This window comes from Tetrao urogallus (assembly GCF_951394365.1).
Source record: "Tetrao urogallus genome assembly, chromosome: 19".
Lineage (NCBI taxonomy): Eukaryota > Metazoa > Chordata > Aves > Galliformes > Phasianidae > Tetrao > Tetrao urogallus.
Window position 1 is genome coordinate 6,585,144 of NC_136832.1, and position 51,259 is coordinate 6,636,402.

The 51,259-nt window shown below is 50.8% G+C and overlaps 1 protein-coding gene across 1 annotated transcript; it reads left to right on the forward strand.

Annotated features, from left to right (window-relative positions):
• Window positions 1-11,637: 11,637 nt before the first annotated feature.
• On the forward strand, window positions 11,638-46,645 carry NTNG2 (netrin G2; the record flags this gene model as incomplete). The annotated part of the gene is made up of 12 exons (XM_079544722.1): window positions 11,638-11,850; window positions 23,773-24,416; window positions 33,757-33,929; window positions 35,526-35,552; window positions 37,375-37,500; window positions 39,606-39,674; window positions 42,668-42,742; window positions 43,177-43,242; window positions 43,744-43,818; window positions 45,286-45,453; window positions 45,840-45,974; window positions 46,422-46,645. 12 exons carry the CDS (start codon window positions 11,638-11,640, stop codon window positions 46,643-46,645), a joined length of 1,995 nt encoding a protein of 664 aa, XP_079400848.1.
• Window positions 46,646-51,259: the final 4,614 nt, after the last annotated feature.

Sequence of the window (51,259 nt, forward strand, 5' to 3'; positions counted from 1 at the left end):
GGGTTAATTTGTTGCCCACAACATTACCCCCACTCCATAGAAATGCTGCCTACGCAGCCATTTCCTGACATACGTTTCGATAGTTCCAGTACATTCTGTTTTGCTCTTGTCCTTTTTGAATGTCAATCTACTCTTTCCAGACTGCTTCTTCAGTTTGTCAAGATTTTGCATCTTTCTCCCATTCTCTGAGAGCTCTTGCAGCCCCTCTCAGGCCGGCGCTGCCAGCAGATGCACTGAGTCTGCTCTGCGTTCCATTGCCCAGCTCGCTAAGGAGACTCCTGGGTAACGGCAGAGCCTGCAGCACCCTGCTCAAGCCATCCTTCCACTTCATCCAAAAGCAGCTGATGAAAGTGTACACACATATAAATATATACAAAAATATCACCTCCGTACAAAATATGCATAGAGCCACGGGGAATAAGAGAAAAAGGGATCTTGAGAGATTACTGTACTCCATCTCCTTCCCCCAGGGTAGGAGATGGACTACATAGACCTTCAAGCATTTCTCCTGGACCGTACCTCCTACTTTTCTCGTGGGAATGCCATACAACAGAGTACTGACAGCCTGACTGCAGTCAAGATCTATCCCAGCCCCAGCTTCTCCTCTCCCTGAGACCTGCTGCCTTGTCATGGGAAAAGAAGATTGGTTCGACATGATTTATCCTCCACAAAACCACAGCTTGTGGGACTGCAACATACCTTAATGCCTTGCCATCGGAGCTAGCAAACAAAATTCTGTCCCTGCTGAACCATAGAATCGTGAAAGTTGGAAAGGGTCATCATCAAATCCAACCCATCAGCACCATGCCCTTGAAGGAAGGGACGAAGCTGCCAGCATCCAGAGATGACTTCACTGCATCCGAAATCCATGCAGCACGATGTGGTTCTGGGCAGCCTGGTCTGGTGGTTGGCAACCCTGCACATAGCAGGAGGGTTGAAATTAGATGATCATTGTGGTCCTTTTCAACCCAGGCCATTCTGTGATTCTGTGAAATAGCACAGCACAAGAGCCCACGTGGGTGAGCAGTGGTTGATTTCCACCCAGGACTGCAGTCACAGAGCACAGCCCCTGTACTTCTGAGCTCTGTTAACCCCTAGCAGCACTGCTCTGCTTGCATACAGTCCCCCTACCTCCCCCCTGCAACGACAGAAAGTGCATTATCTGGTGCTACATGATTTCATTAGTATCCTTGGTGCAATGGGTCAGACCCAATATAGGTGGGAGCAGGTGTAATTTACACACTGAGGGGAGTTGGGAGAAGGTGTAAATTACTCAAGCACCAACTACCTAAGATGCATTTAAAATTCTCTCCGAATTTGGCACCAGATAATAAAGTTTCCCTTTTCAGGATCTCGTGTATTTAAAGCCTGCTGTGTTCAATCTTTGCAGTCAAAACAATGCTCATTCATAAATATTTCCTAATGTTTGATCCTATTAGAATGTGCAGCACTGTGTTGGATTAATGGTCTGGAACAATCGGATCAAACATATTTTGGGCTCCAGAATACCACATTGTAACACCTCATATTTAACGAGGTATTACAGATAGGCTTGTCTCCCAACTAGATTTGATTGTACTGGAATTTTGAGAAACTCAGATCTTGGATAAGAGCTGAATTTCAAGTGAGCCCTAATTAGCCAACACGCTGCACCAAACCTGGAGCCCTGCACACTTCCAGCACAGGATTCTTCACAGTTTAGATGCAAATGCTGTTTCTTAGCCCTCTCTCTCGGGATTTATAACATATTCATCAACTTGTAGTACCTAAGAGCCCTGTCCAATTGTATTTGGAAGACCTTAATTTGACTCCACTAGGAGCTGAACAAAATTAATAACTAATACCAAACTGGATTCCTAACGGGTGCTGGGACAATGGCCTTTGATTGCTGCATTAATCTGGTGCAGTTGTGTTGGTATCAGCCTCGTTCATCCCATGTGTGCTCAGGGCCATCTTGGCGTGAATACAAGATATGCAAATCTGGGGGATACACGTTAATAGTGGGTCCATCTGCTTGGATCTTTTATTAAAGGGAAGTGTGAATGCAGTTGCCATGCAATCCACTCTTACACACAAAAACCACGAGTTACGAAAACAAGAGAAAACATCTCCTGATTTTGCCTTGCTGGTAGCTCACATTCATCATTTCTGCAGCTGATTTTTGCTGTAATTTAGAAATCTTCACAAAAACGAACTTTGAGTGAAAGAGCTCAACAGTTAGCAGTGACTGCACATAGACACACACACAGCCCTTCCTCTGCAGTGACAGACAGGATATTACTTTCCCACTGCATATGAAATTAATACCAGAAAGCATAAGGAAAAAAAACAAGTAAATTCCAGCCCATAAAGCCCGGTGTGGATCATGCTTCTGCTGCTTCAGACAGTGATAACCTGGAGGAGAAGTAGCTGTTCAGATTAAAAGGAAGGTAATCCCTGAGCTGCTGAGTGATGAGGCAAACCCTGAGTGTGGAGCCGCAGCCCAACGCCGATTCATTCAGCTCCATCCAAAAGGAAAGTCTCCTACAGTTCATTGCTCTCAGAACTACTGTGTCCTCAGCCTGTCTCTGCCGTGGATGTGTGCTGTTCCATGCTAATAGTCTGGGGAGAGAGAGCTGTAATTCGTTTAACAGTTGGCAGGTCAGACCTACGTGCCCTAGAGATGCAAGTGCTGATTCGGATGTGGAGAGGAGAAGGTGCCCTGATGACATCAAGTCAAGGTGTCCATGATGACGAGCACTCCTCATCCAGGAGCTGCCTTTTACCCACCAGCATGCATTGATGGAGAGCTTCTGTTGCCATTGTAGCTCTGATGCTCACCACTCATCCCAGAAGGTTGCACTGAGCAGTTGCTCCCTTATTCAAGGGCACTGAGATCAGAAGTACAAGGCAGCCCATATTCTCCTCCTTGTTTCACAGATATTGAGTAGGCAGGAGAGTAAGCAAGAAGACAGTTATTTTGCATATCTTCAGAATGCAAATAGATGAGTGAGCTCAGCTCTCTATTCATTGCTTCCAACATACATGACACAGATGATGCTGTTCCCATTGTCAGACTGAAACCGGGGGCTTGATGACAAGAAACTCACTGAGTTTCCATCTGCACAAGGCTGGGATGATGGCTGGGTAGGGAAAGTCACTGCACTTACATACGTCAGCCCCACCGACCACGTCCATAACTTACAGGCTGTGTTTGGGATCTGCAAAGCCAGTTTTGCTCCCAGTTATTCCTGCAAGATCAGCCCTCAGAGCTCCTTGGTGTGGCCTCATTTGCACCTACCCAGGGGACTGCCCCCTCTGCCCTCCAGCACAGCTATGGCTCTGCTCCTTGGGTTGGAGCCAGCAAAACTACTGAAGCAGCAGCTGATTGAACCGGTGCGTGGCTCAAGAAAAAGTGTTAAGTTTGATTATATATGTATTTATTAAGTTCCAGTGAGGCAAACAGCATATTAGCATAACTGGGTCAATTATTTGGCAATCAGCACATGCGTGCCTGGGAGGGAAGCATGTGCAGAAATCTGCTGTTTTGTGCTGCTGAACACATCACCTGCTTGGAAGAGAAGAAATGTGTTTATTCCAGTGCTAAAGAAGAGAGAAAAAAGAACAAGTCAACCTTCCCGAGCTCGCTGATTATGCATTTTCCACATCAAATTGTCAGCATTTATTCAATTACTTCACTCATTACAAGTTTGTTCTTCAACCACTAACCTAAAAACCCTCCCCGCTGCTGTCAGCTCCATTAGAAATGACACATCCCTTCCTCGGGTTAAGAAGAATTGGAAGGCGTCTCCTCCCAGCGCCAGGCTGCGGGCTGGGAGCTGCTTCCCATCCCCATTTCCCCGTGCCATGCAGGGGGGCAGTGCTGGGGCCATCCCTGGGAACCTGTCCTCAGCCCAACACGGGGCTGTTTGAAAGCACAGCATGCACTGGGGAGGGGATGAGGGGATTCGCAGGGCTCTGGCAAGGAAACAAGTGAGATCCCCAGAGCCAAAACCACGTACTCTCAAACACTTCCATTTGAATAGTGAGTCGAAAGGAAAGTTCCCCTTTCGGAGGGGTTGTTAATTATAGATCCCTCCTTCAGAAGCTCCTCCTGTTTTTATCCCTGCTTACTCCTCCGCAGATGGGAAAGATAAGGAAAGCTCTACCTTCCCCAAAATCAAATAAATCTTCAGTGCTTCCTGAGCTGATTCACTTGGCTAAGCTCTGATTTGATATATGAAACAAAAGACAAGGCAAGAGACAAGGCGCAGAAAACAACATATTTTCCCCGTGTCAAGGTGAAGCACTTCCCATCACCCAGCCCGTCTCCCCTGGAGTAAATGCGCATCAATAATATTGAAATGATCAAAGTTTTTCAGCAGAGACGGCGATGGGCTTTTTTCTGACTTGTCATGCTTGTTTTCCTCCAGGAGGCACTGACCTGCCGTGGCTCAGCCTTGCAGTTTGGCACGCAGGAGCTTTTGGAGAAGCGTTCTCTCCCCAGCAGAACAGCAGCCTCATATTTCCCTGCACAACAACCTTTCTTAGCCCAAAATGCTTTGCATCCCATTTCCTTGATCTGGCTAAGTGCTCGCATGCTGAAAATCCCACCCTCCCTCCAGCTGTCCTTCTGGCAGGAAAGAGGCAGCGACTCCTCTCTGGAGACTACAGTCACCGCTCCTTTGGTTATCTAATCAGGGAGGGCAAAACTCATCCGGGGCCCTGCAAAATGCAGACATTGCACCTGAGGTCTCGTGCACGAGGCAGGGAGCAGCCTCCCCTCCTGGAGCAGATGCTCCCTGCCATCTTCCCAGCCAGTTGCCCTAAGGAAAAGATTTAGATGGAGACGCCGGGCTGTTCCCTCTGCTGATGGCTGTGTCTGCATGCGTTGAGGAGTGGGTGCTGGTATTTACACCCTAAGGTTGGTGCAGAAAGAATAAGAGAATAACCCCCCAATCTTCCTGCACTGCACATCACAGCTCTCCGTTGCTCAGTTTCTTGGCCTTTGTGTGGGCTTTCTGGTGTTTCTCAGAACTACAAAACAGTCCCTCTTCTTTTTCCAGCGTGCTGATCTTACCTTTGCACAAAGCACAAGGCAGCGGGAAGCACAAACCTTCCCATTCCCACCACTCTGCGAGATCTCTTCACATCCATCAGCAAAGGGACAACACAAGGGATGGGATAGGGAGGGTGAGCTGAGACAAACCTCCCAGCAGATCAAGGTTCAAGCCCATGGCACAACAGCCCTCCCCTCCATCACCCCTAATGCCCCCCCTTCAGAGCGCTGTTACTCATTTCCTTCCCCCTCCTGCACACTTCTTCCCAGAGGTCCTGGCACAGCTGGAACAACAGGTCAGGCTGCACTGGGCTCTGCGGACACTGCGAGAGCTTCTCTTGCTCAGGGGTCCCTCACCTGCTCCCGGGCTGAAGCACATTTACGAGCCTTGTGCTCCCACCTCATAAAATGCTTACTCACTTTCAGCAGGCGCTTTGACATCCCTGGCCGCGCATCGCCAGATAAGGACTATAAAAAGAACGTATCGCTATTATAGGTGATACAGCAAGATGTATCCTCGAATGAAAGATCCTTTGTAAGGCTGGTTATTATGCTGGCACTAATCTCAGAGCTCTCTCCACGGACCAGACTCAGCCCGAGTGTTCGTAAGCACATCGCCGCCGAGGAGCAGCGCTGCGAGGTGTCACGTTTGCCTTCTGTTGTTTCAGTTCATCCTCACTCATCCCAAGTTGGAAAAGCACTTCTCTCTTTCCCCCCCCCCCCACGCGTGTCAAAATCACCTCTTGCCATTTCGATGCAGGGAGCCAAATATTGCCTTCGTACAAACAGGTGCCAGGCTGCATATGTCAATAGAATTACACCTGCGTGTAATGGGTTTGCATTTGGCCCTTGAGCCCCGGGGATCCCTTTGGGAGCTGAAGCTGTATTAAAAATTAAGGGCCTTGTTCTCCACCCTTGCCTACGCTGTGGTAATTAAATCTCGGCGCAGACCCATTGATTTTCAACCTTGTGTGAGAAGGCAGAGCTCAGCATGAGGGAGGGGCAGAGCCGGCCCTCCAGGAGCAGCACAGCCACGTTGCTCCCCATAGGAAAATTCCCCAACAAGGAAACAACGCTGAGCAGGAAATATTTGCCAAATTCTTGGGCAAAAGAAGGCAAATGGTTTCAAATTAAACGTTTGCTGAAACCGTTGCCCATTCCTTCCTGCAAGAACAGCACTGCTGGATGGGTGACCCACTCCACAGCACACAGCCCCTGGAGCAGCTGCTCCCACCTCTGCAGGGCATTCGGGTCACTGTTCCTCCTCAGGATGCACCTGGAGCCCTCACCTGCATAGGTGTGAGTATTATTGCCAGTCGTCATCTTCTGAGCTCGCAGGGCTGAGAAAAACGACTTCAGTTTTACTCTAAATGCCAAGTAGTTTAGAAGTGTGACGACTCATACTGCGCTGTTATTCTTTCCAATTGAAACCTAATGATGCGTGCATATCACTTAACTCTGATGTCAATAATCAGCACACCACTTGGTCTTTGCCACGGCTATTAGAGGGAATGAAAATGAAATACCAACTCCTTTTTATCCCGTTACTGTACCATAATAACTAATAAAGGAGTAATAAGTGAGACGTGGGGAATTTCCAGGGGAGTCATTACTACAGAGCAGAACCTAAAGGCACAAAGTGAAATCCGGGAATGTTCTCCAACCCTGAATTCCCAGCTAATGTTTCTCACTACCATACAGTGTTTACAGGAAAAAAAAAAATAAAGAAATAACATGTAGAAAGTGTCTGTGTCATGGCTGGAGTGGAGATGGATCCAGAATCACAGTCCTTCAGGTAAAGACCGTCCCATACCTCAGCACTGAGGCTGAGCCACAGTCAGGGTGTGCTCCATCGTTTCCTACCTCTTGCTTCTGCTCCAGTATTTGGGAAACGTTTCCCAGGGTGGTCTGTGTGTTTTCCAGGGACTCTTCAACAGGAAAAGCCACAGAAAGACCTCAGAGCAGCGAGCCAAAGTAAATCATGTAATGTAACACTGAGTCAATGAGATTGCAAACCACATGCAGGTTGGACAATGCACTTTCTGGCTTAGAAATTATTGAATTATTGGTTGGGAAAGAACCTTCATTTTTTGGTGGTCATGTACATAGGGGACAGCAGGGTTCTTCGGTTTTCCTCCCCAGAAATAGATTGCCATTTATTCATCTGTATGTAAAAACCTGTAGGAATGACCCCCCCCCCCCAGCAGCATCTGCATGGGTGGAATTGGGTTTCACACGGCAGAATCTGGCACGGGTGGATTGAGATCTCCACCTGCCACTGCTTTTCCTGAGCAGCACCCACAGCAGTCGTGCCCTGTGCTGGAAGGAACTGCCAAACCTCACAGACCTGCACGTTTACCAAAGGAAACCCAGCTTCGTTAAATCCCAGAGTGCATCTCCATCATTACCAAAGCATTTCCCAGCCATCTGATTTCCCCATCCCCGAGTCCCTGCTTTGTTTATCCTATTAATTCCAACCACCCCCTCTTCCCCAGCACACGCAGCCTCGCTTACAGCAGCTCCGCCAGCAGAACCTCCCCAAAATATTCGGGACACAGCGTGGATATCTCACACGTGTGGGGAAAACCCTCGTGACTACAGCTTGTTCCTCGAGAAAACATGGTCTCATGATTATTATTTCTTAAAAAGAAAAGGGGTGGGAGGAAAGAAAGGAAAGGGGGGGGGGGGACGGGACGAAAAAGCAGGGGAAGGAAAGGAAAAGGGTAAGAAAGGAAAAGGGGGGGAAGAAGGAAAAGGGGGGAGGGAGAGGGAAAAAGGCAGGAAAAAGAAAAGAGGAAAAGGTGGGGGGGAAAAGAAGGAAAAGGAGCAGCACAGCCACTTCCATCATCTCTCGGTTCTCCGTTCCCCGCCCGCCGCTCTCCAGCCCCGCACCGCGCTGATCCCGCAGCCCCTCCGCCCCCCCCCCCCCCCCCCGCTCACAGCCTCCCCTTCCCCGGCTGCTTTTCTCCCTCCTCCCTCCCCTCCCCGCCCGCATTTCCTCCCTGCACCTTTAAGAAGCACATTGCTCGCCGGTGGGATGGTGTGTGCTAAAGCTGCACAGAGGAAGTTACGCAGTCCGGATCAGGCACGGAGATAAAAGCTCCGATTGTGAAAGTGATAGCAAACGGGATTTCAGCCTCGGCATTAACTTGGGAGGGGAGCCGGGCACCGCAACGAGCTCCCGGCCGCCCGCCCTTGGGGCCCGACCCCGGAGTTGGCCGCTCCTCGGGAGCCCCGAGCCGCAGAACCCCCCGGTAAGCGCTGAAAGTTGGGGGGCGCGGGGTGGGAAGCGGGGGCTGCGCCCGGTGCGGCCCCGCGGAGCTGCGTTATGGATGCGGGGACGGGAGATCCACCGCCGCCCCCCGCGGTCCCCTCACCCCCATCCTCTCCCCGCCCTGCGGGAGCGCCTCGCCCCTACGGAACGGGCGGAGGGAGATCAGCTTCGGATTCTCCGCTTCGGAGTTTCCAGCTGAGATGCAAAGCCGCAGATGCTCGCGGCACGTTTCCCGTTTTCCCCACTTTTTTTTTTTTTTTTTTTTTTAAGCCCAAACCTCGAATTCTCGTAAGGCGCAATGAACCCCGTGGCATCGCTTGGTCGGGAGGCACAACCGCGTGAAGGAGCGCGGCTGCCGTAAGCGAAATTGCACGGGTTTTCCTTCGGGGAACGCGGCGCTCCTCTGAGCTTTGCCGTATTCCGACAGCTCCGTCACAGCGGTGCTCCCAACCCCGCTGCTGGGGATGCGGGGAAGGGCTCTCATCGCGGGGACGGGGAGGGACGCGCAGCCGAGCTCCGTCGGCGCTGGGGTCGGTGGGGACGGCGGCTGGGTTTTATTTTCGAGGCAACTTCCGAAACTGAGGACTCCTCCGTTGAGTTTACTTTTGTGTCCTTAATTCCAGAGCAGCTCAGTTGTTGCTCGGCGCTGTCTCTTGATTTCAATTGGGTGTTAATCCAATAACAGTAAAAAAAAAGAAAGAAAAACAAGGAACCAGCTCAGCCGAGAAACAATCTCATTTTGTGTTTTTAATACTCTGGCTATCAGTCCCCTGCGAGTGCTGCATACGCCTCAAAGAAAACAGAGAGCACTGATTGTATTTGTTCCCACGAACTGCAGTTTCTTAATATCATCGGGCAAAGATTTATTTGGTCGGTGCCAAACCAAGGCGAGCAGGGCGAAGCCTTCGGGTCAGAAAGTCTCTCTCCCCCGGTCGGGGTGTGCTGGTTCATCTCGGGGCCGCCCCGCGCTCCTGTTTCTGCAGAGGGTCGGTGCTGTCGGAGCGCTGCACCGCGTGCCCGTGTCATTGACCGCCTCTCAATTCCCAGGCAAATTACCTCCCTGGGAACCTACAACATTTAGCAAGCGTAACAAGAAACTAATAGATATTATAGATCTCCTCTTCCTGGGTTCTTCCCTGACAGCCGTTCAAGTGCAAAATAGGGTTTTACGGCTATGAAAATAGATCCATAAACGAACCAGCGGTGGAGCCCTCATTAAAGGCGCTGCATCCCAGGGCTGAAGTCTCACATGCTGCAGTTGTTGGGTGCTTGGCTGGGACTGCTTGGATGTAATAATGAAGAGCTGACTTATTTTAACTGCAAAGACAGCTCTGATGTCAGTGGGACTTCTAAACACTCTGTCACGCCGCTTTCATATTTTTACTACATTTACTCATGATGTAAAAATAGCAGCCAGTCTATTCTTTCTTTGGGAGTTTATTCAGGTCCAATGCGTCTGTAATAGGCTCTTCTTTGAGAGCCAGCGATGAAGCATGAGAGATGGCTGCTCCCTTCTGAACTCATTCATCTCAATCAGAAATCTCTCAACCAAAGATTGGGGGAAAGGGGGGCAGTGGCACAGCACTACGAATCCCCCCGGCGTGGATCGATGCACCCGCTAACCTGGAGCCTCTGAGCCTTGGTGAGCTTCGTGAGAAAGCAAACTGGTGCTGAATGGAGGAGACACCTCCAAATTGTGGGAGAAAAGTTGGAGGAGCCAATAGAGAGGGAATTACCAAGAGCCAAGTCTCTGCTCTGGATGTCTGCCTCCCACCTCTCCTATGATGCTTTCTCTCCACTGCTGGCCAAGGGTTCCGCTCTCCTTTTTCAGTTCTTTGTCATTTGGTTTTGCAATTACTAAAGATTCGTATAGCTCCAGTGGAAAGACAACAAAACTGCAGAATTGTTGTTTTCACCTGAAATGACTACTGAGAAGGTCATTGCTCCTTGTACTGGGTAAACCTTAAGTGTTATTAGGACTTTAAATTGCTTTTTATTAAACGTTATTGTTCAGATAAATCATATGTGGGGATGTTGGACTGTCGATGCGTTTCCCCAGCTGTCACATTTATTTGCTTATCTCAAGACGTTCAATTTTCTGTCTGTCCCCAGTCTGTGTCTGCATATTCTCCATCTTCTAATGACCTCCAGCTATTTCTTGATATTATTTGAAGACTCATTAGGGCTATTGTTGTCCAGCTGCCATTAAAATCAGATACCTTAAGCGGGGGAAGCTCTCCTTCCAACCTCCCAAACAGCAGAAGAGCCATAAGCATCTTACTATGGATTTCTTTTTATTAAAGTTGTATATCTCCCTTTTACAGACCCCGCCGTGTGTCTGGGATCACAGAGCCAGCTGAGGGCTGTGTTTCCCATGGGACCCTCTGGCCTCATTGCTCCAGATGCATCCCCTCTCCCTCCCAGCTCATTTGTCTTTCAATTTGCAGGTGCAGCCCGCTAATGAATTCCCGCTTCGCTCTGACCATGAGAGAGGGACCAGACCTCAGGTAGCAGCGTGGCTCACAGCTGAAGGCTTGGGAACCCGATGCTCCATTGCCAGAAGACACAGACAGGCGGACAGGCGGGCGGACAGACAGACAAACTGCACGCGGTGCCTCCCAGCGCCGCAGGAGCAGAGGACAGCGCTGCCCATCGCGCAGACCCCACCGATGCCACCAACCAACACAGCGGCTCCAACCCCGTCACCCTTTGGGAGAAGGGGACTGTAGCCCCAAAGCTCCTCTCTGCCAGCTCCCAGACGCTATGGTAATTTGACACATTAACGTCCCAAAGCCCCAATAACTGTCAAAGCAGACCCACAGTTTAAGGCGCTCTACCCAGTGACGCGTTTGCAGCAGACAGGAAGGTCGAGGAACACCTGATCCAGCACCATCCCGCAGCCTCTCCAATTTGCTCCTATCAAATTTCATCAGCGACTCAGAACTTGATCTTTCTATTGATTGACTGGAGTCACCTCTAGATATTTTCATGCTGATTTGGAAGCTCTTTCATACGGCAAAAGAGGGGAAAGAAAAAAAAAAAAGATGAGGTTAAGGAAGACTTCTGACCACTGAGCAACAATCCCAGCCAAAACTTTCCCAAGCAAGTCATCTGCAAATCTGGCTTCGGTGCAGAGAGAAACTTTCCACAGCCGAACGCAACGTGGGATCACTCCTGTCCTCGCCCTGACCTCCCTAGAGCGGACCATCTGTAAATGAGGAGTTTCCATGCTGAACCTGAGAGCACCCCCTAGCCCAGCAGCCGCCTCCCCCTGGACTCCCAGCACGTCCCCAGCCCAGGGCACTCACGCTCGGCCGCAGCTGCCATGCTGTACCTGCTGGCTCTCCTCCTGCACCGTCTCCCCTTGGCCATGGGACAGTATGACATTTGCAAGTCCTGGGTGACCACCGACGACGGCCCATCGTGGGAGTTCTACGCGTGTCAGCCCAGGGCCATGAGGATGAAGGATTACGTGACGGTCAGAGTGGATCCGGCAGGAATCACATGTGGGGACCCTCCGGAGAGGTTCTGCACTCATGTAAGTATTTCCCTCCTTGCTAGATGGGACTGCGTGCGGGTGGCCAGGAAGAGCATCCTGCTGGGTGCTGCTGGAGGGACACCTTCACTATGGGCGGTGATGTTGGTGTCACACTGAGCAGGGTTGGGTGGTGGGAAGTAGTGGACTGGTTTGGGTGGTGGGGTCTGAGATTCAGACATACCCACCCAACAGTGAGTGCATCACCTGAACTTCGCCGAGCACGGATCGCAGAATGGCTTGGGTTGGAGGGGACCTTAAAAATCATTGAGCTTCAACCCCCCTGCTGTGGGCTGGTTGCCTCCCATCAGCTCAGGCTGCCCAGGGCCCCACTCAGCCTGGCCTCAGGCACCTCCAGGGATGGGCACAGCTGATTGGGATGTCACTGCTGACCCACCCCAAAAAGCTGCCAAACCTGGGGCACTGTGCCAGTAACACCCGCACGGGGCTGTGTGGTACCCATGGGGAGCTCAGAGTGGCTTCAGTCCACTGATGTCCCCAAACCCCAGATCTGCCTTTGCCCTACGTGAAAAGAGCCCGCCGACAGACACTTGCCCTTGTAGTTAAAATCTTTTAACTTATTTTCACTTAAATATTAATCATCGCATTTCATTCTGTGCACCACAAAGCTCAGCAGGAGCACCTGATTTATAATTCACAAGGCTTTGCATTGGTAAAAAGAGTTCAGAGGTCAAAGCAGAGTGCAGCAACGTGGCCACAGCATCCCCTCCCACTGCCAGTGGTGACAACTCAGCCCCCAGTGCAGGGAGAGCATCCATGGGGGGCACCAAGCCAGGGGTGCTGGGGAAGCACCACACTGCAGTTAGCAGTGCAAGAGGGAAAGGAGGCCAACTTTCTGTTGCCAGCGTTGTCCAGGTTTGTACACCCTATGCCTCAGTTTCCCCCTGGGAAAGTCCCCCAACTCAGGGCTCCCCATGAAAAGCCAAGAGGAAAGCTCTGATACACCGTGGGATGTTGAACACGGAGACCATCACTACATGTCACCACTATTTACCCCATTCTGCCCAACCTGCGGGGGCTCATTGAAACCAGCGCCGTTTCCCCTAATTCCAGCAAAGCAGCAGCTTTTCCTTTTAAAAGATCATTGGAAGGAAAAGCTTAAGCCCAAGGATGCCAACAGAACTGTTAACTCTTGGTAGGGCAGTCCGGACTTCCACTTATTTGTCTGCAGAAGGATGAAAGATGAACAACAGATCGCTTTCTGCTTTGCTTGCTTTTTGCAAACTCCCTGGCTGACATTGCTCGGGGCTTCAGCTCCATTGCCCTCCTCCAGTAAAAGCCACCACTCAGGATCAGCTCTCTGCCTCCCCCTGTTCAGTCAATATCCAGCTGAAACCCTTCTATTCTGGGCGCCGGCAGCATTTCCTCGCAGTGTATGACAGCACATGCTGCACCACGCACACACACCACGTATGGCTGTGAGTGAGAGCTGCACCAACACACAACATGGATTCACCTCTCCCTGTCCCTGCCTGGCACTGGGGCAGAAAACACAGCAGAATCCCAATAGATTCCTCGAGAAAAGGGAAAACAAAGAGCATTGGGTGTTATTTTGCAGCCCGCTCCACTGCCTCTCCCTGTCCTGTTATCAATTCCCTTTGTGTTTTGATTATAGTCCCATAACAGGTGAGCTCCCATATGAGCCCAGCTGTCCAGCAGAGAATTTCTTAGGCTGACTATTGCTTTCTTAGTGGCTTTCAAAACAGCAGAGTGCTGTCTGTGAACTTAAACCAGCACTGTTCAAATTTAACCCTAAGCACAGCCCCACAGGATGGCTGTGCTGCTCAGACAACTGAAACCAAAACAAAAAGACACCCAGACACACAGTGCCAGACGGGAGGTGGGCATTGAACCCATGGCTGGAGGGAGCACCAGGACCCCGCGGGGCTCTGAACTTCCCAGCTATGCCTATAGGGGATTACACAGCACCCAGCACGTTCTGCTCCAGGAGGTGTGGGGGGATGTGAGAGTTGTTTGAAGGATCGTTTTCTCTCTTTTGCAGCAATTGCTGGTCGCATTGGGCTGCTCTGTTCTGGCAGTGCAATGTTTTGCTGCTCATTAAGACTGGGAGCTTTGATTTGTCCCCATCTGTTGAGCTGTCCCCTGGCCATGTCAGTACCCTTTTGGCAGCATCACCTGGAAACTGCATCGTGCCTTCACTCCTGACAGGGCAGGGACAGACAAGGAAACAAAAGCTCGAAGGCATTCCAAGTCACCTCCGAAAGCAAAGTGGGAAAACAGCAGAGGTGTTGGCAGCAACTGCCCCATGGCAGTTCTGGGAGATGGAAGCAGTTATTCCCAGGCGTGGGGATGGCATTCTCATTCAGTCGATGCTCTTTGATGCAGGGTGAGCTCTCAGCCCATATCGATGGGTCAGAGGTATTTTTATTTAGCATCAGCATTGTTTCATCAGCTAATAGGGCTCGTTGACTTTGGCATGGCTACATGAAAGGAAGAGGCTTTATTTATTCATTACACATTGAGTCGAGGCTGACGTTTAGTTTAATTCTTAGCTAAACTTTTCTGAATGACACGGGCTGATAAGGCTTGTGCTAAAAGCTATTTCTCTTACTAAACAGGGTGCTAAAATTGGAAAAAGCAGACAAACTTCTGAGCACAGGAGCTCTTTCCTTGGACTTCTCAGCTCCGCAGCCACCCCAGGAGTCAGGATGAGGGAAAGGAAAATCCCTTCCAGGAGAAGTGGATGTTCTTCCCCTGCAGTGAATCAGCCCACCCTTGGTCTCAGCAGGGCCGGACCCAGAGCTGGCTGTGCCCTCCCTGCATGGTGCTGGGGACAATCGCTGAGCCTCAATGCCAACTCTCAGCAGCACAGGAAATCCACTCCCAGGTGTTAAAATGACCCCTCAGTCAGGGATGAGATGCTGCTTCTTTGTCACATCTGTGCAGTGCAGGGGCCCCATTCCCCGCTCAGTACTCCAAAACATGAACACAACATCTGGAAAATCCACCCCTCTCCTTGAAGGAGTGCCTGGAACTGGGAACTGCTGCTATTTGCAAAGCTTTCCTAACACACACCTGCACTCCTTTGCAACACAGGAGGAGGACTGGTGCCTTTCAGTCCTGTCCCCCTCCCCCCCCTTTTTGACTCCCCAGCACCAGGGCTCTGCACAGAGCACCTCTGCAACCTGGGTCAGCAGCTCCCTGCCCTCAGGGTCAGACCCCTGGGCCACACAGCATTGCTGCCCAACAGATTGCATGCTGCCACAGAGGCCATTCCAGTGCAGCAGGATCTCAGTGTTACAAAAGCAGAGGCTTTCCAGAAAACAAGAGAATACAGGCTCAGCTTCAAATTAGAGAGTGCTGAGCAAACAGGATTTCTTCTCCCCCAGTCTGCAGCAGTTCCCTTAAATGCCCGATTCGGGATTCATCACGCTGCATAGCAGGATGGTGCTTTCCTAACAAGAGTCACTTCAACGTGCTGATGGAAAAGGCTCAGTGATAGAACCCAGACTGTCAGGTACATTTAATTGGTACAGCGAGCAGAAAGTTTACTCCCACCTTGAAAGGGATGAGAAAGACTGAGCTGCTCTCAAGAAGAGCTTTGCTTAAGCATAGCATGAAACAACCAAATGTTGTACGCTTTGCATACAACAGCAAAAGTGAGGGGAATGCTCCATGCAGCAGGAGCCCAGGCACCATGTAGTGCGGGTGCAGGGGTACCCAGCACCATGCTCTGCTCCCCCCGCATCAGAGCACTGCAACAGCACCTCTGTTCCTCACTCTTCCCACCCCCAACACTCAGCTCTGCCCTCCCCCATTCAAACTACCCGGACCTCTTACAGAATAAAATATTAATGGCAGCGTAGCAAGCCTCTCTGCAAAGGCTGCATGTATTGAGCTCGCAAGGCGCTCAGGCTTTTAGAGAGCAGGACACTTTTCCTACTTCCTAAGCGTTTTCTGAGTCCTGAATCAATAATGCACTCCGGGTCCAGCAAACAGGTCGCTGCTGTGCTGCTGGTAGGGGCTGGTTGTGCACAGAGCCCTTGCTGCAGCAGGGCACAGGACGGGATGGGGCAACTGGATTCACAGACAGCCTGCAGGGATGTGCCTTGGGAAAAGCAAAGCTTGCAACTCCTGGCGAGCTAAAAGCAGTCACCAAGGTTAAACCTGTGCATCCATGCATGCATGCCCAAGTCTGCAGGTTGAGGGCCCCCAGCTCCGCGCCTTGCTGGTGGATCTCATGCTTGAAGTCACCCCTTAATCTGCAAACCCACCAAAGGAACAACAGTGCAGCCCCATTCCAAAGTGAGCCTGGCCCTGCCCTGCAGAATGGGGTTATTACAGCTCAGCAGGGATTACCAGGTCAGAATGAAGGAGCGCTCACAAACGATGCCATGGGAGGAGGCCGGGCTGTGTGCTGTGTGTATGCACCCAGCACAGATTATCTGCTTAGGAGTGGAATTTTCCATGCGTCACTTAACCCTCACATCACCCACATTTGGGCTGCACACACAGGTTTGGGTCCAAGGTAACCCTGCAGTGCAGCTGGGGCTGCTTGGGGCACCCCATAGGTTTGGAATTGCCATCACTTCTGAATGCCAGTGCTGTGCTGGGGTCCTCCTGCAATGGGTCACCCTTGCAATGGGCTGAGCTCAGCCAGGTGGTTGGAGTTTGTTGTGTCAATGGATTTTTCATCCATTACTGCCTGTGAAGGGATCTGTGTGTGTTTGAGCATTGCTATGAGGATGGGCAAGGGACAGGGGTCAGCCCTGGTGTACAATGGGCGGTAGTTTCCTTCCCCTCCCTTTGCACTCTGCTGTCCAGAGTTGGGTGCAGACCCTTTTCACGTGGGGTATTGAGGAGACTGTGGGGAACATTTCCAAGAGTACGGGGTAAGAGCTGAGGTTTCCTTGCTCTTTACACTAAGGCTCAATTGAGGAGCAACTAATACTCAACTGCCCAGGGTGTGCTGGGTAATGCCAAACCCCACTCCCCACTCTCTGCCTGCCTCAGTTTCCCCTCAAGGGGATGGGATGCAGTACAGCCCATCTGTTCCAGCATTACACCATGGATGAAATAAGCATGAGATGCTTCTGGAATTCAGAAACAGATCAGAGGGGGAAGGAGAGCAGCAGCCAGTGAGCACGGGTTGCATCTTCTCTCTTGCAGAGAGATGGGCCCGAGGGAGCAGCAGAGCCTTGAGCAAGGAACGTGCTGCTCAGTGTGTCTGCTGCTGGCCAAAGGAAAGAGGCACGCAGGAAAGGCATCAGGCTGGGCTCATTCTGCACACATTCTGCTGACTCATGGGATCCTGAACCCTGTGTGCATTCTGCTGACTCACGGAATCCCAAATCCCACATGTATTTGCTGACTCATGGGATTCTGAATCCCAGATGCTTCTGCTGACTCATAGGATCTAGCATCCCGCAAGCAGAGCGTCCTAATGCCCAGGGGTGACCTTGCTCTGACACCCTGAGATGTGAGGGTGGAAAGGAAGGGAGGGAGAAATCGATGCCCCCAACCACTGCAAGATGGAGTGGGGAGGAAGAGGGAGTGACATTTGGCTGAGCCAGAATTAGCACAGATCTGTGGAGGGACCCCATTTCCACCCTATTAATAATTCATGCTAGCTCTGTCTTTACCTGCTAATAAACAGGAAACTGCTTGTTAGCCAGGACGTTCTTCTCCCCTTTTGCCTTCCCTGCCCTAAGCAGAGCCCATTGCAGGCAGCTAGGGGAAGGGAGGCAGCAAGCCAACATCCCCACACAGTGCCCATGACACTTGCCATGTGGGGCAATCATTGCAGGAGGAGCTCAGGTGCTCCCCATGCACCCTACATTCCCTTACTCCCCTTATCCCCAGCTACGCATCTCCCCTTTTTTGTCTGCCCCAGTGTTGGGCTGTGCTGTTGCAAACACATGAGCAGGGGCTGCCTGAGTCCAGCGGTCAATCCAGGATCTCAGAAGGGCATTAACAAGCCAGAATAAACTACTCCAAGCCCCCCTGCCCCTAAATCTACAGAAAGGACAGGGAGGATAGATACCAGAGCACAGGTTCCCCTTGGTGTCACAGCCAATGGAGACCATCCCATCATTTTACAATGAGAAAATGATCCTGGCACCAGGACACAGTGCATTGGAGCCAAGAAGCTCTGTCCTCCAAGGGCCACCACCTGCAGCCCCCAGGACATGGGGCTCGATGTCACCACTGCCTGCAGCCCAGTAAGGTGTGGGGCTGCCTCATTCCAGAAGCACCTCATAATTTCTGCTCAATTATTTCCGTGCTCCCAGACATCGCTGCTGCTGAGTTGTGCCACTTGCCAGCTGTTGGAAATAATCGCTGTAAATTAATTACGGTTGTTTCACCCCTCTGATCCCTCCCAGCCCCCACGAATGGAGTGAAAATTAATTGTCAGTGAGTATTTCCAGTTCTCTGGGAGTCGCATCCCAGCCACTGGCAGGTTACGGTTTGTGCCCTGAAGCGTAAGACTTAATTACCCACTGATGTTATTTTTGATCAAAAAATCACCATGTCTTTCCATAAATCCAGACAGAGATGTTGACCCCTCAGGTCAAGAGTGGCGAGAGTGGAAATGCCCAATAACGTCTTCAGGACAATCCCACATATCCCCTCGTGTAAATGGGATTCTGGTTGGGAAGCGGTTGCATCATGAAATAGATACTGAAAAAAAAAAAAAAGAAACTGGGAAGTCACTCAATGCACACATCACACAGAAAGCAGGTTTAACCCCGTGTCAGTGCAGGGGATGAGGGCAGTTGTCGCTCAGCTGGGACGAGGCCGCCTGCCCGCGGGGAGCAGCGGATGGGGCCGTTAATCCGGGGATTAATCAGGGAACTCGAGCGTAAAGAGCAAAACGACAACAAATGCTCCGCAGCCTCCCTTCCAGCTTTATCCCACAGCACAAACAAAACCCGACGCCGTGCTCCACAGGGGAGCCACGAAATCGAACTTCGGGTATCTGCACGCGGAGAGATGAGGACAGAGAGCTGTCACCTCCGCCCACTGCGATCGCCCCCGGCACACGCCGTGCAGGAGGTGTCCATCAGCACTGCTGGGCCATCTGCTGCCACCCAGGGCTGCTGTGGGTCGGGGACCTGTCCTCCACCAGTCCCACCGGTGACAGGTGGCCTGCAGGACACCCGCAGCTCGGTGGCATCAGAGCACGGTGGGGACATTTGCAAGGAATCAGGTGCACGCCAGGATTTTGCCGACGCGGTCGTTCCGCAGGGTCGGTTGGTTGGAAATCTGATACCAACCCCAGCACTTTGTTGCCGTGCGAGGCAACGTGGGGACAATGCAAACCTAATCAGCTCATCTTTAAGCTGAAAAATCAAAGGCAGGGTCATAGGCACGCTGCAGGGAGCTGAAAGACCTTGGGATGCACCTGAGAGCTCCTTAAGATGTCTGGAGAGCAGCAGGGAGAGGATTGTCACCGGGTGGGCGGAGGTGACATTCAGCCCAGAGCTCCTGGCTGTTGGGTGAACCTGGTCACCAGAGCCTTGTCCCATCTGCACAGCCCACAGGCAGCTGGAGCCCCTTCACAGGGTCTTTAGTGCTGCTGGTGGTGGAAGGGGCACTCATGTTGCCTAACCATCCCCTGCTCTTGCACAAAGCGTGGAGTCAGTTAAGGTCTGAGAGCTTTCTGAAAGCCAGTTTTTGGGGAAAATACAATGTAAGGAGGAGTACAACATAAGCACGTGAGAAAACTGCATGACAACACGGACCTTTCTGCCCAAGAAAGGTATTTGATTTCTTTCCCCTCAGATAAAAATCTTCTTAGAGATAAGCCAAGTATTCCCCACTTCAGCTGAAAACACGAAGTTACAGTATCTGGAGCTATTCCAAGCTGGTGTGACATTGCTATTATTCTTATTAGGATACTGGTTGTAATTAAAGACAGGTTGATCCCAGCATGACTGGGATTCTAGCAAAAGTCTTCACCTCAACACCAACCTAATCAAGCAGAGGAGACCCAGCAAAGCAGCAGCTCTGTGGGGTCCCCTGGCCAAGGCACGAGCTGAAAGCTCATACTGGGTTACAAGAGCAGTACAAACTTTCACATTGTCCTTTTATTGTTCATTGTTCAAATCTTTCCTCTCCTGCCTTTAATATTACTAATGTTATTATTGCTTTTCTTCACGGTGCAGCTAGTGGTTGTAATTTCTTTCTAGCTTCCCTTTGGCATGGAGATCTACTAAAAGCTGCAGCTTTATTTCTGCCCAGCTTCCACCATTCACAACAGATGTCTGGTTTGTTTAAAATATTCAACAGCTTAGTGATTAATCAAGCAATTTCACCTACAAAAATATATAATTTCATGCTATGAGGCTTAAAAATGGCATTATCTGCCAGGAAAATAAAGCAAAACAACTTTGTGCGCTCATTAAGAGCCCTAGCAAGCAGGCAGGCTTTGAGTGGGGCTGTTTTTCCCATTCCCTCTCTCTTGGCGGAGTGGAAAGCAGCTCCTCTCAGCACCCTGGATTCCTGTTGTCCCTGACACATCTTATTTCTAAAGAAATCCTAGGAGGAAATCCCCAGCTAGATCCCTGCTCTCATCTTCAGAAGGACCCTTGTGCAGCATTTCTGCAGAGCACAAATGGGAAACGAAACCCATGGGCTGCAGTCACCAGCATGGGGGCATCTCCAGATGTGCCACCCCCAACGGGACATCCACCTCTACCCCCAGGATGTTTGTTCTTTGGAGGCACATCCCTTGCCACGGTGCCAACGGCTGTGACAACCCGCCCTCAGCTTTTGCCACTTCTCCCCAGGGCTTTGCCAGTTGGGCTGAGCTCAGGAGAAGAAATCCTGCAGCACTCCTTGGTGCACACGCAAGAAAAGAGCAGCCAGAGCTAGGGACCTGCAGCATCCAGCTGCCATGAGGACATTCACGACTGATTTAATAGCGTGAGACTCTAAGTGAGCTGCTTTATTTTAAGCGCACGAAGACCAAGTTTCCCTAGCTAATGCATTCTGACTTTTAGATTGAAGACGTAAATATCTTGAGACTTTGGACAGATTCTTTGGAGGACACATGGCTTGGATAAGGAAACCAGAGTCTAAAATAATACCTGGAATTGTTTCAACAGAGCTATAACTGATCTTACCAGGACCGGCGGAGCAGCCAAATTACGGCCATCTGTTTCCGCTCCCCCCTGCCCTCCCGGCTGACTTGAAACCACCCCACCAACAGAAAGTGCATTGAGCATCCCGAGGAGGAAGGACATTTCAATAAGCCAAAAACCAAAAAGGAACACTTCATTTGAGCAGAGGAAGCCATGGTGGCATGACTCACTCGGTGGCTTTTGAGGCTCTTCCCAACTTCCAGCACTGTCACTTAGAGGTTATTTCCACGCTTGCCCTGTTACAACTGAGCAGTAATTGAGCCACGTGCCACCCCAGGGTGCTTGAAGACTAATTTGGGCTCGCTGTCTGCTGAGCCACGTGCAGGCACATGTTTGGGTGTACAGGAGCCAGCAGGGATGGTGCACCTCCATTTTCTGTTTTCTGGGATGAGCAGATGGGAGACATGCTCTGTTCCTCCCAGTCTGCACCATGGCGCGTTGCATTCATTAAACTCCCATCGCTTCCCCTTGCTGCTCCTGCAAAACCTGCCCCACTCCATGCCACCATCCATCGCCACAGCTCTGGGCTAGGTTTTGTCATTGTGGTTTGATTGCAAAGCCATAGAATCATTAAGGTTGGGAAAGACCTCTCAGATCACCAAGTCCAACTCCAATCCACCATGCCCGCTGACAACATCCTTCACAGTTCTAGAAAGCATCCAGGGACAGCCCCTCCACCTTCCCTTGTGCAGCTCAGCTACCAAGAGCCTTCAGAGAAAGCCTCGATAGGAGCATCGGGATGGCCTTTTCAGGGCTGTCCTATTAAGCCATTTGTACGACCACATTTGCAGCAGAAGCATACTGCAGCACAATATGTTGCCTCAGCACAGGAAATGCACTCAGAGCCCCCATAGCTTCAGCTGAGGTGCGTTTTTCTTCCTTTCCCATCAACCACCGTAAAGCTGCGCTAAGCGGCAGCCGCATCCCCCAGCAGGAAGCTGTGTCTCATTAGCAGAGGTAAACAATTCCTCTGAATGTGACAAGTCAGGAGAGCATATTAAATATGTCAATACCTAATTCTTTTACTCCCTGCTCCAGCACAGCGTGTTGCAGCAGGAGGGGACCAAGCACAGCCCAGAGCCCACAGTCAACATCCCCCATTGCAGACAACATCTCCCCAGTTTTGGGATGGGAACAGTGCGCCTTTTCATCAGCTGCCTCCCCTGGCAGCCTCACACACATGCACCAAGCAAGGCAGTGGCTGCTTGTAGGACCCCTGTGCCCACAGCTGCTGCTCCACGCACCTGCAGAGAGCCCAGTGCTCACACACAGCTCAGCTGCTTGCTGTTCTGTTCAGGGGAGAATTATTGACACCCTTTGGAGCTTTTGGAGGCTTGCTCTCATCTAATGTGTCTCTGAGCCACGTCTAGGCAGAGAAACCCATTTTACACATTCAGGATACAGACAGCTCTAAGTAGATCCCAGTACTTTTGGTAGCCCAGTTGGAGATAGCAAAGACCAGATTGTCCAATGCACCTCATGACATACATCAATGTCCATATTCAACGTACACACTGCACCTGAGAACACCCACTTATGGGAGCCAGAAACTCTCTGCTTTGCATAGGACACACTAGATACCCTAAAAGCAGACCACAAGCACTTGGGGTTTCAAAAGATTCACAGCTCAAAGCAAACTCACAGCCAGGACCGCAGGCAAAGCAGCATCTCTCCACAGAACAGCTCTCAGTCTTACTTTGTTAACATGCTGTGCTCAGGATGACATGACCTGACCTGACCTGACCTGACCTGACCAGACCAGACCAGACCAGACCAGACCAGACCCCACCACTTTGCAGGCTGCTCACCTCCAGGCATCAACCTCAGTCAGCTCCAGCAGCTTTATCACCTCCTGTTTGATAAGGCATTGGCTGCAGCTGAGCCTAGTGCACTCCCAGCCCAGGTTTGGGTCTGAGAGGGAAGCAAAGAGATGCTTTGTATGCAAAGATTTGCAGTGTGGAGCCATGCAGAGTTTTTCAGGGGTTGATGCTTGCTATAACGCATCCCTGCAGGGGCTGAAGGGCAGGAGAGACCCCAGCTTGTCACAAAGGGCTTTCACGCATTCACGAGCAATAAACCCAGCAGTGCAGGTAACTCTGATGTGTACCTCCAAACCTTTAACATTTTGCTATGTATGACATTCACTGTGCACTCACAGTGCAGCTCAGCACATGGGGACACGAGGAAATGGGGATATGAGCAAAAGGGGACATGAGTGCATGTCATTGTGGGCATAATGGGATGGCTGTACCTTTTCTGCCATTGCACCACACCTCGGGAAGTGCCTATCCCCATGGGCAATGAGCACAAAGCTCTGCTCTCTGCAGGGCCCTTAGTGTGGATGGGGGATGGGGCTTCCTCCTGCAGTGGTGCTGGGCCCCGCAGAGCCTGGGGCTGCTATTAGGAGCCACTGGGGACACGGATGTGCCCAATGCAGCTGTGCCTGGGGGCTGAGCTGTTTGTTCTTGTGAGCAAGCAGGCGTGAAAATGGCCTTCCATGGGCTTGTAACTTGGCCAAGCTGAAATGAGGTTTCTCAGGGACTGTGTCAGGGAAAGTACTTTCTATGAAAATCACCCCTGTGTCAAATTGATGGGCCCTTTCCCAAAGGACCTATCAGAGGAAACAGCTCAGCTCTCCTTAGGGCAGAGAACCCATGCAGAGCCAGGCCTCCAATACTCCAGCTCAGCTGAGCAGTCAACATTTACCAAAAGCACCAAAAAACAGGAATGGGGCAAGTAGGGTCTGGCTGCGATGCCCACGTGTCGCCTTTTCACGTGACCATCATTGTTGTTCCAGGAGAACCCGTACCTGTGCAGCGACGAGTGCGACGCCTCCAACCCAGACCTGGCCCACCCACCAAAGCTCATGTTTGACAGCGAGGATGAAGGCTTGGCCACATACTGGCAGAGTGTGACGTGGCGCCGGTACCCGGAACCGCTTCTGGCCAACATCACTCTGTCCTGGAACAAAAGCATCGAGCTGACGGACGACATCGTGATCACCTTTGAGTACGGCCGTCCCACCATTATGATGTTGGAGAAGTCGCTGGACAACGGGAGGACTTGGCACCCGTACCAGTATTACGCAGATGACTGCATGGAGGCCTTCAGCATGCCAGCACGGAGGGTCCGGGACCTCTCCACCACCAGTGCCAACAGGGTCCTCTGCACGGAGGAATATTCCCGCTGGGCGGGCTCCAAAAAGGAGAAGACCGTCCGCTTTGAGGTGAGGGACCGCTTCGCCATCTTCGCTGGCCCTGACCTCAAGAACATGGACAACTTGTACACGAGGCTGGAGAGTGCCAAGGGGCTCAAGGACTTCTTCACCGTGACCGACCTGAGGATGAGGCTGCTGCGACCGGCACTGGGGGGCACCTACGTGCAGAGGGAGAACCTCTACAAGTACTTCTACGCCGTGTCCAACATTGAAGTCACCGGCAGGTAATGGCCGCTGTATTTCTTTGTATATCTCTTCTTGGAGGGATGACAAGAGGTTTACTGATGCACAACTAAGCCACCAGCGTTGATGTCAACTGGTAGATGATCAGCGTTCCTCTCTCTAATATCCCCTTTCCCAAGCCAGGGCAGCATCATTGTCATAAAAGAGATGTGTCCTTGCAGGGAAAGGCTGAAGCACCCCCAGGGATGCCCTCTGCGGGGGGGGAGGAATGAGGCTTTCCCCATTAAATTCCATTGGTCCAAGGAGGATCATCCTGGCTCAGCCCCAGCTCCAGCCAACAAGCTTTGGGGAGAGGCCAAAGCCAGCACCAGCTCTGGGGCAGGGCTGGGCAGGAGGGGATTTGTTTCTCCTGCTTTTTATTTCTCGTTTCTCTGTGCAGTGCCATATGTTATGTTATGACATCAACCGAAAAAGCAAAGTAAGGTGGAAAAATGCCGAGATGGCTGATTTCCCATCCAGCTTGTGGATGCAGCTTGTGTGAGACTCAGAGGCGAGAGGGGAAAAATCTCCCCATCACCCACCACTGCTAACAAGAATCTCCACAGCGACAGAGGAGCCGTTTGTATTGCTTCCAAACTGTTTGCTTCTGAGTCTCACAAGCAGAAATGTTCCGCAGGTGCCGCCGAGGCTGGCTTTGACTGCACTCCAAGGGAGAGGAAGGGATGGAAGAGCCCTTTATTTCAGCGGGGGGTGACGGGAAGGGCAGCGGGAAGGGCTGAGCAAGCAGCCACAAAGCAGGCAAAGGCAGATACAAGGCCAGCACGCTGCCTTCCCTTTGACTCCAAGCATGGTGGCTCCTTGGTGGCAAAGCTGCAGCGTCTGGTAGGCAGCACTGAGCGGACAGGAAGGGTTGGAGTGGATGGTTGGACATCGGGGCTGGTCAGACTTTGGGCTGTTAAAGGGATGCAGAGTTTTCAGCTCAGAAAGCTGTAAATGAGGATGTGATATCAGATGCCCTTGTGCAAGGACCTTTGGCTTCTGAGCTTCAAAGGTGCTGTGCAGGTAACCAAGGACTCATTGCCGTGTCCACAGTATATTTGGGATTCTTGATGCTTTAGGATACGTGGTAAAATAGAGCTGTTACTGTGTGGTGTAGAGGCTGTGATGGCCCATGGCTGCCTGTCCCCACAGATCACTTTGCCTTTCATGTCTGCCTTGTGCAGAAGGTGTCCCTTCAGCATCTCTAGTTCCTGGCTACAGTGCTGAGATTTCCCATAACTGAGCCTCTTGCTGCCTGTCAGGTGTCTTCCTTTCCCACCCTGTCCAAACCTCACCACATACCCTATTATGGCAGCAGAGGTTGCTTTGAGAGAGAAAACCCCAATAAATTTTTGTGAAAAGAGTCAAATAGAACAGGGGAGGAACATGGTGTGGGGGTGGCACAACCCCTTATGAGACATCAGAGACTCCACATCCACCCACAGCCCTGGGCCGGTGCAATCAAACAGTGCAAACGCCTGGTGGGAGCTGCAATGCTGCATTTCTGCCAAGGCTGGGAGGAGAGGAGTTGGGCTTTGCTGGCTGGGTCCTGGAGGTCTCTAGAGCAGGGAGGGACAGGGATGGAGTTGATGGCTGTCCTGGGCTGAACCCCCAGTGCTCAGGTGGAGCAGCTCTGTGTGAATTCACTCTGCTCTGGTGGTTATTCCAGTACCAGCAAGCAGGGCCTTTTTTTTTTTTTCTTTTTCTTTTTCTTTTTTATTCTGGAAAGCAATCTAATTCGAGCTATAAGCAAAGCCTGTTACTTGCAGGGACTAAGACCAAATTAAATCTTGTGTGCGGTCCAAGAAGGGGTGGAGTATTGAGATGAAGAGAGGAGAAATCAATGCAAACTGTGGAAGGAAGGGAAAGGATGTGTCGTTTGGGATTCACCACTGAGGTCGTAGGAGATGAGAAGGAAGATGATTCTGAAGAAAGGCAAAAACAGCCAGAGGATCCCAGCTGGGGTGTAGAGGAGCTGGTGACCTGCATATGAGAGCAGCCCAGGGCTGGATGGAGGAGCAGTGGTGCATGGTGGTTGTCCATGGCACGCAATGAGAGATGTCCATCTCCAGTTGCAGCTCATAGTGAAGGGAAGAGCAGAATGCTTTGCTGTCAGAGCAGGCTACAATGGGTGGTTCCTCATGCTGGTGCAGTGCCATCCCAGGACCTCATCCAAGCACACTCATCCTTCACCTCTCTCTGCTTCCCATCAACGAAAACTGCTCACCACAACCCTGCAGAGCTCTGCAGAAAAGCAGAGTGATGGAGCAAAGGACACAGGGAGAAAAGGGAAATACTCTGCTGCCTTCCTTTCTTTCATTAGCCAGGTCAGTGGGGACCCAAGAGATTGACAGGACCTGAAAATGAAGTGAGTCCTGAGGGCCCTTCCTGGTGCTGCTGCTTTGCACTCTGTCTGCATCTCCTGCAACCTCAGCCAGGTGGCATTTCTCCTTTCAGGGCTGAAGGTTTATTTTTACTGTCTTTCTTTTCTATATCTTTTTTTTCTTCTTCTTCTTCTTTTTTTTTCTCCTTTCCTTCCATCCTGTCCCTATTGATCTGCAAAGTAACTGGAGCTGCAGAGGAGTCAGGACAGGAATAGACACGACAAGCCCTTGGCCTGTGTGCTTGTGCTCGTGTGCGTGCCAGGCGTGCGGGTAAGGGAAGCGGAAGGGCTTTTCCCCACAGATCTCTGCTCACTGCTCATTGTAGAGTCATGGAATCATAGACTCAGGTTGGAAAGGACCTTAGAGATCATCCAGTTCCAATCTTCTCCCTGGTGCAGCAGTGAGCTTGGTTGTTTTCTTGAGAGCGGGTGGATGAGCTTTTCCTGTCTGCTGGGACTGGCAGAGGGAGATGGATTCTGTCTCCATTACACATCATGTCTCTTTGGAGTAATTTTTCCCCTCCATAACGTCAGTCACCACAGTGCTCAGTGGGGCACGCTCCATCACAGAGACATTAATAAGCTGTAATTGAAGCTAATGTGCCATAGCTGGGACACATGGACTCAGTTAGGAGAAATCAGATTGAGCAGAAGCGAATCAATTTCAGGCTGATTATGAAGATTTTTCTCCTTTGTCCTCCCTGCCCCTGTGCATGCTCTGTCTGTCTGTCCTGCTGGTGATAAGCAGTCTGTGGAGAAAGGCAGGAGGAGGGAGTGATACTCATCACCGTGCAATAGACACAAAACTCTGGAGCAGTCCCTTTAGACTTTGCATAACGACTGATGTCCCCACTGAATGCCTTCTCGTGAAGATCAGGTGGGACCCACCAGCTGCATAACTTCTGCATTGCAGAAAGGAGATAGCAGGGACCTGGGGGTACAGGATCTGGGGAAGCATGGGCTTCTGTCATCTGGGCATGCCCAGGAACATCACCCCAAAATAAGCCCCATACCACACAGACATCAGGAAACATTTCTTCTCAGAAAGAGCAGTGTTGCACTGGCACAGCTGTCCAGGGAGCGATGGAGTCACCGTCCCAGACATCTACCAGAGCTGTGGGGACGTGGCACTGAAGGACGTATTGGTGGGCACAGTGGGGTGGGTTTGGGTTGGACTTGGGGATCTGAGTGGTCTTTTCCAACCTTCATGATTCTGTGATTCTACTTTCTCTCGTGATCTGACCCAGCAGCTCACAGCCATCCCCACCCACACTCAGCACCTCTGGGAAGACCACAAAAACCAGGTTGAGCACAGCCCCCATCACCCCTGCTCTGTCCCACAGCCCCCAGCAGCCACGCACAGGTCCCCAGAGGTAACAGCATCCTGGTGTCAAGGACGGCCAAGCCTGCGCCAGCGGTACCATGAGGTCCTCATTCCGTCCTCATCTCCGTGCCAGGCAGCCCCAAGAGCTGGAAGGATGAATTTCCCTGGCACTCACCCAGGCTGGAATTAGCTTCGGTTCAAGCAAAACCTTGCTGTTGGTCATATAGTTAAATTAAGTTAAGGCACAGCAACTGTTTGCTTTGCTTTCCTACAGTCTCGTAAAAGGCTTTACTCCCACGGAAGCTTGCTGGGAGGGAACGAGGCAGTTAGGGACAAATCTCCCCCTGCACCCAGGCACTGCTGACACTCTGTCAATAGGCAGATGCTCCAGGTCCCACTACCTGCTCCTTGCCTAGTTTTGTGAAGGTTTTTAGTTCCACCCAGGTTTTTTTGCCGAGCTGTGTCCAGCCCTGAGCAGATAATAGAATTTTGCTGATAGACTGAGAAGGTGATGTATGTTAAAGCACTTAATATAAAGAGACTTCTACAGGAACCCAAATCCAATTTGGCCAATGAACTCAATTGCAAGCGTTATTGCATTCCAGGAGAAAGACCAAGAGCATTTACACACATTACTCTGCAAATATTTACGGCCATGTATCGCTGCGATGTCCTCCTCACCCTTCCTCCCTTCTGCTGCCTGACCCCCTAATGGGGAAGCTTGGTTTTGTGTTTGCCTTTTTAAGACAGCTTTGAATGTAAACAATGCTCCACCAGTCAGCAGGATCCTGACAGCTGGTGAGTGTCAACTTATTTCAAATAAATAGCCACTTGAATGGGAACAGCCAGCTAGCACGCTCTCCATTTTGGCATCTTTTAAATTGTCTCCTCTTTGCAACCCAAACCTCAAATCATTTCGAAGGGCAGTGAGCAGGGCTCCTCCCCTCATCAGTCCCCACCACACAACCAGAAGCAAAAACCCGCAAGGAAAAGGAACCACTCACAGCACGTGCCTCTGTCTGAACCCAGGGTGTTTTTCTTACTTGCTCATTTTTTGGCTCTACAAAAAGCAGCAAAACTCCCTCCCTCCCTCCCCGCTTTGCGCTGAAAGCAGCAGAGCATTAAGATGTCTCTTCCTCCCTGTTTGGCTTCAACCACAGCTCAGTTACATTCCTGGCTTTGCTCCTGGGTGAATGAGCCACATTTGTCTCATTCTGTGTTTGCATGGCCCCTTCAGCCCCGCTCTGCCCAACAGGTCCTCAGCAAGAGACAGTGCCTCTTACATAGACCAGCCATTAGGAACTATTTCTCCTTGCTTCTGCATGCACAGATGGGCCAGAAGCAATCCAAGCTGAGCACTCATCGTGCTTTGCCCAACAGATCTGCTCCATGCTTTTGCTGAGCTGCCAAAACAGTCGCAAAGGAGCAGGTAAAAAGTGGGTGAGCCACAGCCAGGCAGCTGCTGGAGCGTGCTGTGAGCATGGTTGGGGATGACAATAGAGAGAGGGGAAGAGTTATTCATGTTTCCCCAAGAGCAGAGATCAGTTGAAACACTGTTCTCCTTCGGGATGGAGAGGAAAGAGCTCCCTTCAAACACAGCATCCCATGAGACTCATTAAAGGCTCATCAATTACAGTGAGAGCAAACAATTCAGGGGAAAGCGATCATAATCCTTCCTTTGGATGGCAGTCATTAGCAGCTTTCTGCTGTGTTCTATCTTTCCCCAATGCCAGCTTGGGTAAGCAGAAAGGGAGCAGGGGGGCACCACTGCCAGCCCAGAGTACAGAGAGGAGAGAGCATGGGAGCCAGTGGGAGGGGACCAGGTCTCCACCGCATCCCTGGGCCACCTGCAGCAGCATCCTCACCTCGAGCACAGGGTGGAGATGACAGCATGGGCTGGATCAGAGGAAAAGAGAGGTGGTCGCACACCATCATGGCTTTTGCTGCCCCATGTCTTTGCTCATTCAGCAAAGAGGTCAGGAAGGAAAGGAGCAAAGAAATGTTCCTGAGTTTCGTGCTCTTCAAAACGCAGCTATGAGCAGAAAAGCGGTTGTGAAACACATAAGGATCTTCAGAAGGGAAGGAAGGGCTGAGAGATCTTTTAAAACTTGTTTCTAAAGTCATTGGTAGTGAAAGCTCAGGGGAGGTGGCTGCTTTCCTGCACCCACCCGCGGGCTGTGCCTGCTCCCGCAGCCTGATGTCTTGGCACCAGCACACCTCCAGCCGCTCGCTGCTGTGACCTCCATGATGCTGACTTGGGGAAACGCAGGGAGAGCTGCTCTTTATGGCTTAAAAAAAGAAAAAAAAAAAAAAAGAAGGACACTTTCTGTAAACTTTCCTTGGCTCTCCAAGCTCCTTCCCATTCCCTGGTGGAGGCATTGGCAGCCTCCAACTGCTCTGCACCACTTGGAGGGAAGGCAGCAGCCGAACGACCTGCACTAAGGATAAACTCATAAATACCCTATCTGCACACTGCAAACTGCAGCGTGTTGGGCCAAGTGTTGCTCTGGCAACTTTTGCTGAGGTGTGGTGTGAGCTTGCAATGCAAAAAGCAGCTGTGTCCACCTCCCAGCAGCAGAGCTGGGTGTCCCCAGATCACTGAGGGTGCTGTGTTCCCCTTGGGTTTGCTGTCACCCACCATGGCTGCACCACACATAGGCTCTGAGTACTCACCAAGAACTGCTGCCATCACTGCTAGTCTGGAGCCATGAGCTGGAAAGGAGAATCGTGGCATAGAATCACAGAATCACAAAGGTTGGAACAGAACCTCTAAGAACCCCAAGCCCAACACCAACCCCAGCTCATGCCCACTGACACGTCCCTCAGTGCCCGTGGTTCTGGAGCACCTCTGGGGACAGTGATTCCACCTCCATGGGCAGCTGTGCCAGTGGTATCCAACCAGAATAGAATAAGAACAGCCACCAGCCCTCCAGAGCACCCCGTGCTCAGCTCTGTGCTGCAGGCAGAGCAGTCAGTTCTGGACTGAGGCCGCTGCTGCCTTCACCATTGCAGAGCACAGGTGTCTGCCCTACTGCTGCTCTTTAAGCCTCATTGCTAAGTTGCTCCTAACCTTTCCCTTCATCCTCTCTTTCCTGAGATGGCTGCACGCCCGGGAAAGAAGAGAAGAGACGAGCAGGACGAGCAGCTCCCACCCAGGGGACCGGGTTAATGTCATTTTCTCCTGTCTCCACCAGCTGGATCTTGGCTGGGGAATGATGCTGAGCACAGACTGGCAACGAGAGCATGTCCTTGGGCTGGAGGCCCAGAGGGGGAGACAGGAAAGCCTGGGGAAGGGGTTAAAGCTGAGCTGCAGAGTGGGGAAGTCCAAATGCAGAAAGGCTGGGGCAAAACAGGATTGGCAACCTAGGCCAGCTGCTGGCTATTAAATAATGCAGCCTGATTGATTGCTCTGAGAAGTGCTGTGCTGGGGGGTCAGCTCACTGGGGTTATAGTTCCCTGCTTAGATTGATGATCCTCAAAGGTCAAAGCCAGAAAGCAATTCCCCAGTAAAATTGATCTTTTGGATAACAAAACTTCTGCACAGCGGTGACGGGCTGAGCAGTGAGAAATAGGCGAGCCAGGCGAGAAGGGTGAGAGGCTGCCTGTGTTTGCTCTTTATTTAATTTTCCTTGTTTACACCAATTAGGGAGTGAAGCCCTTCTCCGGCAAAGGAGCTTCCGCTGGCAAAGGATCAGACACCGTGCAGGGACAGGAGGAGGCAGCTGTGGCTCTCCAACACTGCTGCTCTGCTTCAGGGCCCGGTGCGGCTGCAGTGAGGCTCTGACCTGCTTTAACCCCCTTCCCTGCCTGCTTCCTTCCCTCCTCCGCTCCCGCTCGCTTATTCGGAAGTGAAAGAAGGAGGCCAGATTCGCTGGACGCTGAATAATTCAGAGCCCAGCTCTGCAGCGCCGATGGCCGGGCATCACCTCTACCAAAGGGCTGAGACGGCTCTGCCGAAATCTGTCCTCACAGTGGGCACAGAGCAGCTGAAATGCATCATCCCCAGGTGTGAAACTGCCCAAAGCCACCGCGTGCTTCAGCTGCAGAGTGTGGGTGCTTGGAGGCTGTCTGCTTTCAGCCTGATGCAGCTCCTCCAGCTCCAGGCTCCAATGGAGCACACTGAGCATGTCAGCCCCTGCTCTACTGGCATCATTTGCTCCCCTGTTCCCCTCTTCCTTTTTAGGGGCTGTGAAACTCCCTACCCTGCTTGGCCAGAGCTGAGCAGGGCTGTGCTATGGGGATACTCACCCAGTTTACGCTCAGCCTCTGAGCACAGTTTGCTAGAATTTAGGACAGGGAGGGAGGAAGGAAAGAAATCATACATGAGGTCAGTGTATCCAGCCATGCATGAACAGAGGCAGCAGAGGCAGGCTCACCACATCAGCACGGTGCCTGGGAGCCTCTTTGGGGGATCCAAGTGCTCTTAGGCATGCGTGGTGCCTGTAGCCAGGAAGGAACCAAGCACAACTCCCAGCCTCATCCACTTTGTTCATTCCTGGGCTGACAGAGCACAAGAAGAAGCAGGCTGTTTCTTCCCACAGCTTCCCTGCGAGCATTTCATTTTCCTCAGCTCTGCAAGTAGCCCTACAAAGCAGAACTCATCCTGGTCAGACCGCTCCACACATTCACATCAGGTTCAGCATCACTATTTTCTAATGGTTCTGCTTTTAAGGGTATACATTGTTACACGATGGAGAAAGCAGTGAGAAACCATCATGATGTGCTGGGATCCACTGTCCAGAATGAAACAGGATTTTTGATACCCACAGCACTTGCCCAACTGGCTGAACTGAGTGCTGAGTGCCACATGTGAGCTACAAGCTCAGCCTCTGTGCTCTGCACATGTCACCTCCCGAGTCTGAGCAAAAGGAGTTGCTGTGCACAGTGATAATTACTCCCTGCACACTGGCCTACAGCTCATTAGAAGTTTGTTAATGTTTGCAGGTTGCTGAATAGTGTTTTTCATTGTTGCCTTCTCCAATGAGGTGCTGACTATAAGGCAGGTTCTGACGGTGATGTTTCCCGGGCACAGTGGGCTGGCTGCATGAAGTGAAAAGGGGTTTTGATCATAGAATCATAGAATCATAGAATCATAGAATCATAGAATCATAGAATCACCAAGGTTGGAAAAGACCTAAAAGATCATCCAGTCCAACCATTCACCTATTACCAATAGCTCCCACTAAATCATGTCCCTCAACACAACATCCAGTCCTGTGGTGCAGCCACAATGTGGGCTGCCACATTGGTGTTAACTGCTCTCCTCCATCCGAAAAACCAAAGCTTCCTTTCTGCCTCCAAGTAAAAGCCTACATCTGGGCTGGCTGCTGCTTGTCTGTCATAGAAATGTAGGGAATCATTCCTGGGGTCTTGAATGGAGACTGTCTTACCACGAAATGGTCTCTGCTCCCACAGTTGGGTGGAAGGAATAAGGAATCTCTCATCTCGGAATGCATTGTGCAGATCCACCCAGGATATCATAACCCCACAGCACCAAATTCCGTGGGTTCAGTGGAAAAACACCGCAGAAGGAACAGTAGAGGTGTAACCAACCCGGCTTCACCTCTACATTTTCAAACACACTGGGGCAAGGACGAGGTGCAGCAAAACTGACATCTCTCCTGTCTTCTTCCAGGTGCAAATGCAACCTCCACGCTAACCTGTGCACCTTCAAGGAGGGCAGCCTCCAGTGCGAGTGTGAGCACAACACCACGGGGCAGGACTGTGGCAAGTGCAAGAAGAACTTTCGCTCCAGGTCTTGGCGAGCAGGATCCTACCTGCCCCTCCCCAACGGCTCCCCCAATGCATGTAAGTAACCTGCACCTCAGCCTGCACAATGCCCATGGTTGGGAGCAAGCTCTCATCTTCTCCTCCTCCATCTCAAAGCAGTGCAGGGCACTCAGCTTTCAGAAGGGAAGCGAGGATTTGCCTGTGGTGCACAGAGAAATGAGAACGGATCCGGGTGGGGACGAAGGGGATCTGTTGGTGGGTGGTAGGTCAGTGGTGAGTCCAAGGACGACTCCATTTAGACCTGTACAAATACGGTCCAAAGCAAAGGTTTGTGGCTTTGTAGCAATGCACATTACTGTCCCTTGGAGAAAATTATTTGGCCACAGTAGAGCCTTGGCTTTCCCATAGCCCGTGAGCCTAGTGAAGCCGGCTGCAGGAGCTGCACCGCAGCTATCTTGGCTGATTTCTGGATCCTGTTCTGTGTGTGTCGGCGTCACAGGCAGCGCTGAGAGCTGCAGTCCCTCTGCTCAGCTCCAGTCTCATCCGATTGCTGCAGCGACACAGTGACAGAAGTGAAGGTGCACAGATTAGAGAAAGGATGTCTACCCACCATCCTTCAGCCAGGGAATTGGGGCAGGAAACATCACAGATGGGCCACTTTCTTCTGGGTTTCCATCCAGTCCACATCAACAGACTTGTTTAAATGTCACACAGCCACAGTAGCCCCTTCGGCCTTTCAAACAGAAGCTTTGAGCATTACCAAAGAGAATCTTTTCCCTCCCTCCCCCCAATTTTTTGAAAGATTTATGTGCTTTAAGATGATCAAAGCTGAAATCCAGGCTCCGAAGGCCGTGACAGGAATGTTTTGTGTGTGCCAGGGATGGTAGACGAGCAGGTTCTTTGAAAGGGAACGAGCTTGTCAGCTACCACCAAGCGGCTGCATCGCTTCAAAGGGGACTGGGAAAGTTTCTGGTGTTGACAGGCACAGACATGCTGTTCTCTCCTTTTCCCTCCCCTCTGTTCCTTGTGTCTCTTCCTATCTCTTTTTCTCTTCTTCTCTTGTTTCTCCCATTCATCTCTCTTCCCATCTGTCAATCAGTCTTCCTTCTTTCCTCCCATCTCTCTGTTGCTTCCTCCTCCTCCTCCATCACCATCCTCTTCCTCTGCAAGAGGCTGTGTTCTCCACAGCCCTCTCCTCTTGGAAGCCTTCCACCAGTGGCCCCCTGCTCTGTGTTTGTGCCAAGCTGAGGCTTTCCATGCCTTCGGGTGGCAGATTTGAATCTTGTGGCTTTGCAGCCCCCTACGGGAAGGGCACTGAAACTCTCCCGCTGAGGACTGCCTGGATGCTACAAACTGGTCCAGACCCTGCAATCCACACTTAGCACAGGGAACCTCACAAGATGCGCTTGTCCTTCACTGGGCATCAATGGTAGGTCAAGGTTAACAGAAAACCTTTCAGCCAGGACCAAGATGGCTTTTCTACGCCATGAGAAAGGTGTGTGATATCAGACCCTGGACAATCTCCTCTGTGCTTTGACAAGAGCAGCTTTTAAGATGATGCATCAGACATATTTGACTACGAGCAAGGCCCCTGCCAACTAATGGCTGTTTGGTCTCTGTGCGCCTGTTTGATCTCCTGCTCCCAGTGACCTGTTTCTCCTTGTTTTTTTCCAGGTGCAGCTGTAGGCTCAGCCGTTGGCAGTAAGTAAAAACGTAACCGAAATGCTGGCATTTAACCCCTCGGTGCATGCTCCTTGTGGATGGCACTAGGAAAAAAAGAAATATGGTTGTTTTCTGTCCATTATCATTTTTCCAGGCAATAAGTCTCCCCTAATTGCTCCTCATTTTCTGTCCTGTCAAAGAGTCTTATATTTTCTTCCTCTGACTTCAGCAGCCTCATTTTGCCTCTTCCTCTGGCATGGTTTCCCCCCATGAGGTTCGTTAGAATGGCAGCCGGAAAGGAAATAAAAAAAGACTCTTCAGAAACACCACTGCTCGCTGTGAACTTTTCCCCCCAGTGTTGCAGACTTTTGCTCTAAGAAGGAGCTGGGTTTGAATTATTTGGCACAGCATCCAGGCTGGGTCACCTTGGGCTACCTATAGAAAAACGCACACACAGTGTGTGTACGTCTGTATGTACACGTGTGTGTCCATGAACATATGTCTGCGAAGAGTCTGCAGCAAAGAGTGGAGAGCTCAGCAGGGATTTCTCTTGAAAGATTAATAGGAATAATAGGAATAATAGGAGTCCTTATTTAACAAAGCTGGAGGTAGTTTGGTATCAAACAGCCCTGAGTCTGGGGGAAGCAGTAGCTTGGCTCTGAGTTTCATGGCTCAGAATTGCCCTCCAGAAGAAACAAATCATGGAGCTGAATGAATACTGAGCTCTTCAGTTTGCAGGCAAGTGGAAAGAACTGGAGGAGAAGTGGTTTCAGATAACTTCAAATACAATTAAGAAAAATGCACCTAACTGAAAGCTGGATAATAGTTTTTTTTTTCTGGGTAAATGAACCATATTTAGAGTAATTTGATTTTAAATTTTCAAATAGAAACTAAAAGTCTCCCTTAAGTAATTTAGGATTAAAAAAAAAAATTTTTAAAAAAACCTTTACGAATCCAAAACATTCTTTGCTTTTCTGATCAGACACATTTTGGCAACCCTTCTTCCCCTTTACGCAGCCTGGCATTCTCAGCTCTGCATTTGTTTCACTGGAAAATGTTTCCCATCAAAATTTTCTGCCAGGATGAAGCTGGGGGTGTGCTTAGAGCAATGTGCAGAGAGCAGACAGGAGGGATTTGTATCCAAGGCCAGTTAAGGAGAGATTATTTAGCCCGCATAGGAGACTAGAAGTGACCTAAATTAAGTATTTAAACTAGCTCAGGGCTATTATGAAATTAAGCAGAATAATCTGCATGAAGCAGTGGGACAAACAAGGACACGAGGGCAGCAGGTGTAAGTTAAGCAGGAATTTGTGTTCCACATGTTATTTCGGTCCCGGCCGTTGTGGCAGGCAATGGGCATCGCAGCCAGCACCGTGCTGAAGCCAGGACAGCAGTTCCTTTGCCCTGGTGAGTGGAAGATGCCGGTGGGAAGGAACAAATGGCGGTGGGACAGGTTGATGTCGCTGGTGCTGAGCAGATTTGGGGTGCTGGGAGGAAGCTGTGCTGCGGTGGGCACGGCTCTGCCATCTGGCACGGGGAAGGCAGCAAGCAGGAGCCCATCCTGCTCTCTCCTCTGCACAGGGCGTGCTTTCTTTTCCTCTTTTCAAGTTTAATTGGCAATTAGTTTATGATAGAGCTGTAAGTATTTAAGCTAATATCAGCACCAACAGGGTAAGCTGATAGAGCCACAGCCTCCAGCCCTGCACGCACGCGCTCCCAGCGTCACAGCCTTAATCCACAGAAACCTCCCAGTGCCCCAGTTGGAACCGTGCTGGGAAATCAGCCATCAGCTCAGCCCATGGGGTGCAGAGAACCCTTCTGTGCCCTGCAGTAAGCGCCTCCCACCTCTTCTCTTTGATAGCGTTTGAGCGACCGCAGCGGGTTACCACTGCAAAAACCACCACTGCAAAACCCATCCCCACCACCACAACCACCACCACAACCACCACCAGCACCCCCCTTCCTGCCTCCACCACCACCCAACCAGGTGGGTGCCATCTTCCTGCACTCCTTTTTGCCTTCTTCTCACCCTGGCTCCTCTGGTGATGCTGGAGAATGCGTGAGGAGTGCTGTGGGTTTTCTGTGCTCTAGGATGATACGGGGACATGGATAAAAATCAGCCTGACAGGTTCACATCCCTCAACCTCTGAGCAGACCTGGTTTGCTCTGCCCCTATCCAGTCCCAAGGCACTGGGAGCAGGTGCCATGTTTCCTCCAACCATGAAGCCAACAGTTACAGATCCACCTTGAAGCCCAAGACCATGCAATGGGTTGACATCCCCCTCTCTTACCATCAGGGCAGCAGGAAGAAGCCAGGACTGGATGCAGGGAAGCAACTTTTCCCTATTTTTCCTCCTCTTTCTTTCTTTTCCCCAAAAAAGTCACAATGGGAGAGGACTGTGCTCACCTTCTTTCAAGCCCCAGGGGGCTGGCTTTGCCTTCACTGGCTCTCCAAATCCTGCCTCAAGTCCCATCTCAAGGGCTGAGCTGCAGGCTGGCTGCCTGCTCAAGGGCAAGCGTTCAGAGAGAACTGGCACACACCAACAATCCCAAAGCAGCTCTGCACAAATAAAGGGCAGAGAATGGAGCTCGCACACGCCTATAACACCCCTTCCTAATTTCTGCAATCACCCCATGGAGGAAAACTTTTGTGCTTTCTCCTGGGGTTCCTCCTCCCCTCCCCTGCGAACAAGGAGACATCATTTTCACTTTTCTTTTGGAAATGAGCAGATAAAACTTAACAGCAGGACTTTTTTTTTTTAAGCTCCTCATGGGGGAATTAGACACGCATTCCTCCCATTGCCATGCTTTCTGGGCCTGATATTTCCCAGGAGGACGATTTACACCCACAGTATGTTAGTAACAGTCTGTCTGGGGGAGCTGCCAGAAGCCAGTCAAAGGGATGAGGAAACTTGATTACATGTTTATGAATATATAGCTGTATTCAGGGAGGTACCCTGCTTGGGAAGCTGGGGGTTTATCTCCGATTTCCACGGACTCTGGGTAATCTCCTGCTCTGTTCAAAAGCACTCCTGTGACCCACAGTATGCATGGGGAGGTGGTTGGCCACCCAGTGCTCCCATCCCCACTATGTCCACAATGGGGGAACCACCTCTCCACCACACACTTGGGGTCACCTGATTTTTATCCATGCTCACTCGCAGCAATATTTTAGGCCTGTTTTGTTATTGTTCGTTTTTCTCAAGTGCTATGTGTACGTGAGTGGTGTATTTAGTGCCTATCTCACATATGATTTCTGAGTGTTGTCCATTTGGGGTGGGCAGGGAGGCAACAGTGCAGTGTTGGGGATGAAGGGCCAAGCTGCTCTGAGCAACCTGGAAAGCATCCTGCATTCGGGGGTTATCCCTTGTCCCTGGATAGAATCAATGCCCTCATAGCATTTTCACATCACCCCTTAGCACCAGGTAATAAGTAAACAAAGAAATGTAAACTGTGGAACAGCCAGCTATATCTGCCTCTACAGGGGCAGGGCTGAGCTGATCACTTCCATCCGAGCCCTGGTTTGTTCTTCTGCACCGCCAGGTCCCACCCCTGAACTGTGTCTGTGATGTGGAATCAAAGTGAAGCCCAATCCTAATTTGTTTCAGAGCTTTGGAGAGTAGAGTTTGCCCCCAGTTCCTACCTTTGTGCAGGAAAGGAGATTCAGGCTGGGGTTTTGCAGCTCTCATGGTCCCTTCATAGAGGGAGTCTGGTCTCCTGCCTCCAGAGATGTCCAGAGATAATCTTCCCACTCCAGCCCTGCAAAATGTAAAGTACTTCTTTAAATACCACGAGGGGCTCAGAGTGGAACTCACCTGCACCTCAGGGAAAACATCTCATTAAAAAAAGGTGACCCGCTTGCAGGAGACGCAATAACCCCGAGATGGGCAACAATCCCAAGTGAGATACTCTGTCATTGCCTCTCTCCTCAATTTTAGAAGCATGAAACAAATTCCTCCTTACTTAAAAGTCAGCTCAGACAGACATTAATATCCCCCCCCCTCCCAGGTCCCTGTCCCATCGCTGTGTTGTTTTGCCCTCTAACATACACGCTGTTTTTTCACCCTCTGAATTTCTGCTTCCCACCATAAGCAAGCATCATCAGACCCGCCTCTGAGCCCGCTGCCTCTGAGCCCGTGAAAGAGAAGGAGGAAAAACCAGGTATTTCCAGCCATACTGATGTGTTCTCCCTTCTCCTCCATCCCTCCTCACGCTGGGATAGCAGCCAGGCATGTAGACTAGAGGGGTAGATCAGAGTTGGGTTGACTCTGGGGTGCAGACAGCAGCTTCCTTTGGCTGCTCGTGGTGCTTTCTGTGGTCAAGGAGGAGCCGTGCTCATGTTCTTGGGATGCTTTTGTGCCCGTTGTGTGGTGAGAGGGGAAAGGAGTGCGTCCAAGGACACGGGCTGTGGTCTGAGCATAGCGGGGTCTGCCAAAACAGGCAGAACAGTTACCCCAAGGAGGATGAATTGAGTGCCAATCTCCCTTGCCTTCTGCAGTTATGTTATTTCTAAGTCTTCCCCAGAGCCTGTCAAATCTGCCTTGCCTTTAGTTACATTTTCCCCCGCATTCAAAATAAGCAAAAGGAGCTTTTTTGTAGGTTTTTGGGTTTTTTTTTCCCCTTTTCCTGCTTCATTTTCCGACTGGTTTGTAACCCAGCAGTGCCAATTCACTTCTGGGACAAACAGAACCAACCTAAGCTTTGGTTTGGGTTTTACCAACTCCCTGGTGCTGGACAAACACATCCTATGCCCTTCTCTCCCAGATGCTCATGCACCCGGGGAAAGACAAGGGCTTCTCAAGGTCCTTCCCCTGTATTTCCACACTGTTTCAAACATCTCTTCCCCCAGTGTGTTCTTCTACAAAGAAGGGCTCCTTGGTTCACTTCCTGCTGCCTCATCAGAAACCCCACCAAGACCTGGGGTTGCCACCAGAGCCATAGAAGCCCCAGCAGGACGTGCCTGGGGCTCCCGTTGGTGTGGAGCGGGTTTGGGTGAAGCATCTCTCTCCCACTCCTGAAATGTAAAGCTGTCCATTAATGTCACAGAGCTACAAGGAAAAGTTCTCAGGATAATGAGCATTAATAATTTCCCTGGCTCTGCACACGCGATGTGAGTGGAGGTGTATGCGAATGACTAAAAAGCAAAATGCCTCCAGGGCTGTTTTTTATTGTGACTCTAATTAAACCCTTGCCAATTTGCACAGGGCTTTTTTCATACTCTCCTTTAACAGCATATTAATATCAATTGGTTTCCACTTCCCAGCTGAAAAGGACAATGTCTATCACCTTCTCTTGGAGCTCATCATTTAGGAAAAAAATATATTCTTTTTTATTCTGCATTGTTTATGATCCCCTTGACGAGGCTGGGAAATCACATTTCTCTCCTACTCGGGTTTGTCCTTTGAAACTTGGCAAGGATCAAGGAATTTTTTTTTTCCCTCCTCCTCCTTATGTTACCCAATTGGAGCCTGAAATTAATAATGTGGCTTTTAAATTTGCATTCCTCGATTTGTTTTCTAGCAAACCTAAAGATTGTTACCACTGTTGAGGAGACAGAGAGGGGCATGGAAGCAGAGGGGTTGAAAGCGTGCAGAGAAATCAAAACTAGGGATCTATAAATGTCCTGCTGCTTCAATTTCCCTGCAGGGGCTTGCAAATTCTGTAACTGCTATTTCCAAGGAAAGAGCAGAGCCTGAAGCAGGGCCGAGTTTGCAGCAGAAATCAGGACTTGGTGCCTCCAACGTAGGATATTCCTCTGCAAACACACAAAACTCAAGCAGTGCTTTCAGAAGGGCTGAGAACCGACAGCTCGTTGCACTGCTTCCCTCCTATCCTCTGCACTGCAACGTGGGGAGGTTAGCGGCCAAATCCCACCTGAGGCACAAAAACCTGCACGAGCTCACAGCCACAGGGCCAGCTTTTGTCCTCCAGCGCAACGCAAAGCTCCCAGCTGGTTCCCAGCACAGCCCCTAACACAGCTCTCTGTCTGATTGCTGCCAGGCTATCCCGGCCTGTCGGCGGCCGCCCCGCTGCAGGTGGGCTCTCCCCCAGCCAAGGTTGGGGCAGCAGAAGGTAGGAGACACACGGCTGAGCCGGGTCCTGCCAGCCAATCCCTGCTCCCACCGCTTCCCTTCGTAGCTCTGTGTATCTTCTTTCCATGCATCTCTCTCTTCGTCCCGCCTGGGAAAAGCTGGGGGTTCATCTGTGCCCTACATGCAGCTGGTAATCTGGTGAGGCTGGATTGAGCCTCAGGGTTTAGTCGCATACATGAAAGATGAGGATGATAAGTGGTAGAAGAGATTGTTCTCGGCTTGCTGCCGGGGTGAACAGAGAGGATCATGGAAATCCTGTTGTCTCCTGAGACCAGAATAACTTTGTAAACAGATAGGCTTGTGTCGTTTATAGCATAGATGCCTTCTTACATATTTCCTCGCTTCAGGTCTCCCACGTGTCTGCCTACGGTGAGCTATGAAGCTCCTGGTGGGAGCCCTGGGAGGCTGTTGGGGCTGCAGTGCCTCCTCCTCAGGGCTCCCACTGACACATGCTTTGGCAGCTGCTGGTGGGGCTCACTGCCCTTTTCCAGCTGAGATGCCTGTAGCAATCTCCCCCATAGACATCAGCATCCCTTCCAGTGCAGAATGTAACAGCAGCTGGAGCCAGGCCAGGACACAACCCAGCATCTGCTCATAGTAAATGGGGGACAGAAAGTGCTGGAATTCAGGCTCGTTTGAACTGTGTGCTTTTGGGCTTGTCTCTAACCTCACAGAGAGAAAAAAATTGTATTTGAAATAGCAATAAGATAGGCCAACACCATTTGCACCAATGCCAGGTGATGCTGACAGTCTGTACTGGACAATGGGGACTTCTGAGTCTTGGCAGAGGTCTGCTTTTCTCCGTGCTTCATGCAATTCAGTGACCACATGTCAACACTCATCTGTCCAGCAGCTCCCCTTAAGAGTAGCTTTTAGAAGACCAATTTCCAGGAGATTTTGTCTCCTATCCATGCCCCATTGTATCCTCAATCACACATGGCTCCACCAACCCACCCTTGATACCTGAATAGAGCTTCCAGTGTCCTTTTCTCTCCTTTTTAAGCAAGCAAGTGCAAGACCTGTATTAAATCTGATGTTCTCTCTAACTGATGCCACCTTAAGCTGTTCAGAGCCCAACAAAAGTAGCAGCACCTGAACCCAAGCTGAAGCCACCAGACCCTCCCAAGAACATTCGAGGTAAGGCCCTTTCCCAGAGATGAAGCAGGTCTGTTTTCTCCCTCATTGCCCACAGGCTGGGGACAATATGCCCATCCTCAGCATGCCCAGCACTGTGCAATTCATTCTGCCACTCATAGTTGAGATCAGCTCAGTTCTGCTCATTCCACCCCATAGAAGTCTTTCTGAATGCTCTTTCGGGGTTGGCAGATGTGGATGGGTGGGACAAACTAGAGAAATCAGGAGTCAGTTTCCTTGTACTCCATTCCTCGAGAGATCATTTGCTTTTTCCACACTTGGAGAACATGGAAGATAAAATGGGGGTCCCACAAGCACCAACTCAGCCATGGGCAGCCACTTCTGGTGGATCAGCTACCATCCAGCCCAGCACAGCAGGCATGGGGGGCTCTGTATCTCCACCTCAGCATTCAGATCTATTTTATCATCTCACGTAGCAGCTCCGAAGAACAAAGCAGGGCGCATAGCACACTCTGCAGGCAAGAGGCATGGGAAGAAGTCAGGTAGGTGCTGGGATGGGCGAGAGGGCTGGAGCAGCCTGGGTTCTGCAGGATTCTGTGCTTTATACCACCTCCGTAGCTTTTGTGCTCTTAGCTGTGGTCCTAGCTGCTTTTTGAGGGTGGTGAGGGGCTGTCTGCACGGCCGTCATCAAAGCAAGGCCACAGACAGGAGCTCTTTATACCTGTAGATCCTCAGTCTGGCAAAGCCAATCCCGTGTGTAAGCAGGGGACGCGTGGATGGCTCCTTCTGCCCAGCGCTCGGCTCTGTGCATTGCAATGCTGCCGTGCATGGAATTTTTCATGCATCAAACTTTGAGGACGGGAGAAGAAGAGGAGAAATGTAGCAGCTACCAGCTGTCTGGTGCAGAAATAGCTTTCAACGCTGCCAGCGCGGTGTTCCTGACTTGGCTCATCATTGTTCTCATAGCAGAGATGCTCGCAGTAGTGTAGGACGCAAAGTGGTGCGGAGCACTGAGAAAAAGCCTGTCTCTGATTTTCCTTAAGCATCCTCAAAGAACTCAAAACTCATCCGGCTCCAACCAGACACCGGCCCGGTGGCTCCTATTGAAACATATAAAGGTAAGAGGAGGGAGTGAGGATTTTCAGGGCTCCCAGTCCTTGAAAGAGCTGCAGCCTCAGACATGGAGAAGATGGGGAGGGTTTGCTCTCTGTAAGATCACACACCTCGGGTAAAATACTGCTTGTGAACTGCAGCAGCAGAACCACGTGAGCTGGAGTTCTTTGGTTATCGATCAGGCAGGCAGTGGTTGTTTCACAGAGGGTCTCAGCTCCTATTTAGGCAGCTGCAAACCATGGGGAAACCTCTGCCACGCTCCATCCTCCCTGATCTTCATTTCATTGGCATAAATCTCTTCCTCCAGCCCCACATGCATGCCTGCCCATGCTTCCCTGCCATCGTTCTGCCATGCTGGAATGTTTAATGTGGGAGCCTGGACCCAAACCCCTGATCTGAACCCACCTCCACCTCTCCAGCACTGGAGAAGCTCAGATCTGCCCAACACCACCCCTGCTCACGTTGTCTCCTGCCAGCTGGCTGAGACATCTCCTGAGCAGGATGACTGTGCCACTGAGCAGCCAAGAACTCTCCCCTCCTCTTGTGTTGTCCTCTTCAACTCCCAGAAAGATTCATTATCCTGAACACAGCACTACAGTACTGCAAGGTGATCGCCATCCCACATCACAGTAATAATAAGCAAACACAAGAAGCAAATAATTAAGTTCTTCCAGCTAGAAATTAAACCCAGGTGGTTGTTTTTCAACATACACCCACAGCTGAGAAAGGTCAGCGCAGCACAGTGAGGACAGGAGCAACACTCTGCTCAGCAATGGCAGCTCTGTGCCACGCCAGGCAGCGCTGGGCCACCTCCCCATGCCCATCTCCCTTGGAAAAAGCCCACACAAGCCATGCATCCTAGCACATGCTCATTTTAAGCTATAACACACTCAGCCAGAACTGAGAGTCATCATGCTTCACAATAGGCACTGCCTGGGGAAGTACTACAGCAAAGGCCATGCTAAGAAGGGACACATGAGGAAAAGGTCAGAGAAGCAGCCAGGGCTTACCTGCATATGCATCAGGTTCCACACATCCAGGCCTTCCCATCACCTCTCTGCCAGCCCAGCTCCTCCCTGTCACCAACAGGCAGGGCACAACCTTCCCCAAAGCTCTGCATGCCCCTGCATAGCCCCATACCTCTCCCTTCTCCAAAACATCAAGCTGGGCTCTACTGATTAACAAGGCAGCTCTTTAATTAACACCTGACAGCACTCCACAGCCCACTGGCTGCTCCTGTAATTATGCATTTCCCCGAAGAGCTGTGTCCTGGGGCTGGCTCCTGCCTGTGTACCCTGCAGGGACAAACCATCCTGGCCCCACTCTGAGCAAAGACCTCCAACCCAACCCCCATGCAGCAATGAGGTACAGCCCCCACTGCAAGCACTCAGCCCCACAGGCAGCAACCGTTGCATTTTGTTGGAGCAAAAGGCTTCCCCACGGCCCACCTCTCTCTTTCTTCCTCTCTGCAGACTGTGAGTGCTATGGCCACTCCAACCGCTGCAGCTACATCGACTTCCTGAACGTGGTGACCTGCGTGAGCTGCAAGCACAACACGCGGGGCCAGCACTGCCAGCACTGCCGCCTGGGCTTCTACCGCAACAGCTCGGCAGAGCTGGACGATGAGAATGTATGCATAGGTGAGCACTCATACTGCCTCAGGAGCAGCGCTGGGCCTGGGACCTCATGCTGTGAGATGGGCTTCGGTTCAGCCCATTCTGAGGGCAGCGTGTCCACTGGGATGCTCTCAGAGGACAGCAGCTCTTAGGGTCTTGCAATCCACCAAGCCCAAAATAATATCTGCGGGCACCAAAGCCTAAATAATCTTTCCAATTGGGTTCAGATGCATTGCTGTAGCAGGGGCTGCCCATGGTGAGGGTGGTCTCAGGCAGACACGCGCACCCTCAGGGCCAGCCCACGGCACGTAGCCAGGCCTTTCCAAAGTCCCCAGCCCCTCCATGGGGGGACGAGGAGGCACGAAGCCTGCGGGCAGGGTGAGGATTCACAGCATTGTCTTCATGGCCAGAATGTAACTGCAATCAGATCGGCTCCCTGCACGACCGCTGCAACGAGACCGGCTACTGTGAATGCAAGGAAGGAGCCACGGGGCCAAAGTGTGACGACTGCCTGCCCAACTACTACTGGAGACAGGGCTGCTTCCGTGAGTAACCGGCAGCACTGCGGGCAGCCTCCCTGTCAGGGCACATAGAGGTGGGAGGTGGGCACGGACGTGGGGGGAGCTCCAATGAGGAGGGAATCTCCCATGAGAAAGGGATCTCCAATGTGGGGGGATCTCCGGTGAAGGAAGGGGCGTCTCATGAGGGGTGGCACTTCCAGAGAGGTGGAGATCTCCAACAAGGAGCGTGTCTCCTGCCCGGCCCATGGTGAGGGGTGAGCTTGGTCATTCCTCCCAAATCCAAAGCAGCTTTGAAGTCTGCAGCCCCAGATCTGTTCCTCTGGCACAGGGACTGGTCCCACTCTGTAAGGGTTTGACGATGGAGCCCCTCAGAGCCAAAGCAGAAAACCAAAAGCTTTCTGGTTCCTGCTGCATCTGAGGGGTTTCACACCCCACAACACAACCCCCACCACCATCCCTCCCTCCCTACAGCCAACGTCTGTGACGACGAGCTCCTGCTCTGCCAGAACGGCGGCACCTGCTACCAGAACCAGCGCTGCATCTGCCCCGTGGGCTTCAAGGGAGTCCTGTGCCAGCAGTCACGGTGCGAAGCTGACAAAAAGGACTGTGATGGTGCCTCCAGCACACGGGCTGCCATCAGCAGCATCGTCCTCAGCGTGCTGGGCCTGCAGCTGCGTGGCTGGGCTGACCTCTGAGGCCGGCAGGAGGGAGCCCAGCCGAGGCACAGCACCGAGGGTCCAGGGAGTGCAAGGCAATGGTGGATCTCCCCACCAGCTCCTCTGCCTTCCTTCACACTAAGACTTGCACAATGTCTTTTGGCCACTTTTCAAGCAGCTGAAAAGCAGGGCTGACTCCTGACCACGGAACCACGCGGGGCGGCCGCAGCACAGAGCTGATGGCTGAGCAGCGACGCAGGGACTGCAGCAGAGCCACGCAGATACGGCCGTCCTTCCTTCCCCGCTCCGCACAGGGCGACCCGGGGCCCTGGTGCCACAGTGCCGCAATCCAAGCGAGAATCTTTTCTTTTTTTAATGATTTATTTACTTTGGTAGAGGTTGGGGTGTTCTTTTTCTTCCCTCCCTCTTAGTGTCCCGTTTCAAAAAAGCCTCTCGTGATAACATCAGAGTCCTGCAACACCACAGGGAGGGGAAGGGAGGGAGGGAGGGAGGGAAGAGGGGACTCTGCTCCATCCCGCTGTGTAGCCCCGCCGCCAGCCGGGCCTGGCTGCTCACATACCGTTGCCTACAGCTCTAGTTGCTGCATTGATTTTGTATCTCATTGCCGGGTTTTGTTTTCTTGCACTTACAGAGAACACAGGGGCCATCAGGCGTACGGAGCGTGAGGAGGGCAGTGTCTTATCCACACATTTCCGTATAGTGTACGGTTCAAATCCTCTTCTTTTTCTTTTTGGTAGAGACTTATTTTTGTTTGAAGTAAACGTTATAAAGGAACCACAAGTTAAAGGGACATTTTGCCATGAGCGTTTGATTATGGTGTATCCTCCTACAGTAAAGCAACTATCAATTGCTGCTTGATTGCCACGTTTTCCTTTCTGTGTGCACAGTTAATTACAGGTAAAAACTTATTTTTTTGATTCATAACGTCCTCTTGTGTTTTCTGAGTCACTGGCAAGGTGCACCAACGGTGAGGGAAAAGGGAGGGAGAGACGTTGCTTCATCACTGAGAGCCGTTAATTATTTCTCCTAATTACTTTGCTGAACTTAGGTTGCACCACTAGCTGTAGACAATGAACGATATATTAAGCCCCAGCCTCATGGAAATGCCATTTCCAAATGAGCCTGCAGCTGAAGAATGCTGGGCAGCCCAGGGGTGGTTCTCCAGGGGATCTCAGCTGCCCAACCTCCCATGTTCTCCCCCAGAGATGGGGCCATGCTGCACCTTGGCAGAAGGAGCCCTTCAGTTAAGTACCTAGGACTTGAGTGTTGAGATTCTCATAGAGAATCAGCGTGGAGGAAGCAATATACAGTCAAGCACGTCAAAGACAGCGACGAGAAATAACGGGATCAGCATCAACACAACTTTAATTGCATCGTATCCAAAGCCATACCGAGCAAAGGAATTTGGTGCCTGTTTTGAGGAGCACCACAGAGGTAGGTCACAGGACTCAGTTAATCTACTACAGAAGCAAGGAGGGTCAAATTCACCCTGCTGAGATCTGATCTCTGAGGGAGTGGGCTGACACAAGCATTTCCTCCCTTTAATGCAGCTGTTTGCTGTCTGTTGCCATTGACACTTTGCTCTTTCCTTCTACTTTCTTACTGAGATATATTTCAAATCCTTATGTGTTACTGTTCTTACAAGTAATAGCACAGAACAGGCTGTAACAAGATCAAGGTCTCTAACGACATTTCTGGAAGGTGAAGCACACATTCTCCTTTCCCTGCACTAGTGTTTTTCTCTAGCAAATTAGATTAAGCAATGGAAAATCTGCTATTTCACAAAGCCATATCCCAGGCGAACTGCAGCCAGCAGATTCTCTGCAAAAGCACACTTATGAAAGGCAGGTGGGAACATGCCAAGCAACAGCAGCACTGAATTCCCACAGAAAACAACCACAGAAGAGCACAACAAGGCTCAGAACAGCCAAGATTACTGAGGGTGATGTACCAGTAAACCAAGCTTTTATGAGGGGCTGAAGGGTTTCGATTGTTTGATCGGGTGCCGTTTGTTGGGGTTTCTTTGTTTTCAAGACAAAACATCCCCAGCTTCCTAAGTCCATTCCAGAGACGGCCCCACCTCCCCATGAACCCCAAGTACCGTGGTGTTCAGTCCCTAGGCCTCTTCAAGCAAAGCCTGATGAACTGCATGCATAAGTAGAAACCTGTAGTGCTAATCCTCCAGTAGCTGTATCCTGTGCAGCTGTGTCCTGTATCAAAGCACACCTGAAAAACATTGAAGGTGGTGGGCAGGGCAAGAAAACCAAGAAACAAAACACAAGTCCACTCAATAGAGCTAGAAGAGGGAGCTGTGGTTGCAGACTGGGCAGTAGATGGCACATTCAAGCTCCTCCATGAAGCCAGCCCCACTCGGTGCAGCTCCAGGTACTGCCTCACCAGCCCAGTTGCATTGGAGAACTTACAGTCACAAAACAGAAACCCCTGCAAGACAAGAAAATAAAAAAAATCACTCTCACAAAACCTGGCATTTAAGAGAATAATGTAAATTTACAGAGAGCTTCAGCACTGCAAACCCATTAGCTAGACATTTGTTAGCACACAGGTGTTTATACCAAGAGAATCAAGCATTATTGAAATCATACAGAAAGAAACCAGCACAGCAAGTACCTGCAGACCTGAAAGTTCTTCTTAAGATGGAGATGTCTGTGCATTAATGGAGAAGCTGTCCAATGAGCTCGATGCCTCACTAGTAGAAGGGTGAGCTGACAGGCACTTCTCCTTCCAAGGAAAGCCACTTGTGCTCTTTCAAGAGGTTTTCATGTCAGCAGCCAGCATTTGATTCCTTTAAAAAAGTTTTTAGATTATACTGCTGTCTGCAAAAAAGGTGACCTCTTCAAACAGTACAAGTAGAGCTTTTGATTTTACTTGTTTACCTCAAATTCTTCTTTAACTGTTGAAAGTACTGAAATCCATGCAATCAAAAGCCTCAGACAACAAAAACTGCCTGATGTGATGGAGGACAGACCCAGCTGTAGAGAGGTCTACAGCACTTGGGCTTTATGCACATTTACATGCTCAACAAACAGACGTGTGACACCTCCATGTGAGCTGGACACAGAAATGAAAGAAATCCTGCCTATAGGAATTTACCAGGTATGCTGGTTCTCCATTGCTTTCGCTTTAAAGATGGGGAGCTCTCATCTCTGAGAGTGATTTGTGACCCTACCAGGCCAGTGGAAAAGCAGTCCATTAGTGGCAGAAAGTGCCAACAATCTCACCAACCATTTTTATTCCATAATCAGCTTCCACGAAGCATCCCAAATAAATTTAAGGAGGGAGCTGAGCAGTGTTGTCAGAAATCTGGGTTCTGAAGAGATTTCCATCGCCATCTTCTCAGCACTCCTGGCAGAGATTTGGGGCGTTCGGCCACTGTCGTGCAGAAATCACACACTGATTTCAGATGCAGAGAAGAGCTTCAGACTGTCCTAAGGGCTCCTTTTATCATTTTGATCCTCTAGGTGTCATAACAAGTTTCACTGCAGGGTGAGACGTGTGAGGAAAGCCTAAAGATAACCTGTTTTTGCCACACTGCTGTTTTCTCCTGGCCTACAACACAACCGAGGTCCAAGAGCTCCACCCCACTCCATGCAATTTCAGGGATTAAAGTAAAGAGATGGGAAGCACTTCGTAGCCAAGAACGGAGATCTTGCTTGGTGAAGCAGTGAAATCAGAACAAAACAGAGCAGCCTGTCAGGCTATACAACCAAGTTTTCTGCCCTTTCTTTGCATTGAATGTACTCAGCCTACCTTCGTTTTCATTTCTACCATCGTTTGTGTGGGAGCTGGTGGCAAATTAGTCGAGGCCTCAGCAATCAGGCACATGTGGCCAGGAGGTCTCATGTATCAGCATCGTTCAACATACAGCTCTGCTTAGCTTACATTTATTTGTATTAAAGAATAACGCATTTGGCTCCTTCCCAAGCATCTTAAAGACAAGAAAGGAGACCTAATATACGACTTGGGAATGGACTCGTTGTGGCAAGAGACTGTATTATATTGTTAACATTATAAATTCCATTTACAATACAGCAGCCATTTCATCCATCATTTATTCATGCAGACTGGAGAGGACGCCTTGCATTTTTAGGACCACAGTTCTGCTTACTCTTGGTGTTGTCACAGTCCATAGGCTGTGAATAAAGAACCCACCTCTAGCCGTTGGCTGTTGGCCACTTCTCTCCATTCTATAGGCAAAAAGTAAACTGCAACACCTCACCACCCTTCAGTAACTGCAAAAATAAAGTCTCTTAAATCATTGGGTTTCCATGTTACTTTTTGGATCTCACCTGAGGCTAACAATGTTTAAACTCATTCAGTGTTTGGAAGCTGCCAGTTTTTCTGGGCACAGCTGTCCCCCAACTCATGTGCCTTCACTTACTGGATGCTAATTACGCACAGCTCATCTGTGAGCCAGTACTGTAACCCCTCACACCTCACCAGCACTGAAACGTGAACGTAGACAAGAGACTGGGAAGAGATGCTGATGTTTTTGGGTCTTGCTTCGGCCTCCCCCTGAGCAGCACCGCACTGCTCCCATGATTACTGCCCACATCACAGATATCACCTGCTCTCAGCATTACTCAGCCATATTTGCCTCTGCTGCCACACCAA